Here is a 72,089-nt window from a genome sequence, read left to right as displayed (position 1 = left end):
AAATGCTTCTGGTATTGACTTATATGCTGCCCCTGTCTTCATGTTGTTGCTGGACATATCTTTTTTAAAATGTGTGTAGGTCACCTAAATCATCAGAAAAATTGCCCCTCCTGAGAATTTTTTCAGGAGCCGCCACTGCCCACACCATAACACCACCTCCTCCATGCTTTACGGTGAGAAATACACATGCGGAGATCATCCGTTCACCCACACCACGTCTCACAAAGACACGGCGGTTGGAACCAAAAATCTCCAATTTGGACTCCAGACCAAAGGACAAATTTCCACCAGTCGATTGTCCATTATTCGTGTTTCTTGTCCCAAGCAAGTCTCTTCTTCTATTTGGTGTCCTTTAGTAGTGGTTTCTTTGCAGCAATTTGACCATGAAGGCCTGATTCACACAGTCTCCTCTGAACAGTTGATGTTGAGATGTCTGTTTACTTGACCTCTGAAGCATTTATTTGAGCTGCAATTTCTGAGGCTGGTAACTCTAATGAACTTATCCTCTGCAGCATAGGTAACTCTGGGTCCTTTCCTGTGGCGGTCCTCATGAGAGCCAGTTTCATCAAAGCGTTTGATGGTTTTTGCAACTACACTTGAAGAAACTTTCAAAGTTTTGGAAATGTTCCGTATTGATTGACCTTCATGTCTTAAAGTAATGATGGACTGTCGTTTCTCTTTGCTTATTTGAGCTGTTCTTGCCATAATATGGACTTGGTTTTTTACCAAATAGGGCTATCTTCTGTATACCCCCCCCCCCCCCCCCCCCCCACACACACACACACACACACACACCTTGTCACAACACAACTGATTGGCTCAAACGCATTAAGAAGGAAAGACATTCCACAAATTAACTTTTAAGAAGGCACACCTTCCAGGTGACTACCTCATGAAGCTGGTTGAGAGAATGCCAAGAGTGTGCAAAGCTATCATCAAGGCAAAGGGTGGCTATTTGAAGGGTGACACTTTTTTAGTTACTACATGATTCCATAAGTGTTATTTCATAGTTTTGATGTCTTCACTATTATTCTACAATGTAGAAAATAGTAAAAAATAAAGAAAAACCTTGAATGAGTAGGTGTTCTAATTAAACTACACATTGACACATCCGGCCCAAAGCCGGAGGTTTAAAAAATACTTACCTAGTCACCAAAGTACCAATGCATGTCTTTCATTTAATTAAAACAGCATACTCGCTGAACTATGTATGATATGAGGAAGTCATCTGATGGGACACTGACAGTCTGGTGGTGAAGTATCCTCCTGACCTTGGTCAGAGAGGAAGAGGCAAAGCGAGAGGGATAACTGGGCCCAAAATCTGTCTTCTCCAGCAGGTGGCGCTTTTTTGTTTTTATCGCATCCCATGCGAGGAGTTTTTGTATGGAGGTCAATGAGTGTCGAATTTGGTTAACAAAAAATGTAATGGCTTATTTCCTAAGTGTGGCTTATTTGATTGAATATACGTTTTGTAATGCTTAGGTTGAAAAAACACTTTATATCGGAGTTGTACCTGTTGTTCACACGCGTATCTGCCCTCTCATTGGCTAGAATAGTCCCACTTGATCTTGCCTGCTCCCGAATGCCTTCCATTTTTGAAGACATTTATTTTCATTGTTAGAGCGGCCACTTGAGTATCTGGTCAATATAATGGATAATCTGTGCCTTGGTTGGCTCTAGTGTTGTGATGATGCTCCTCATATGAGAACAGCCTCATCATACCCTTGTAGTCACTGACGTCACATCATACTTCAGATAGAACTGTAACCTGAGATATGTCTGTCTGCTTTATAAACTGTAAACCTAGATCGGCAGATAAAATGCCCATGCTAATAATAAAGCAAGGAATGAAAGTCATGTTGGTGTACCTTACAGGATAACCTTTTAACAGAGGAAACATGGACCATGTTTTACAGTACAAACAGAAGAAAAAATAAAGTGTGACAGATCGATGGAAATGCCACCAAACAGATAGTGACATTCTGCTGAAGTGTGTCAACACATTGCCATTCAACCCACTGACCTTGAAAGGTGAACCTAACCACAGTCCTTTAGTTTGTAAATATAGCAACGCCTGTTTACCCATCCATGCAGAGCCAAAACATATAGAAACCTTTCATTTGCTTAGGGAGCAATTCCTTTGGCTGATTTTCATTTCCCTAATAAAGAGCTGATCAAAGTCAGGTCCCGTCCACACGTCTACCTGAAACACATTCTTATCCACTATATCCCTAGTGCTGATGGTCAGTCTATGTCTTAAGACTCTAATAGAACAGGTGCATGCTGAAACCTGCCGTTTCTGATAAGCAGGGCAAAATGTAGTCCCTACACCAAATGCAATAAATCGCCCTGGGCCTGCAGGGAAATGTATCTCCTACCTACAAGACGGCAGATTCGGCAGTTCCCACTCATGTTTGATTCATGACATGGACCGTCCTTGCAAATCAAGTGCCTGCTGTGCGCTTTAGTCTGTTTACCTTTGGCATGTAGACGTATGCAGGCAGGGTTAAACCTGAGGAGATAAACACATGGATGAAAATCCCTCCAGTCTTTAAAAAGAATGTAGAAGTAGTTCTCATCTTCAGGGAGTAAGGTGGATAAGGGCAAACGTTTGATCATCTGTTCTGGAGTATAACGTATCTGACAACCCAATCCTTTACATTACCATACCTCAGGGCATAAAGCACCTTACGACACATAATATATACACACTTCCAAAGGGTTCTGTGGCAGCCCCATAGCAGAACCCTTTTTGGTTCACGATAGAACTCTTTTGGGTTCCCAAGGACCACGGTTAGTGTGTCTATTCTGTTCAACTGCCTAGCCTGCTCTTCATATGTTTCCTCTCCCTGTGTTTTCTAAGCAGAGCAGCTGTTGAAACTTAGAGCCTATAGGGAATCAGACGAGCAGTCCTTTTCTTTTTTTTTACCAGCATGCTGTCACCTCCCAGACATTGAAAAATATATGGAAAAAAGCAAGACAGCTTTCTAACTCTATAGATGTAGAGTCCTGCTGTCTGTGGGGGGTGAGGTACACCTACATCAAGTTGTCAGAGTAATCCCCCCTGGTCCCATTTGGTCTGTGCAGGTAATCATGGTTCTCATCGCTCAGTGGGACAGCCCATTACACAGGAAGTGGGGGATGCCATCGCTCTTGGAGAGAGATGGGCTTTTCGAAACACACAAACTACACAGGTTTCATAGGATATTAGAGCATTGGAAGTACATAATGTATCACAGTGATCGGCCTGTCCCTCCTCCCCTGTGCGGTGATCTACGGTCCAAGACAAGGGTTAGCACTCATCAAAGAACATATTAGAGATAAGACTAGTATGTTTGTCAGCCTTTACTTGCCTGGCCTCTTCAAAACATATTCATATGTCAACTAATTAGTGTATTGACATGTTGGCAGTGAGGATTGAGTAGGCTGTGTTCTTATAAGCTGGATAGAAGCGTAAAATGGTGCATGTTTATGATACATCCTTGGACGACCGAAACACAGACAGAATGTTAGCCCTTGAATAGCAAAGTTTCACCATCTTTGAAATGTTGATCAGCATTCCTTTATCAACAAAGATAAACTTTCACAGAGATACAGAAATGCATTGTGCAATGTATTTTCTATGGCATTGTCAAAATCTTCACGTCTATAGCAAGAAATTGTAAAATAAACAAGAAATGTTGATCCCTGTGGCAAACCGATAAACAGATGTTCAGATGCTGCTGCTGTTGTTGTTCAGGTGCCATGGTAACATAGTCCTCAGGTTCTGGGCTTGACAATGAAATTACCCAGCGGGCACTCATTACCGATTTAACACATCTCAGCACTTGACACACACACAGCCCCTAAGTACCCACATGTGAGCCAGCGTGGTAAGGGCCTGAGGTTCCACAGAGTGAGAGGGACAAAGGAAGGTCATCCATGTCTCACAGCTCCGGGAGTGCCCTATCAGACGCAGACACAAACAGACAACAACATACCATTGACATTTATGACGTCTCTATTCCCTCGCACAGAGTTTGGAAAGATTTTTGCTCATGCCAAATTTCATGTTAATGACTTGCCCCAGGTCCACCACAGAACTGACCCTCATGAGGAGTCAAATCGAAGAGGAGGAGTCACTGTCAGCAAATCTCTAATCAAAAGGGGTTGTATTTAGTACAGTACACCATCAACCCAAATTGACATAGTAACCTGGGGGCCATGGCATTTCTTACTGAGCTGGTGTGATGTGTTTAACCTCACTGGAATGTTTAAGGGGCAATCTGCAGTTGCTGCCTCCATGTTTGGACTTATAACTTATACTTATAACATAACTTCTTATAACTTCTCGCTATACACCAAGTCACTTGGCTCTGTCATATCCTCACATGGCCTCTCCTATCATTGCTACGCAGACGACACACAACTAATCTTCTCCTTTCCCCCTTCTGATAACCAGGTGGCGAATCGCATCTCTGCATGTCTGGCAGACATATCAGTGTGGATGACGGATTACCACCTCAAGCTGAACCTCGGCAAGACGGAGCTGCTCTTCCTCCCGGGGAAGGACTGCCCGTTCCATGATCTCGCCATCACGGTTGACAACTCCGTTGTGTCCTCCTCCCAGAGTGCGAAGAGCCTTGGCGTGACCCTGGACAACACCCTGTCGTTCTCCGCTAACATCAAGGCAGTGACCCGATCCTGTAGGTTCATGCTCTACAACATTCGGAGAGTACGACCCTGCCTTGCACAGGTCCTAATCCAGGCACTTGTCATCTCCCGTCTGGATTACTGCAACTCGCTGTTGGCTGGGCTCCCTGCCTGTGCCATTAAACCCCTACAACTCATCCAGAATGCCGCAGCCCGTCTGGTGTTCAACCTTCCCAAGTTCTCTCACGTCACCCCGCTCCTCCGCACACTCCACTGGCTTCCAGTTGAAGCTCGCATCTGCTACAAGACCATGGTGCTTGCCTACGGAGCTGTGAGGGGAACGGCACCTCCGTACCTTCAGGCTCTGATCAGTCCCTACACCCAAACGAGGGCATTGCGTTTATCCACCTCTGGCCTGCTGGCCCCCCTCCCTCTGCGGAAGCACAGTTCCTGCTCAGCCCAGTCAAAACTGTTCGCTGCTCTGGCACCCCAATGGTGGAACAAGCTCCCTCACGATGCCAGGACAGCAGAGTCACTCACCACCTTCCGGAGACACTTGAAAGCCCACCTCTTTAAGGAATACCTGGGATAGGATAAAGTAATCCTTCTACCCCCCCTTACCCCACCCCAAAGAAAGAAAAAAAATATATATTGTAAAGTGGTTATCCCACTGGCTATAAGGTGAATGCACCAATTTGTAAGTCGCTCTGGATAAGAGCGTCTGCTAAATGACGTAAATGTAATATGTACCCATTGATTATTGAAGAATATAACTTATGAATGCCTCATTAGCTTAGTTCAACTGTCGTACAGCATCAGAACCCAAAATAAAAGCTTGTTTTACTCCAATGTTTGTAAACAAAGTAAATGTAAACAAACACTATAGCAGGGATCATCAACTAGATTCAGCCGCGGGATTATTTTTTCTAGAGTGGATGGTCAGGGGGCTGGAAAATAATTAATTACAAATAATTTGTAGACCGCAAATTGACCACAAGAAGCCCAAACAGATAATATTTGACTAAAACATCATTTCAAACCTTGATTACATTTACTTCAAAGAGTATCTTAAATGATCCCACAGGAGATGATCGTGGACTTCAGGAAACAGCAGAGGGAGTACCCCCCCTATCCACATCGACGGGACCGCAGTGGAGAAGGTGGAAGGTTTGAAGTTCCTCTGCGTACATATCACTGACAAACTGAAGTGGTGAAGAAGGCACAACAGCGTCTCTTCAACCTCAGGAGGCTGAAGAAATTTGGCCTGTCACCTAAAACCCTCACAATCTTTTACAGCTGCACAATTGAGAGCATCCTGTCGGGCTGTATCACCGCCTGGTATGGCAACTGCACCGCCCACAACCGCAGGGCTCTCCAGAGGGTGGTCTGCACAACACATCACCGGGGCAAACTACCTGCCCTCCAGGACACCTACAGCACCCGATGTCACAGGAAGGCCAAAAAGATAATCAAGGACAATTACCACCCGAGCCACTGCCTGTTCACCCCGCTATCATCCAGAAGGCGAGGTCAAGTACAGGTGCATCAAAGCTGGGACCGAGAGACTGAAAAACAGCTTCTATCTTAAGGCCATCAGACTGTTAAACAGTCATCACTAGCACAGAGAGGCTTCTGCCTACATACAGACTTGAAAATCACTGGCCACTTTAATGAATGGAACACTAGTCACTTTAATAATGCCACTTTAATAATGTTTACATATCTTGCATTACCCATCTCATATGTATATACTGTATTCTATACTATCTATTGCATCTTAGCCTATGCCGCTCTGACAATGACATTCTCATCCATATATTTATATATTGTTATCCAATTCCTTTACTTAGATTTGTGTGTATTAGGTATTTGTTGTGGAACTGTTAGATATTACTTGCTAGATATTGCTGCACTGTTGGAACTAGAAGCACAAGCATTTCGCTACACTTGCAATAAAATCTGCTAACCATGTGTATGTGACCAATACATTTGATTTGAACACCTCCCCTCAGTGCCTTTTGTGATCTCACACGACTTTTTCCCCCCACTAGCACTGACTTTACTGATAGCTACTGTATTGAGGAAAAATGTACTTACTATGACTGAGATATGTGGTTGTCTCACCTAGCTATCTTAAAATGAATGCACTAACTAAGTCGCTCTGAATAATAGCGTCTGCTAAATGACTAAAATATACATTTGTATACAATCACATACAGTATATCTCTCTATTATGCATGGGAATACTTTGGAACAGATTTCCAAAATTAAAACCACTTGGAGCTGATTTGCTGGTGTTTTCACTGTCTTATGTCAAAAACAAAAATATTTAAAACTATAATTTTGATATCATGGAATGTCAGTTCTTGCATCCATAGTTCTGTCTATGCATTTGAGTGGTTACATTTCTCCAGCCCCATCCCTCAGCTTTTTACCGAAACAGTGGCGGGGTAACGGTTTGTTATTGTTTCAACTGCTGATTGGCACTTTAAAGACTAAAGACCTGTATGTTGTCTGTGAGAACTGCATCTGAGATGCAGATCATTTAATGGCTTCTAGTCAGAACAGGCTAATTTAACGGCACAGGGTGAGATCAGTCATAGACGGAGCACTAGATTCTCTCAGGCAGAGCCACATTCAGAGGAATAATATTACTCTAAACATTATAATGACCTAATTATACTGGCTCAGGGGCCACAGGGTCTTTTAAGAGAAATAGGCTGCAAGACAACTTTTGATTACGTGGTAGTGAGGTGACTGTGAATTTGTCCATCTTCCTTTTAATCAGAAGTGTGTAATGATCACAAAGTTTTGACAGATATTCATTAAAGTCTTTGAGGGGGAAACTAAATGTATGTCTGGTGTTATGGAGTAACCTCCCTCAACAGTCCACAGAAAAACGGGCAAAAAATAAGATGGAAAAACAACAGCTCTGACTTTATGTTCTCAGACTTTTCAGAATGAAACTGCTACTGGTCAAATCACAGACATTTCAGTGTAAACTTCAGGCAGTTAAAAAAATAATTTTTTCATATCAATATTTTAATCCAAGTTCCATCTGATATGACATTCTGTGAATATTAATATAGTCCCGCTAGACTTCACAGATTTTGCAGATGAATGTTGAATATCCCTTGCACTCTTCTCTGTATTCTATACTGAACAAAAATATAAATGCAACATGCAACAATTAACGATTTTACTGAGTTACAGTTCATTTAAGGAAATCAGTCAATTGAAATAAATAAATTAAGCCCTAATCTATGGATTTCACATGGGTGGGCCTGGGAGGGCATAGGCCCACTCACTTGGAAGCCAGGCCCAGCCAATCAGAATGAGTTTTTCCCACAAAAGGGCTTTATTACAGACAGAAATACTCCTGTTTCATCAGCTGTCTCAGCTGTCTCAGATGGTTACACGTGGTCTGCGGTTGTGAGGCCGGTTGGACGTACTGCCAAATTCTCTAAAACGACGTTGGAGGCGGCTTTTGGTAGAGAAATTAACATTCAACTCTCTGGCAACAGCTCTGTTGGACATTCCTGCAGTCAGCATGTCATTTGCATGCTCCCTCAAAACTTGAGACATCTGTGGCATTGTGTTGTTACAAAACTGCACATTTTAGAGTGGCATTTATTTGTCTCCAGCACAAGGTGCACCTGTGTAATGATCATGCTGTTTAATCAGCTTCTTGATATGCCACACCTGTCAGGTGGATGGATTATTTTAGCAAATGAGAAATGTTCACTAACAAGGATGTAAACAAATTTGTGCAAAACATTTGTGAGAAATAAGCTTTTTGTCCGTATGGAAAAATTCAGGGATCTTTTATTTCAGCTCATGAAACATGGGACCAACACTTTACATGTTGCGTCTATATTTTTGTTCAGTATACATACAAACATGTCAGTAGAGAGTAGGGTTTTAGCCTTTCGGTATCAGTGTAAGAAAAAAATCGAATGAAGTCCGTATTAACATGTTTCTCTCATCTCGGTCACTGACTTGCGACAGATAGTACTTTACCTCAGCAATACTGAGAAGAAAACAGTACTTTACCTCAGCAATACTGAGAAGGAAACAGATAGTACTTTACCTCAGCAGTACTGAGAAGGAAACATATATTACTTTACCTCGGTAATACGGAGAAGGAAACAGATATTACTTTACCTCGGTAATACTGAGAAGGAAACAGATAGTACTTTACCTCAGCAGTACTAAGAAGGAAACAGATATTACTTTACCTCGGTAATACGGAGAAGGAAACAGATATTACTTTACCTCGGTAATACTGAGAAGGAAACAGATAGTACTTTACCTCAGCAGTACTGAGAAGGAAACAGATATTACTTTACCTCAGTAATACGGAGAAGGAAACAGATATTACTTTACCTCGGTAATACTGAGAAGGAAACAGATATTACTTTACCTCGGTAATACTGAGAAGGAAACAGATAGTACTTTACCTCAGCAGTACTGAGAAGGAAACAGATATTACTTTACCTCGGTAATACAGAGAAGGAAACAGAAGACAACAAATAAAAAAAGAGTGTCAGCTGCAGTTCAAGGACACCAACTAGGACAGCAGGGGACCAATTAAAGGAGTTTAGCCTGCAGTACCATCAACCCTCAGCATCTCCTACGAACACCCAACATCCAAAGCAGCGACCGTACATCAATGCATGACACGTCTTATGATTGCACACCACTTCATCATACAGGACAACACTCCCACGATAGCCACCATCGTATACATGAAAGTGAAGAATTTGCTCCAGAGGAGAACAAGTTGAAGACTGTTGCCTATTGTTACTAATGATGCTTTGGACAAAGACTGTGGGAAAAGCATGGGGATACATTAACCCTTAAAAGTCAATCCATACCCTACACATCTGAGAGTTTGGGCTGTCAGTCATACATGTCTATGTTTTCTTACCCATTAAATATTTAGAGTTTCAGGAACCAGCACTTCCTCTGACAGAATGACACGTGTAGCTGTCCTGGTCTCATCAGCTGTGATTAGTGACCTGCGGTCATGCAGCAGAACACTGTAAATCCCAAAGAAATGGGCTCACATATAGTAGAGATACAGTGAAATCAGCAGTAATTGGTGGCGCAGGGAGGAATGACTTAACATGCAAGATGCTGTTCTTCCTTATGACCAGGGCCCAGTTTCCCAAAAGCATCTTAAGGCTAAATTCACCTTAGGACCATAGGATCCTATGGTTCTAACGATGAACTTAGCCTTAAAATGCTTTTGGGAAGACCTCAGTCTAGTTCCCGGGTCCTATTACACATCATATGTGAACGGAAACATTGACCGACTAGACTACTACTTTCCACACAACAATGAGGAATGGTCAATGTTATGTAATATTGAGCGGTTAACCACAATTTCGGTAATTTTTGTTTTTTAAACAACTAATTGACCTGACCAACGTTGGTTCAATTATTTGAATTCCATTTCGTTCGGTTTTTTGCTTCGCAAGGTATCTCTACCTGAAAAACACATGATCTAAGTGATTTATAGTTACTATTTATAAAAGTATGACTTATTTACTTTGAAGGACTACTAAAATAGTGATTTTGTCAGACAGCATAGGCAGCAGTTCTATAGAGATGAGATGACTTGGAATGAAATAATAAAGTCATCAAATAAAACAAAGGTAATATACACACCTGAAATATTTTAGTAAAGTAATGTGAATAAATGATGGTTAATAAGTGATAAGCAGTAATGGGCAGTCACTACCATCATGGGACTTTTATTAACTGTTTTATTCTGTGTTGTTACAGCATTCAACCCACATAATGCATAGCGCATTTTTCATGTTATGAAAAATGCGCTATTTTTCATGTTATTTTTCATGTTTAAAAAATATATTAAAACCGAAATCGAAAAACCGTGATTATTTTTTAATAATCTAAATGTAACCGACCCGACCTCAAAAAGGACTAATCGCTCAGTAATAATTTTATGATATCTGAAAGGTAAACATTTTGATAGGATTGTGTAACATTGGAATAACAAGGATCACACAGGATCTGAGTTCTTTTGATGACAATATGTCCTGAAAGAGAAGCGTTCTGCCATTTCTACATTGTGTGAATGTCCCATTTTTCCAAGGGTGCTTTGGGTTCACAGACTGGTACAGTGCCAGTGGCTGTAAACATGACTCCCTGGCACGTGGGCATCTGGAGATGGGCTACCTGACTGGCACATCCACTCCAAGACCCAGGAACACACACCAGAGGCTCTCTCCACCACTCAGAGCAGGGTATTTCAGGTTTAATCTTTCAGATGTTCACAGTGCATGGAAGATGGGATAGGCGGGACAGGTAATGGGGAGAAGGGAGAAGGAGGAGGGGCCATCTCCTGTGGTAGAGGAAGGAGCCGTGTGTGTCCCTCTGGGCTCTCTCGTGATGAGTTAGTCAGTAGAGGGCTGCTGATAGACACATTTTCATGCATGCATTGTCCTCGATCTGGGTACTTAGACTAGGCTGTAGATAAACCATACAAGCATTCACAGACTCCAAAACAATCTCTACACAATGTTCTCAGATTAGAGAAGTCTGATGAAGACAATTTACAGTTACGAATGCTTCACTATTTTTGTGAGAATAGAGATTTAACTCGTATAAAAACATGCATTTTCCCCTATCTTGGCACTCAGACTAGGCTGTAGATATACAGTTGAAGTCGGAAGTTTACATACACTTAGGTTGGAGTCATTAAAACTAGTTTTTCAACCACTCCACAAATTTCTTGTTAACAAACTATAGTTTTGGCAAGTCGGTTAGGACATCTACGTTGTGCATGACACAAGTAATTATTCCAACAATTGTTTACAGACAGATTATTTCACTTATTATTCACTGTATCACAATTCCAGTGGGTCAGAAGTTTACATACACTAAGTTGACTGTGCCTTTAAACAGCTTGGAAAATTCCAGAAAATGATGTCATGGCTTTAGAAGCTTCTGATAGGCTAATTGACATAATTTGAGTCAATTGGAGGTGTACCTGTGGATGTATTTCAAGGCCTACCTTCAAACTCAGTGCCTCTTTGCTTGACATCATGGGAAAATCAAAAGAAATCAGCCAAGACCTCCACAAGTCTGGTTCATCCTTTGGAGCAATTTCCAAACGCCTGAAGGTACCACGTTCATCTGTACAAACAATAGTACGCAAGTATAAACACCATGGGACCACACAGCCGTCATACCACTCAGGAAGGAGACGCGTTTCTGTCTCCTAGAGATTAACGTACTTTGGTGCGAAAAGTGCAAATCAATCCCAGAACAACAGCAAAGGACCTTGTGAAGATGCTGGAGGAAACAAGTACAAAAGTATCTATATCCACAGTAAAATGAGTCCTATATCGACATAACCTGAAAGGCCGCTCATCAAGGAAGAAGCCACTACTCCAAAACCGCCATAAAAAAGCCAGACTACGGTTTGCAACTGCACATGGGGACAAAGATCGTACTTTTTGGAGAAATGTCCTCTGGTCTGATAAAACAAAAATAGAACTGTTTGGCCATAATTATGTTTGGAGGAAAAAGGGGGTTGCTTGCAAGCCGAAGAACACTATCCCAACCGTGAAGCACGGGGGTGGCAGCATCATGCTGTGGGGGTGCTTTGCCTCAGGAGGGACTGGTGCACTTCACAAAATAGATGGCATCATGAGGAAGGAAAATTGTGGAGGAGTTGGGGATTTTAAAAGGGTCAGCTACTGTTTACTGTACTTTTGTCAATAAATCTTATATCAGATACACTTTCTTTCAGGCCAACTTCAATCCAGACTGTGTCCCTGTGTCGTACAGTAGGTGTTATAGTACCAGCTAGGTAAATAGTGTATTTTAGCGAGATCAAATGTAGGGATCCATACTGAGCAAACCATACATTCAAAACCCAACACAAACACACCACCCAAACACTTTAAAGTGTAAACTCTTCAAAATCCACAAAAATCCCTGACCTTTAAAGTAGGGCCGGGAATTGCCAGGGACTTCATGATACAATATGAATCACGATACTTGGGTGCCGATACGATGTGTATTAATATTCTATACCCAACAAAAATATAAACGCAACATGGAAACTGTTGGTCCCATTTTTTATGAGCTGAAGTAAAAGCTCCCAGAAATGTTCCATACACACAAACAGCTTATTTCTCTAAAATGTTGTGCACAAATTTGTTTACATCCCTGTTACTGAGCATTTCTCCTTTGCCAAGATAATCCATCCACCTGACAGGTGTGGCATACAGTGAGGGGAAAAAAGTATTTGATCCCCTGCTGATTTTGTATGTTTGCCCACTGACAAAGAAATGATCAGTCTATAATTTTAATGGTAGGTTTATTTGAACAGTGAGAGACAGAATAACAACAAAAAAATCCAGAAAAACGCATTTCAAAAATGTTATAAATTGATTTGCATTTTAATGAGGGAAATAAGTATTTGACCCCATCTCAATCAGAAAGATTTCTGGCTCCCAGGTGTCTTTTATACAGGTAACGAGCTGAGATTAGGAGCACACTCTTAAAGGGAGTGCTCCTAATCTCAGTTTGTTACCTGTATAAAAGACACCTGTCCACAGAAGCAATCAATCAATCAGATTCCAAACTCTCCACCATGGCCAAGACCAAAGAGCTCTCCAAGGACGTCAGGGACAAGATTGTAGACCTACACAAGGCTGGAATGGGCTACAAGACCATCGCTAAGCAGCTTGGTGAGAAGGTGACAACAGTTGGTACGATTATTCGCAAATGGAAGAAACACAAAAGAACTGTCAATCTCCCTCGGCCTGGGGCTCCATGCAAGATCTCACCTCGTGGAGTCGCAATGATAATGAGAACGGTGAGGAATCAGCCCAGCACTACACGGGAGGATCTTGTCAATGATCTCAAGGCAGCTGGGACCATAGTCACCAAGCAAACAATTGGTAACACACTATGCAGTGAAGGACTGAAATCCTGTAGCGCCCGCAAGGTCCCCCTGCTCAAGAAAGCAGATATACAGGGCCGTCTGAAGTTTGCCAATGAACATCTGAATGATTCAGAGGAGAACTGAGTGAAAGTGTTGTGGTCAGATGAGACCAAAATCGAGGTCTTTGGCATCAACTCAACTCGCCGTGTTTGGAGGAGGAGGAATGCTGCCTATGACCCCAAGAACACCATCCCCACCGTCAAACATGGAGGTGGAAACATTATGCTTTGGGGGTGTTTTTCTGCTAAGGGGACAGGACAACTTCACCGCATCAAAGGGACGATGGACGGGGCCATGTACTGTCAAATCTTGGGTGAGAACCTCCTTCCCTCAGCCAGGGCATTGAAAATGGGTCGTGGATGGGTATTCCAGCATGACAATGACCCAAAACACATGGCCAAGGGAACAAAGGAGTGGCTCAAGAAGAAGCACATTAAGGTCCTAGAGTGGCCTAGCCAGTCTCCAGACCTTAATCACATAGAAAATCTGTGGAGGGAGCTGAAAGTTCGTGTTGCCAAACGTCAGCCTCGAAACCTTAATGACTTGGAGAAGATCTGCAAAGAGGAGTGGAACCAGTGGCGGCTCCTGAAAAAATTCTCAGGGGGGGCAATTTTTCTGATGATTTAGGTGACCTACACACATTTTTAAAAAGATATGTCCAGCAACAACATGAAGACAGGGGCAGCATATAAGTCAATACCAGAAGCATTTATTGACTGATCTCAAAAGTGTTGGCTTACAAAATCAAAATAAGTTATCACAGTAAAAATAATCAAGGGTGTTCTTTCACATTCCTCAACACTGCATAAACAATATGCATTTCCATAAACAAATGAAATATCAGCTGAAAATACAGCATCTTGGTATTTGTTCAGATTGCAGGATCAACAAGAGCTTTTACCACATTTTTTGCCTCATGGTTGAATTGGAAATATGTGCACCTGAGCATAATTCACAACAAGCAAGCAGGAGCTTTTGATAGAGGCTACTGAAAACATTGATGCAAGTTATTGGTAATAAGACATTTTTATAGACTTCCATATTCTGCCCTCTTGTATAGATTTGTGAAAATGAACAGTGATAGACATTTTGCCTGAAAACAGAATTTGAAAGTAATTTCTAGAAAAGGTAAACACAGCTATCTGTATGGCTTTGTAAAAATGAACAACCATATTCTGGCCAATTGTATAGATTTGTAAATATGAACAACCATATTCTGGCCAATTGTATAGATTTGTAAAAATGAACATGAACAGATTATTTTTTTTAAAACTTTTTTTTAAATGAAAAATAACTATTTTAATCAACATCAACTGTGAACTGATTTGGGCGTGTGTGTGTTAAAGAGACAGACAGGGAGGGACAAAGAGAGAGAGAGGCTACATTACTTGTACTGAAACTGTTCTCTTCTCTGTTTCAATACAGCAAAGCGTTCAATGACTTTCTCATTGAAATCAGGCATGCTGAGGACTAGTTCCCTCTCCATGGAAAGCATGGCCAGTGCATTCAGACGTTCCTGGCCCATTGAATTTCGCAGGAATGTCTTAACTCGTGTCAAAGTTGAGAAACATCTCTCAGCTTCAGCTGTTGTCATGGGAGTAGTTATGAGGATGTTCAACAGAGTCACAGTCTCAGAGAACGTCTCCTGGAGGTTGTAGCTCATGAGAACCTGGTACAGTGCCAGTGCACCACAGCATCCCTTGAATTCAGGATTCTCATAGATCAGAGATAGTTCTGTCTTGAGCTTTGCCTTGCTCAGCATGGGGTATGCATTCACAGTGGCATTCAGAGCCTCATCAGGAAATGAATGGCAGTACCTTTCAAACATGTCTGCTTGCAGTAAGGTAGCACTCACAAGGTGGCCAGAGAAAGAGAACCTTTCTTTGGTGTGATCCAGGATGGTGTTGCAGACCTCTTCAGACAGCCTCTGCTTCTCCTCTTCTCTCAAAGCTGTTCTGGGTCTTTTGGCTCCTGTTGCTTCTTGCAGCTGCTGTTGAGAGGAGTCCCTGAAGGCAAACAGACCAATGTGTTTGTTGGCTTTGTACAGTACTGTTGTCTATGTGATGCACAGGTATATGCAATGTATCCATGTATAGTACAAATACTTCAGTTCCACTTAAAATGGGCAGGGATGCATAAAGTCTTTAGTGTTTAAGTTAGCCTTTGTGTCTCACATAGCCTGGATGTTCAGCACAGTATACAGTGGTGCTCATAAGCTTATGATCCCATGCTAAAGTTGACTAAAAAGAGGAATAAAAAAGAAAAGAAAATTGGTGTCCTTAAAGGTTGGATTTTCCAACTTTTTTAATTAAGTCATTAAGATCAATTTCCAAAAGATGATTTTTTTTATTTTTGTATTCCTCTTTTTAGTCAACTTTAGAATGTGTTCATACACTTATGAGCACCACTGTACAGTACACATAGTATATAAAATAAGCTAGATTACACCACTGGCCATATATAATGAGAATAATGTAATTTCAAACACAAATGCAGTCTCCTTTCATGCATACATTTTCAAATAAAGCTCTGCTTTGAGAAAGATCGAATGATATTGTTTAATCTTACCTTATGGCCTGCACACTGCTTGTGAAGCTGTCGAGGGCACGTTTGATAAAGACAGCATCGATGTCCTTCTTCTGTAGCTTCTGGTACAGAATGTCGACGTGGGGCATGATTTTGTGAAAAAGCCGCAGGAAAAAAATAAAATCTTCATCATGTAGCATCCTCACGTAGCCAGATGCCTCTCTCACGGTGGGCTGGTCAAATGAACCCAATGAACCCGTCCGAATGGCTTCAAAACATTCTATGAGGTCGTCTCGATTCTCGTAGACAGTGTTCACGACTCTGCTTAGTAGAAACCTGTTGAATTATTAAATTTGGTCTGGGAGGTCCTAATTGTTTCGTTGCCAATTTATCTTGATTTGTTCGCCGACAAAAAGGAACTTCTTTCAAAGAGACAATCGAGTTGCACTGAAGGCTAGCCATTTTGACAGTAGTAGTGAATTGATTGATGAGGCTACCCGCTCTTTTCTTAGTTACGTTCATGGTTATGTTACGTATGACGAAAGCGCGTAAGTGCAAGCCCTCAGAAACCCATAGAGATTGTATTGAAAGCTCTGATATTTGAAAAAAATTGATTTTACATTAGAGGCTATGAGAGACTTCTGGGCGATTTTCAACCTGACTGAAATCGCCCCAAAACGGGCGGGGACATTTGAAGCACGACTTTAGCCTGATTGGACATTTAGTGGCAGATCAGACGTCTAGATTAGAACACTGATAACTACTGTTGCCGTGATATAATTGATTAGAAAAAAAAACCTTCCTTTTCCCGTTTGGCAGTGCGTCGCCCATATCGCCCTAATGAACTCACCGCCCCTGAGTGGAACACAATCCCTCCTGAGATGTGTGCAAACCTGGTGGCCAACTACAAGAAACATCTGACCTCTGTGATTGCCAACAAGGGTTTTGCCACCAAGTACTAAGTCATGTTTTGCAGAGGGGTCAAATACTTATTTCCCGCATTAAAATGCAAATCAATTTATAACATTTTTGACATGCGTTTTTCTGGATTTTTTTGTTGTTATTCTGTCTCTCACTGTTCAAATAAACCTACCATTAAAATGATAGACTGATCATGTCTTTGTCAGTGGGCAAACGTACAAAATCAGCAGGGGATCAAATACTTTTTTCCCTCACTGTATCAAGAAGCTGATTAAACAGCATGATCATTTCACAGGTGGACCTTGTGCTGGGGACAATAATAATATGCCATTTAGCAGACGCTTTTATCCAAAGCGACTTACAGTCATATGTGCATACATTTTTACGTATGGGTGGTCCCGGGGATCGAACCCACTACCCTGGCTTTACAAGCGCCATGCTCTACCAATTGAGCTACAAAAGGCCACTCTAAAATGTGCAGTTTTGCCACACAACACAATGCCACAGATGTCTCAAGTTTTAAGGGAGCGTGCAATAGGCATGCTGACTGCAGGAATGTCCAACAGAGCTGTTGCCAGAGAATTTAATGTTAATTTCTCTACCAAAAGCCGCCTTAAATAATTACAATAAATTTTCCCCCTCTTCAATCTACACACAATACCCCATAATGACAAAGTGAACAGGTTTTTATACATTTTTGCAAATGTATAAAACTGTAATAAGGCTGTAACGTAACAAAATGTGGAAAAAGTCAAGGGGTCTGAATACTTTCAGAATGGACTGTATGTATCACGATTCTATATGTATTGCGATTCGATACTACCATTTTATTGTGATCCGATGTTGCAAACATATTGCTCACTAGGCCTATAGTGCCTTAAGAAAGTATTCATTCCCATTGATTTATTCCACATTCTGTTGTGGTACAGCCTGATTTCAAAATGGATCAAATTGATGTATTTTCTCACCCATCTACACACAATACCCCATAATGACAAAGTGAAAACATGTTTATAGATATTTTAGCAATATCTAATTTTCATAAGTATTCACACACCGAGTCAATACTTTGTAGAAGCACCTTTGGCGGCAATTACAGCTTTGAGTCATCTTGGATATGTCTGTATCAGCTTTGCACATCTGGATTTGGGGATTTTCTCCCATTCTTCCTTGCAGATTTTGTCAAGCTCTGTTAAGTTAGATGGGAAGCGGCGGTGAACAGCAATCTTCCAGTCTTTCCACAGACTTTCAATGTGATTCAAGTCTGGGTTTGGCTGGGCCACTCAAGGACTTTCACATTCTTGTTCTGAAGCCATTCCTGTGTTGCTTTGGCTGGATGCTTGGGGTCATTTTTGGAGTGTAAATATTTACCCCAGTCTAAGGTCGTTTGCACTCTGAAGCAGGTTCTCATCAAGGATTTGCCTGTATTTGGCTCCATTCATTGTTCCATCTATCCTTTCCAGTCTCCCCATCCCTGCCGTTGAAAAGCATCCCCATAGCATGATGCTACCACCACCATGCTTTACGTTAAGGATGGTGCTAGACGGGTGATGAGCTGTGCCTGTTTTTCTCCAGACATAGCGCTTTGCATTCAGGCCAAAGAGTAAAAATTCTCTCATCAGACCACAGAATCTTTTGCCCTATGATCTGTCTTTCACGCGCCTTTTTGCAAACTCCAGGCATGCTTTCATGTGCCTTTTTCTCAGGATCGGCTTCCGTCTGGCCACTCTCCCATAAAGCCCAGATTGGTGAAGTGCTGTAGAGACTGTTGTCCTTCTGGCAGGTTCTCCCATCTGAGCCAAGGAACTCTGTAGTTATGTCAGAGTGGTCATTGGGTTCTTTGTCACCTCCCTGACCAAGGTCCTTTCTTGCCCAGTTGCTCAGTTTGGTCAGACGGCCAGCTCTAGGCAGTTCCATATTTTTTCAATTTCCCAATGATGCAGACCACTGTGCTCTTGGAAACTTTCAACACTCTAGAAAAAAATTTATACCCTTACCCAGATATATGCCTCATCACAATTCTATCTCTGGGATATACGGATAGTTCCTTGGACTTCATGGCATAGTTTCTACTCTGACATGCACTGTCAACTGTGGGAATGTTTCTTTCTATTGTAAATCATGTCCAAACAATTGAATTGGCCACAGGTGGACTCCAATCAAGTTGTGGTGACATCTCAAGGATGATCAAAGGAAATTGGATGCACCTGAGCTCAATTTGGAGTGTCATAACAAAGGGGTATGAATACTTATGTAAATGAGATATTTCTGTATTATATTTTTAAAACATTTACAAAAATGTCTAAAAACATGTTTTCACTTTGTCATTATGGGGTATTGTGTGCTGATGGGTGAGAGAAAAAATAAACGTAATCAATTTTGAATTATTAAATCGGCAAATTAATATTGCGATACTCTACTGTATAGATTTTTTCCCCCATCCCTACTTTAAAGTCTGGTCACCTCTGCCAACACAAGTGACAGAGGACCAAGTACCCAAACACAATGGAACAATAAGAGCCGACAGAGCGCGCGACTGATAGGGTGTGTTCACATCAACATACATACCTACTGAACACACGCACCCTATCAGCACTCAAAATAACATCCTATAACAAAGGCCTATAATCCTACCAGCTAAACATTACTTCACCACCTCTGTGTATTTTGGTATTTTGGCTTACTAGATCAGGTATAGCCTAGCGACCATAAGAAACACAACCTAATTAACATAATTTGCCACTATTGCACTCCACCTTCCACAATGGAACAGCTGCTTGCTACTGGAAATTGATCCTCTAGCCTACATCATTCATTCCATTTCCCTGCCACACATGTGCACCCCCTGTTTTTCAATGACAATTTTCCATACATGCGAACATCGTGAGCTACACGCACTGTTAAAATGATTGCTTGCTGAATGCTTTGAGAGCCCATCCCCCTTCAACAGTATGTTCAAGGCAGTGTGTTCTTAGAACAGCCTGTTCCTAACATCACCCATCCACACCCATGCATCATCACTAACACCTCTGGGGCCGTGAGAGCAACACACCAGCTCAATATCACAGCAGCTCGGGAACTATATCTTCTCTTTTGCTGTCATTCTCCTAGTAGTGTTAGAATTTTCTCCTAAATTCCCCTGTATTTCTAAGTAAACACAAACATAGTGACAGGACTCCAATGTTATTACTTTTTGGCCTCTTTTTAATAACTGACAGAGTTGAGAGGGAGCTGAGTTGCTGGGGGACAATGAGCCATCAGTAAACACAAGTTTCGGTCTGGAAAGGACAGGACTTTTGAAAGGGTCAAAAAGTCACAGAAATGAGGCCAAACTATGTGAGGCAATGTAGAACATTCACTAAATAGGAGATGAATTCAACTAGATTTGACCTTCAGGTTGAATGTCTGGAGCCCAGGGAGGACTTCTACTATGTGACAACTTCCTCTATGTGACAACTCTGCACCAGAAAATATATAAAACATGCCTTTGGATGACAGAGATGATGACTTGAGACAACAGTGCAAAGCATGGCTGCTTTCTACCCTACTCCAGTCACCATTAGTAATAGGCATCACATCTGCCTTGAGAACCAGCCTGGATGTTTTGTCTACCAGTTCAACTTCTTCATAAGATCTTCAAAAGGGGAAGTTTTCACCTAGTAAGTAGCCTGAGGGTTCAACTCTACTCATGAAACTTCAGAAACTGTGATGAGACTACTACAGACTGTCTCCGTCCCATTTAGCACAATAGCACTAAAATGAGATGGCAATCACTCTAATATGCCCTCATATCACAATGCTATCATAATGCTACTGAAAATTACAATAATTCAGAGAACAGCATATTAGTCATCAATGTTGTGAATAATGATGCCTTTAATAAGGCACAAATCCCTGCTCATTAAGTAATTGTAGCTGTTGTATCATGGCAACATGTGATAATCACAGCACAGAGAGCGAAGCCAGCTAAAGTACATGGGCAATTCCACGGTAACAGAGTGATGCTGAGACATTTAAAATGTATGCCAAACCAAAGCCAATGATTGCAACATTTAAAATAAATAAATAAAACATTGCAATGAGGCTCTTTCTAGTGAATAATATAGTATGACAGCTGAGTGCATGTGACATACCAGGAGGATCCACCCATAAAGACACACAGACAAACCCCTTAGCTGAGCTTTGAAGACAGAGGTCCTCCAGAAGAGAACTTTAGTGGAGAGGAAAGAGACTACAAAGCCAGCAGGTGAAGGAGGGAGGGCAATGGGAAAATGAAGCCCTCTCTGCACAACACACTCATTGTCATTCCATGCAAATTCTCACTCAATGTCTGTGTGCCTTAACGAGAGCCTAAGTGGCCATGAGGGTGGATTGAGAGAAAGCCTCCTACGCCACGGCCACTCGAGGGCCTAAGTAGTGTGGCTCCCAGGTCAAGGCCACGTCACACAGGACCAGAGGGAGAGATGAAAGAGCCACTCAACTTAGTCCTCAGTACTGGACATGTGAGCTGGGCACTAGGATACACCCATCCAGGGCATGCCCCCGATGATGAGCTATCCAATTGAGTAATACAATACTCTCTCCATGTAAGGGAAATTCCCACTGAGACTCTGGCTTAACTGGGACACAGAAGGATGACAGAGACAGAGATCAATTGCATGCAAGACAAACTGCATAAAAATGCATTGGGATTTGACTAAGTCAAAGTCTGGATCCTTCATCATGTTCCTATAAACAGTAATAGCGATTAACACTGACATTTCCAGGAGATAATCCCTTATAACAGCACTGTTATAACAACCTCCACTTCACCTGTTAAATCAGCTGTTCATTTGGATTGGCTTTTAGAAATGCGGATGCATTGACAATTCTCTACTGGTAGAATAATTAATACATATTTAACAACATTTTCTTTCACAGATCAGATGCCATTTTCTCTAAGACTGTGACACAATATTGGCATTTCCTCGAGTGGTGCAGTTAATTTGAGACCGCAACCTTTCGAACGTACTGACCGTTTGGGTCTGGCGGGTCATATAATGATGAGCATTAAATAACTAACCTAGATCCTGTGAGAGGTGGACTGAGCTCGACTGACCACACAGGCTGCTGGAGAGATTAACATAAAAAGCTAGGGTCCTACTCTGGAGAATGAGTAGAGCTGCTTTATAGAAACTCCTGAAGGCTCTCTCACACTGAGCTGAGGGAGAGCAGAAGGACATAGACGCCTGATAACCACTTGATAACCAGGCTGTGGTAAAGAAGTAGCTGTATCCATAGCTACACAGATACGCACTCTCCAGTACAGTATCTCTATGTATTTCACCAGCTCAAAGCACAGTATGTACTGAGGCAGAAGCAGAAGCCATCCTCACAAAGATATTGGGATGTATCACACAATGCATCAAACATGCAAGCTCACCTTTTGTGGGCATAAAAACAAGTGAGCTTTTCATAAATTAATTCTGCCATGCTCACTCAAGGTCCCAAGTGTTGTAAAAGATGAGTGGTTAATTGCTGGTCCTTTATGATCAGCATGGCATACCAATGATGTCATACAAGAAATGAACCTGCAACTTATACAGATGTGCTATCTTAATTTCATCACTGTTGTTGCAGATAAAAATAAAAATAATTTGCAGGAAATGCAAACTTGTACTGTTCCAAGGTTTAAAAAGGCTTACAAAAGTTTGTAATTTCCACTTAACAATTTCAGACTTGATTTGCCCTAACAACAAATGTATCAACCCTACCCAAATGTCCATTAATTATCATCTGCAGGATAATTTTCCTACTGTGAGAAACAGGTCAAATCAAGATAATACATCTGTACATACATATTGCATAAAAGAACAGTCAACATACATTCTATAGTACACAAACACATAGGCTGATTTAACAAACCCATGCACAGAGCAGACAATTGCTTTGTGCAAAAGGTCTTATCAAAGTATACAATCATGGGTATACAAAAATAATCTCACTGCAAACCATGCATCCTACATGCACACGCTGGTTTCGGCTCACTCCTAACCATCACCTCCCTCCTTCGCAATCTGATTCTGTCATTTGCATGAGTCTTGCTGATTGGCTGCTGTGAATTCACTCAAAGAGACACCCCACTCTCCTGATTTGATGAGAGCAGGAGAGGGCATGGAATCTCTGATTGAGAAAGCCCATAAATAGGGTGCATAGGCAGCCAGACATACACAGATGCAACTGTCAGCTACTCTCAGTGATTTACTACTACAGCCTACCACACTGTCCCTGTTCACTGACAGAGGAAGAGAAAGAGCCAGTGATAGAGGAAGAGTGTCAGAGGAAGTCATCATGTCTCTAGAAGTGAAGGAGAAGACGGAGGTGCGTCTGGTGTTCCTGGGGGCGGCCGGCGTGGGTAAGACGGCCCTGATCAGCCGCTTCCTCCAGGACACATTCGAACCCAAGCACCGGCGCACTGTGGAGGAACTGCACAGCAAGGAGTATGACATCGGCGGGGCCAAGGTCACCATCCACATCATGGACACCAGCGGCAGCTACTCCTTCCCGGCCATGAGGAAGCTCTGCATCCAGAACAGCGACGCTTTCGCCCTGGTGTACGCCATCAATGATCCTGAGTCCCTGGAGGCTGTCAAGAGCCTGCGAGACGAGATCCTGGCGGTCAAGGAAGACAAGTTCACACCCATCGTGGTGGTCGGCAACAAGACAGACCGGCATGGCGAGCGGGCGGTGTCCAGCGAGGATGTGCTGTCCACCGTGGAGCTGGACTGGAACAACAGCTTCTTGGAGACGTCTGCCAAGGAGAACAACAACGTGCTGGAGGTGTTCAGGGAGCTGCTGCAACAAGCCAACCTGCCCATCCGGCTGAGCCCCGCACTGAGACGACGCAGGGAGACCTTCCCCAAAGACGGCAACAAACGGCCCCCCATGAACAAGACCAACAGCTGCCTCATCTCCTAAGGCTGAGGGGCCTGACAGAGAGACAAAGACAGACAGGGGCCAGAGAGGCTGAGGATGGGGACCCGAAGCTGAGTCAGTGTTACAGACAGACACAGTGATGTTGAATGTGCTACTACTGCTGCTGCTATAGACTGTGCTGCTGTGTTGGAGTCTGATGGCTTCAATTCCCTGTAAGCCTCCTCATCTAACCATCACCACAGCATTCCCAGTGAAGTAGAGGAAAGGGACACTGACTGTTAAAGGGGAACCGGAACTAATGACATCACACAGGTGTGGGACATTGATAAAGCTGAAACTAAATGAAAGAAGTGCAAGGACACTGAATTACCTGAATGTGGTGGTATCATTGTTAAAAATATACTGTGACAGTGTAAAAGTGGCAATGAACTTACTTTGTCGAGTTTTCAATCTATGTCCAACTATGTTACTGTCGTGTTTGCTTTTTGTAAGTGTTGACGGTGTTCATTTGCAATTACTGTGAAGATATTGAGAGTTGCGGCTAATTGTGCAAAAGCTGAATTTGGACAATGTGCCATGGAGCTTTTATTATTCATCAAGTGAAGTTTCTTTGTGACAAATCTTTATTTTACTTGCCATGGCAACAAAGCATAGTATGTTCTGAATCAACTCTGGTTACGTTCATCATTCTATACTACCAATTTGTAGTTTGGCAATATTCATATGCACTTGGAGTTATTATTTTGCACAGATATCATTTTTTCTATTTGTACAAAATGTGTTCAAATATAAATCATATAAAGTGTATTGTTTTTCTATGAAACTTTGAGGTACATGTGGATGATTAATTCATGTTTATTCACCAAAACAGTATAACAAATATGTTATTGTTGTATTACCTGTTGTATATATTGTCTATTCATGATAAATAAAATATTATTATATATCAAAAGTAATAGTCAAGGTCATTTTCGGCAGACTCATTTTGAAAACAGGTGCTTATTGGAAACTAAAGTGCAATAAACTAACGGCCAGGTAATAACACATCTGCTATGAGGTGTGACAAGGACTCATTTATCATTGCAAAAATCAGATCTCTTTCCTCAAGTCAAAACTCAACAAGCCAGAGACTGTATAACAGACTAGCCTGAGATGATGTTTGGAACAACTTACAAAGCAATACAAAACAAATATTTGTCCATTTCCAGTATGATTGCAGCAAAGACCTGGCCAAGAAGGAAGCTCTGGAATAAATAAAAATAACACAAACAAGTATACAATCAACAAGACACAAATGTGGTTATGCTGGTAATAAAATCAGCTTCATTACCAGGGGTGTAGAATCGTCCCAAAACATCATACCAGTATTCACAAATCTACTTCCTCAAAAATCCTTTCCATCCAACACCTTCAACAAGTATCTTACCTCTTCAAGCATCTTCACCAGTTACAGTAAGTTGGCTCACATTTCCCTCTAGTGGTAGGCCTATCTTTTTAAACATTGCTTGTCTGTCACACAACACACATTGAAATCTATGGGGAAACCTGGCCAGAGCAGAAATAAAATACTAGGGAACCTCGTACTGTGCCAGACAAAATACCATTGTTTGTGCTGTTCGGCAGGATGTCAACTTGTTCCTCCAATGTCCAGATCATTGACATGGCTAGTAACAGAAAACATTCTGCAGGGGAACCATGTCTAGGTTCCATATGAAAAGAGTGTGAACTTCTCACATAAGAGCCTATTTTCCTGATCAATGCATCATTAACCTGACACTGCCACAAATAATGCCAGTTCTATAATATGGTTACATGGACATTTAGCTATCTATATCAAAAGTTACCTACAGCTAATGTTTCCATAGTAACAATCAGAATCCAGTATATGTGTACTTAATGAAAGTTAAGACTATAACAACTGTGCTCTAGTGATAATACTAATATATAGTACTGTGCACACCCATGCACGCACACACACAAAAATGTTTCCCCTTTCCAGCCACATACAGAGACATGGTTGATTGTTTCCCTCAGCCCAGAAGAGGAAGTGACCTATGATCTGTGACATTCTAGTTCCTCTTTGAGTCCTGTTTAAAAACACACAGCTGTCAATGCACCAGCCGGTTCACACTCACCACTGCGCCCCGACAGAGACCCACACTCAGGTGCGTACCACTCTCTCCAGGGTTGAAAGGGCTTCCGTTTACCAGCTATCAAAACTTAAAGAAGAATGTAAAATTTTTGTTATAGGTGATGGGTTATCATACAGCTCCTAAATATGATGCATGCAAACTATTTTCTGTTATCCAAGACTTCATAGGGCCAACATCAGAGGTCAGCACTTCTAGTTAAATGAGATTCTATTACTAGTCTATAATGTCTTTGTCATACTTTTTTAGTTATTAGGAGTGGTGGTGTAGTATATTAGCATGTGCATCCTTACCAACGATTCCACTGCATGGGATAAGAGTTTTCTAGTCAGTCTCTGGCCCTCTACTTGGTCAAAGCTCCTCAGTGATGAGTAGAAACCTGAGAAGTTTGGAACAAGTAAAGGGTCCCTGACTCCATCTGAAGAACAAGTAAAGGGTCCCTGACTCCATCTGAAGAACAAGTAAAGGGTCCCTGACTCCATCTGAAGAACAAGTAAAGGGTCCCTGACTCCATCTGAAGAACAAGTAAAGGGTCCCTGACTCCATCTGAAGAACAAGTAAAGGGTCCCTGACTCCATCTGAAGAACAAGTAAAGGGTCCCTGACTCCATCTGAAGAACAAGTAAAGGGTCCCTGACTCCATCTGAAGAACAAGTAAAGGGTCCCTGACTCCATCTGAAGAAGTTCTGTCTCACTTTACTGGAAACTCACTGCATTAGGTAGCTATACTACAACAACACAAACCAGAAGTCATGTTCTCTGATCAAAGCGTAGATAAAACTCTATGGTATTTTCCCCTGATCAAGTATAACGACTGACAATATTGGGATTGTACGATGGTCAAGTAAATGTGTAACTACAAATCAATAGTTCTGGGATCTGATGAAGGTAGACCTGAAAAATGTGAAGGGTTGATTTTAACAGAAGAGTGAATTGATTGTTAAGACTAGACATAATAGAATACTCCAGAATAAAATGTAACTGGTTACATTATTAAACACATTATAACTATATTGTTCACCAATAAAAAGTCTGGCAAAAACAAATGGAGCCAAAGGTTTATTTTAACTTACAAAAAATTGGATGCAGACACCAATGACAGAGGTTTTCGATTAAGATAAAATCATAAACTCACAAATAGGCTAGGCCATATCAAGATCAGACACAGAGGGGTAGTGAAGTAACAAATCAATGTGCTATCGGAAGACATGGATATGAGTTGACATAGCAACAGCCATTCCTCTCCGAGACGGACTACCTTTTCTCATGTCTATACCAGACACTGGTCTAGTTAGCGGTTTACACAATTAGCACATCCTACAGGATAACAAGGGACTGAATGTCAACAACGAAAGTAACAACGGATGGTAGAGAGAAAGGAATGCAACACATTTCCATTGACAGACTTTGCTGTACCAGAGACATAGGCACAAGCATTAAGAGCGGTTTTTCTTCACATACATTATGCATTTGCCTCAGAAGCATATCTCCCTGAGCATAAAGCCAACAGAGTGTTCAGACACAACTTCCCTTGAAGATCAGTTTGACTATTAGTCCACATCTTTTCATAGGGGTCACCTGGTTAAATAAAGGTGAAATAAATAAATAAAAATAAATAAATGGCATATATCGTGACTACTTGATCCTACAGTCCTAGATGTACAGATCGCAGTCCTCCTGATCAGCAAGTTGACACCACAGTTCCATACATCATATGGGAAAGTGTCACGTTTGCAATTTCTATATTCAAAACCATGACCTCAGCATGGACACATTATGCATATATTGTCATTCTTTCTGAATGCCAACGAGAAGCAACAAGACTATACAGGAAAGTCTACTTCAGAGGCAGGTTGTCATATCTCACTTTGATGTCAAAGGTTATATCCATTCAGATATCCATCTGGTGTTATACCGTTTGCCCAACGATCTGTGGCAATCATCATGACATTCGTTACAGTTACACAGAGAACAGTTGACTGACTGGACCAATACAGTAACAATGACTAGGACAGTGTTTGGGATTCAAAGATGGTGGGTCAAAAGTTCCTAATGTGTTGCCTAACGGGTGGTGGTAGACAATACATGTTGTGTTATTAGATGTATTTGGTGAGTCAGCCTGAATTCACGAGGCTTAGGTGAGTCACACAGAACACAAAACTGGTTGGGAGCTGCTGTCCTAGGGTTCCTTTAGCTTTGTTCTCAGTAGGTTTTGCATTAACACACCTGCATCTAAATGCAAATCAGTCACAGTGCTCGGTAGGCCTGGAGGGCCAGGAGTGTGGGGGGAAATGATTTAAGCAATAACTGATGTTATTGGAAAGATACTTAAACAGAGTGAAATTAGGTCACCCTCCTTCATAATGGAGAACTGAAGAAAAAGCCATCATAAGATATGTTGACAGTGGCTAGACCAGGGGTGGGCAATCATTTTGGTTCGAGGGCCACATCGGGATTGAAACAATTTTCAGAGGGCCGCACAGATTTTTCCGAAAGCAATTTGCGGTCCAGAAAAATGTAAGTTATTTGAAAATATATAGGTCCATTACAATTTCTACATACATATTCATTTCCACCCACCCCTGGGCTAGACACAAGGAAAGCTGTTTTTTATCCTAATATACAGTACTTTCCCTACACTTTTCATTCGGGTGGGCAAAACAGTGAACAGTGAACCAATAAAATAACAAATTCCTTCATATCTTCAAGTATGGAGGGATTAAAAAAGGTATCAAAACTACCATGGAGGTGAGGTACTGTAATTCATGCACTGCTGGTTTACCAGACCTTGGCACAGTAAGGGAATAAAACACAAATGACCTGACAACAAATATGCACGTTAAATCAACCTTTTAGTATTGCTGAACTTTTTGTTTCTTTTAGCACTTTTATTGAGCAACTCCATGTTATGTTTTGGCACTAAAAGCTGATGAAAATGCATTTGATTGGTTTGTAAGAGGGGATATGATGACGGTACTCTCCCTCGTCCTAGTCATCTGAACTAGGCTGTGTGAAGGTGCAGACAACAGGAACAGTATGCACTTCTAGCATTGTGGAGAGAGGAGGGAAGCATACCGTTTGTACCACCAGCCTTTCTCCTAACACCTCACCTCCAGCACAGACTCAACCCTATGTCTCTGGCCCTAGTCATCCACCGTGATGTTGCGGAACAGGTAGGCCATGGACTCCCCGTTGTGGATGCGGCGGATGGCCTCGGCCAGGATCATACTGACGTCCACTGTCTTGATCTTGGGACACTGGAGCTTCTGTACCTCGTGAGGGACGGTGTTAGTCACCACCACCTGGGGGGCAGACAGACAGGGGTCAGAGGAAGAAACACCATAACGAAGGTCGGTCGTGTGCAGTAGATCAGTGTTGATATTACATGTAGAATCGTTTGGAAATTAATAGAAAATGATGGCCGACGTACTGTGGTCAAAGGCGATAGGACGGCCGGGCCATCCGCTGCTTTCAACCGTTCGTAGGCGTGGTCTATTTTGTCTCATACTCAGATTGAACTGTGACTGACTACTGTATCTTAGAACAGCCTTTATACAGGCGACCAAACATCCTACGAATCAATTTGCAATACCTTGCACACAGGTGGTACATAGAAAGTGTGGCCGTTGTCTTTGTTGTAAAGGGATTGAAAAGCTTTTACGATGAGGAACTGAGCACTTCCCCTTCAACATGTAGTGATAAATTCAGAACACAGGGCTGCTGTTTGTTTTTTTTTTCACCTTTATTTAACCAGGTAAGCCAGTCGAGAACAAGCTCTCATTTACAACTGCGACCTGGCCAAGATAAAGCAAAGCAGTGCGGTAAAAACAACAATAACACAGAGTTACATATGGAATAAACAAAACGTACAGTCAATAACGCAATAGAAAATCTATATACAGTGTGTGCAAATGTAGTAAGTTATGGAGGTAAGGCAATAAATAGGCCATAGTGCAAAATAAATACAATTTAGTATTAACACTGGAGTGATAGATGTGCAGAAGATGATGTGCAAATAGAGATACTGGGGTGCAAATGAGCAAAATAAATAACAATGTAAATAACAATATGGGGATGAGGTAGTTGGGTGGGCTAATTACAGATGGGCTGTGTACAGGTGCAGTGATCGGTAAGCTGCTCTGACAACTGATGCTTAAAGTTAGTGAGGGCGATAAGTGTCTCCAGCTTCAGAGATTTTTGCAGTTCGTTCCAGTCATTTGCAGCAGACAACTGGAAGGAATGGCGGCCAAAGGAGGTGTTGGCTTTGGGGATGACCAGTGAGATATACCTGCTGGAACACATACTACGGGTGGGTGTTGCTATGGTGACCAATGATCTAAGATAAGGCAGGGATTTGCCTAGAAGTGATTTATAGATGACCTGGAGCCAGTGGGTTTGGCAACGAATATGTAGTGAGGGCCAGCCAACGAGAGCATACAGGTCACAATGGTGGGTAGTATATGGTGCTTTGGTGACAAAACGGATGGCACTGTGATAGACTACATCCAATTTGCTGAGTAGAGTGTTGGAAGCTATTTTGTAAATGACATCGACGAAGTCAAGGATCAGTAGGATAGTCCGTTTTACGAGGGCATGTTTAGCAGCATGAGTGAAGGAGGCTTTGTTGCGAAATAGGAAGCTGATTCTAGATTTAACTTTGGATTGGAGATGCTTAATGTGAGTCTGGAAGGAGAGTTTACGGTCTAACCAGACACCTAGGTATTTGTAGTTGTCCACATATTCTAAGTCAGACCCGCCGAGAGTAGTGATTCTAGTCGGGCGGGTGGGTGCAAGCAGCGTTCGAATGAAGAGCATGCATTTAGTTTTCCTAGCGTTTAAGAGCAGTTGGAGGCCACGGAAGGAGTGTTGTATGGCATTGAAGCTCGTTTGGAGGTTTGTTAACACAGTGTCCAATGAAGGGCCAGATGTGTACAAAATGGTGTCGTCTGCGTAGAGGTGGATCTGAGAGTCACCAGCAGCAAGAGCGACATCATTGATATACACAGAGAATAGAGTCGGCCCGAGAATTGAACCCTGTGGCACCCCCATAGAGACTGCCAGAGGTCCAGACAACAGGCCCTCCGATTTGACACATTGAACTCTATCTGAGAAGTAGTTGGTGAACCAGGCGAGGCAGTCATTTGAGAAACCAAGGCTATTTAGTCTGCCAATAAGAATGCGGTGATTGACAGAGTCAAAAGCCTTGGCCAGGTCGATGAAGACGGCTGCACAGTACTGTCTTTTATCGATTGCGGTTATTATATCGTTTAGGACCTTGAGCGTGGCTGAGGTGCAGCCATGACCAGCTCGGAAACCAGATTGCATAGCGGAGAAGGTACGGTGGGATTCGAAATGGTCTGTTTGTTAACTTGGCTTTCAAATACTTTCGAAGGGCAGGGCAGGATGGATATAGGTCTGTAACAGTTTGGATCTAGAGTGTCACCCCCTTTGAAGAGGGGGATGACCGCGGCAGCTTTCCAATCTCTGGGGATCTCAGACGATACGAAAGAGAGGTTGAACAGGCTAGTAATAGGGGTTGCGACAATTTTGGCGGCTAATTTTAGAAAGAAAGGGTCCAGATGGTCTAGCCCAGCTGATTTATAGGGGTCCAGATTTAGCAGCTCTTTCAGGACATCAGCTATTTGGGTGAAGGAGAAGCGGGGGGGGCATGGGCAAGTTGCAGCGGAGGGTGCAGAGCTGGTGGCCGGGGTAGGGGTAGCCAGGTGGAAAGCATGGCCAGCCGTAGCAAAATGCTTATTGAAATTCTCGATTATCGTAGATTTATCGGTGGTGACAGTGTTTCCTAGCCTCAGTGCAGTTGGTAGCTGGGAGGAGGTGCTCTTATTCTCCATGGACTTTACAGTGTCCCAAAACTTTTTGGAGTTAGTGCTACAGGAAGCAAATTTCTGTTTGAAAAAGCTAGCCTTTGCTTTCCTAACTGATTGTGTATATTGGTTCCTATATGCATATCGCGGGGGCTGTTCGATGCTAATGCAGTACGCCACAGGATGTTTTTGTGCTGGTCAAGGGCAGTCAAGTCTGGGGTGAACCAGGGGCTATATCTGTTCTTAGTTCGGAATTTTTTGAATGGGGCATGCGTATTTAAGATTGAGAGGAAAGCACTTTTGAAGAACATCCAGGCATCCTCTACTGACGGAATGAGGTCAATATCCATCCAGGATACCCGGGCCAGGTCAATTAGAAAGGCCTGCTCGCTGAAGTGTTTTAGGGAGCATTTGACAGTGATGAGGGGTGGTCGTTTGACCGCGGACCCATTACGGACGCAGGCAATGAGGCAGTGATCGCTGAGATCCTGGTTGAAGACAGCGGAGGTGTATTTAGAGGGTCAATTAGTCAGGATGATATCTATGAGGGTGCCCATGTTTACGGATTTAGGGTTGTACCTGGTAGGTTCCTTGATAATTTGTGTGAGATTGAGGGCATCTAGTTTAGATTGTAGGATGGCCGGGGTGTTAAGCATATCCCAGTTTAGTTCACCAAGCAGTACGAACTCTGAAGATAGGATGTTACAGATGTAGGATCTTAATTTGATCACCCTGTTGCAGGAAATGTAATGCAATGCAGGAAATGTAAAACTTGGTAGTGTATTTAAAGTTTTAAAAGGGTTCTGAAGTTTGTCATTTCCACTTCGAAATTTCAGACTTGATTTTCCCTTACAAAAAATTTATCAACCCCTACAAAAAATGTCCATTAATTATAATCCACATAATTCACATTTCCTGTTGCGACAGGATTATTTTCCTGCTGTAGCAGACTGTCTCAAATTAAGATCCTACGTCTGTATCTCACCTCGTCGATGGCAGACTCCTCAATAAGGCGGGGGGCATCAGCAGACAGCAGCCCATGTGTAGCCATGATGTAGATCTTGTAAGCTCCTCTCTCCTTCAGAATCTCAGCTGCCGCCACAAAGTCCTCCACGTCGTCTATGATGTCATCCTGGGAAAGAACAGCAACCATGGGATTGGAAATGATGTATTTTGTATGAGACATATCAGCATAGATATGCCTGTAGTTCCTTCATCCATAATCTAAGGGTGTCATATTCTGTTATTAAATTCAAATGTGGCAGAATTTAGCAAATTAATTTCAAGTGGCTCATTTTAGCACAGGCCTTCCTGTACAAATCACAAACGGCCCAAACAAAGGGGCACATTTCTTACAACAATGATGGCGATTCTTCCTCCCACATCTCCTACAACAGTGATCGGGGGCTTCTCCTTGGCCATCATTACTGAAAAGGAAGAACGAACTGGTCACTGCTACAGTCATCACATACAGTATCCGTAGGCCTAAACAATAAAACTAATGAGCATACATCTCAGAGTAGATTGGGTAAGATGGGTTAAAAGCAATTACAAACTCCAATTTCAATCACTGTTATGATTATGTATTCTTCAATTAGTTCATTTTCCATGCAATTCCACCCCTTCTTGGTAACTGGTTAACATTCTCTTTTCAAAATGAGATGTAATTGGGAAATTTGATAAATTCTGTCAATTGTCCCCATTATACTCTTATAGATTTAACTAGAATGCAAAACTCATTACAGCGCACGCAGAATCAAAATGACAGGCCTTTTGCCCAGCATACCCAATCAGACTGATATCGAATTGCCTCCACAACACTGCCTGCTCAGAGCAGACATTTGGCAACAGTTTGCATATAGCAATATGCACAACCTAATCTTGTCGTTAATCCATCAAAAACAATAGAGGCAGACAAGCACTGATGAGGTAATCACACGCTTACTAATGTTCCTGGTTTGTCTTATTGAACACCACTGTTGTCAGTCAATGGGGGAAGCGCACAATCAGCGGATGGACAATCTGCCAGCCAGAGTGGGGAAGCTGATTGAGGGAGTGAAAGCTAGAGAAGAGTAGGGAACACAGGTTCATGCCTGGAACACATGCCTTCCTTACAGGGGACCACACACAAGCAATAATAAGCACTGGAACATTTCAGCTTTTCAAAATGCATCAACATCATCACTAGGTTTTAAAATCTTCTGTAGTCTTAAACATATGTACTACCTAGAATGTTTTCAGGTAGAATATAGAAATTCATTGAAATTATCTAGTAAAAACTATAGTTAGGCCTACACATATGTTGGTGATAAACTTGTCTTGGATATATGTGAGGCAAGAGTTGAAAAGCCTGAAGATCTCAGCAATCCTCTCAATTAGGCTAGAAGCTAGCATTGCTGAGCTAAGGAATACATTTGCTATAATACAACTATACAGCTAATATGTGATAGTCATGGTTTGAGGTTATAATCAGATTTGCACACCCAAACCAGTAGATGTGTTGTTATTGACATGTAGGGTCCACTTTTGGGATTTATAGATCCAAACACCTTCTGATTGCTGTTTCTCTGTACAACTCTGGTTATTTAAATGTGGGAAGGCCCAAGGTGTGTGACACAGCAGCCCACTGGTTTGTATGGGCAGCAGGGAAGAGGTTGAACACAGCATAACCCTGACCTCACCTACTGTGTTGTACTGTATTGTGTGTGTTCAGCAGCACACACAAGAACATGTTGCCACCCACTCAAAAATCTGGATCTTTGCTTTAGATTCAGAAAAAAATGATTATCCTGTTTCCTCTTCCTATCATGACGTATTAGGCCTATATATCAAAGGCATGCTTAATTAGTATTAAAACATGCATTTCTGAAGGCCAGGTGTTAGACTGCTTCGGTCGAGGCTTCAATAGGGAAGCATGATGTGTTGATTGGCAAGATGAGTCCGGATGAAAATAAAAACATGTATCTGGGAGAAATGGTTCCATTTGACAAATGATTGAAGAGAGTCTCACAAAGCAACTAACGGAGGGCTTTCGGCCATCTTGCAGAACAATCTAAAGTCTCTGCCTCTGACACCGGCACACTGCTGGAGACCTGACTGTGGATCAAGGAAGACATTGATCCCATTCCTTATGATGATTTCATCTACAGTATGTAGTGAGGGTAACAACAGGCGTCAGCACATCCACTATGGATCTGTAGCGCTAGAGCACATCAACTAGCTGATCCATATCATTTTTAATTGCCATGGGCGGCAGGTAGCTTAGTGGTTAAGAGCGTTGTGCCAGTAACCGAAAGGTCGCTGGTTCTAATCCCCGAGCCGACTAGGTGAAAAATCTGTCGATGTGCCCTTGAGCAAGGCACTTAACCCTAATTGCTCATGTAAGTCGCTCTGGATAAGAGCGTCTGCTAAATGACTAAAATGTAAATGTAAATGTAATTGGTCCATTGATAGTATTTTTTGTGCTCACAACTGAGGACCCTGTACTTAAGACTGTTCGTTGGCAAGATGATTCGAAAACCCTTGATCACTACATGCACGCATTGAGGAACCATTTGGAGAGGAACCATTTGGTGGTCAAAAGCTAATTAAAGTTTACGGTCGTACTTGGGAGCTCTATGCCTGGGAACGGAGCTTGTTGTTTGCTGCCAGCTATTACCAACAAATAAACACCACGTTAACACACATCCACAGAGACTCCACATAACATAGACTACTAAGACATGAAGCCAGGACTTGGAAAATCCTCTTACATTAAGCAAAATCTTTCAAGCTAACCCGTGTGTTACTTAGTGAAGAATCCAAAACTATTCCTCTAGGACTTCAAGCTTATTCATTCAAGAAATGTGTAGGGCAGTTTGCAACTGACCCAGGCTTACAATAAGAGGATTTTTAAAGTCAAGGATAATAAATGAAGTAAATAATACAAATATTATTACAAACACTAAAACTGAAGGGGGGGGGCAGCCAGTTGGGCATAATAAATACTCTGGAGTCATTTGCCAATTACACAAAGCCCAGACAGAAAGTCTGACCATATTTTGTCAGACCCAACTGTTTTAACAGCCTTACCACGAATGTACTGAGAAAATGTGTTGAACTACATATCCAATATCAAGTTAGTGTCATCCTCTCAAAATGAAAAACAAAATGTATGTTCTCTTATCCAAAATGTCATTTTTAAACATCTAAACCATTCTAAAACAATTTGGTATGAATGCCTTAAGATCATTTTACGGAGGCTAAGGTTGCAACATTAGTAGAGGCTGTGTATCTGTGGTGTTAGAGCGTGCAGTAAATAGGCTACAATATTCAAGATCCTTTAAAAAGAATGTCAGGTGTTAAAATGGTTACAGCAGAATCATTACTTTTATGAAGCTGTTAGTGCTGACATTAAATTCATGATGAGGATTTTGCCATGGATGTTTTGGGGGTTTGAAATAATGATTCAAATAATTCCGACGAACATTTCACACTACACTTAACATACTTTTGGATGCAACCATTGAAGAGCACGGGCATCTATGCATCTATCTATATCTAACAGACATAGCCTGACCAACACTAATGAATTGGGGAAGCTACAGACATAGATACAGTTTCAATTTGATCTGATGGCAGACTGACTACAACTATACCTGGCTGGTACCAAGCTATATAGGGCTTCTAGAGAGGTCTTACAAGGCAGCTCCAGCCCAGGGTGTCCTGAGGTGTTACGGACACAGGGGGGAGAGTGTCGTCCGTCCGCCATGTCAGACTCTGAACACTGAGCCTCCCCATGCATCACTGCCAGGCCCAAACGCAGTCGCTCTGCATAGGACTGAGCTCTGAAAGACAACAGCAAGAAAACACTGGAGAAATGCAGACACACCTTTACATTATTTACATTATATGATCACACTCCAGGGCTCTGTAACTAAATAGTATTTTACCTCTTAGCAGCAGACGGTGACTTTGCAACAATAATGGCGTTTCTATAATCTGGGACCTGAAGGGAAGTGAGAGGAGACCACATTTTACATCGAATAGGCTGCTGTGTGTAGTTTACGATCTTACAACTTTACAACCAGGCATGGCACATGAGCTACAGTGAGATTGTTACCTCCTCCTGGATGTACTGAAGCAGGAAGGGGGAGGCACGCAGGTTGTCCACTGGAAAACTGAAGAAGCCCTGGATCTCCTTCTGATGTAAATCCATTGTGATGATGTGAGTTAAACCTGGAAGGAGAAAGAGAGGGGATGAGAAAAGAGACTGAAGAAACAGCAGTCTGCTTTTAAGAGAAGGTGCAGAATGAGAAATCAGCCACAGCGGCAAGTTTAAAGGGAAATTTAAATCATTTTCAACTTCAAATTCTTCTCCAGCACCACCCCGACATCAACATATGTGAAAATGGCATGTTTCTATGTTTAGTAGTAAAAAAGATAGAGGCAGATAAGTGTTTCCAATGACATCATCAACCAATTAGTAGACAATTAGAAGTCGATGCCTACTCATTATTGGTTAAAATCACATGATGCACACTGATGATGTCATTGGAAACACTTATCTTCCTCTATATTATTTTTCCACAAAACAAAATAAACACTCCATTTTCACATATGTTGATGTTGGGGTGGGGCTGGAGAGGACGAATGTGAAGTTGGAAAATGTAGACATTTTCCTTTAACACAGATGGTCAAGGGCAATGTAAACAGTAAACTGTTAACACTTGCATACAGACTGTAATTACCTGCTTTGGCTAGCATGGAAGCCAGCAGCTTGCACACTATGGAACCCCTCTTCCTCATCTTACACTGCTTGCTGTAGGGGAAGTAGGGGATGACCCCAATGATGTTCTTGGCACAGGAGGTCTTGAGGGCGTAGGCCATGACCAGCAGCTCCATGATGGCCGTGTTCACATCTCTGGTTAAAACAAGGGAAAAGTGTCAATAACAAATAATGATGGTCACATTTATGGTCCGTTCAGTGCAAACCCATGCTGAGCAACTGTCCAGCAGAGGGCAACAATATATGCTCAGTACAGCTTGTGCATGCCAAGCCAGATGACATAAGAGGATGACTATTAATAACACTGGTAGCTATTCATATTATGGCAGATGAGCTTGTGTCTGATTTATAGTGTGTGAATCAAACAGATTTAAATATAGGTAATGTAACCTAACGTGATATGACTGTGTGAATACCCCTCCTACAACATAGATTGATATGCATAGTCCTTAGGGCTGCACCACATTACACACACAGTATTGGTGTGTCTGTGTCCTAGACACAGAAGTGTGGGGGAGATGACATATTTCAGTCTACTCACCTGGGTATGGTCTGGATGATGAAGATAGTTTGGCCGCGAACGGATTCCTTCACATCTACTCTGGTCTCTATCAAGGGTCACATAAAGTTGAATCAACAGCAAATGTCGGTAAAATGCTAACTTTACACTTGCAGCTCCCCAAATGTGTTGAGCCTAGTTTCTGTTAACTAGGGCATAATTATCAAGCCATTGTAAACACTTATCTGTAACATTTCATGTTTTCCAAAGAGAGAAATGCTTTGTATCAGGCCAAACAAATAAGGTGTCATTTGTATTAGCACAGTAGGCAGAGTGACTGGGTTTCAACCAGGGGTTGGAACTGGTTCAGGGAACAGAACCAATTTATTTTTGGGAGGAACAGAATCGGGAATGAAAGTGATCTATACTGTTCCAAAACAGAACAGTTATTTTAAAAGTATGGGAACCAGTAAATAACATTATTTTACGTTCCAGGCATTTTTTTCCAGTCCCACATAAAAACACAACAAAAGCCTATGCAAAGCCCTACCTCTGTCGCTCAGAAACTATACAAATGTAAGACGTGTTTTTGTTTTAATTCTGGTGCCGCTCTGCACACACAAGCTTGTTAGCTAGCTAGCTCTGGTCCAATGGCCAACTCTCTGAAGGTCAGACATTCAAAGTTCCTTCATAGAAGTCGCTCCTCGGTAAGCATAATTCTGTGGGACTACAGGCCTTCTGTAGCTCAGTTGGTAGAGCATGGCGCTTGCAACGCCAGGGGTGTGGGTTCGATTCCCACGGGGGGCCAGTATGAAAAATGTATGCACTCACTAACTGTAAGTCACTCTGGATAAGAGCGTCTGCTAAATGACTAAAATGTAAATGTAATTCAGATAATGCATGTCATAACAACAAGATGCCCAGCGCGTCAAGCCAAGCCTCCTCCTCCCTCTCTCGCTCTCAATTTCAGTCGCATCTCGCACCCTACAAGTGTCTGTCCAATCCATGTAAATAGCTTGCCTGGTCCATAGCAAGCTATTCTAGCTGCACTAATTGATGAAGTGATTTAATGTCGAGCTAAATGTTTTTAAAAAAATCAATTTCAGAGGTTTAAAAAGGAACAAAAATGAACAACATAAACCGTTAATTATTTTGGGTTCGAAACGGTTCACAACTTCATTTTGCTGGTAGGAACAGTGGAACAGAACAAAAAAAATATATATATTTTCAGAATGAAACGATTGGAAAATAATTTTGGTTCCAACCCCTGGTTTAAACCAATGATTTATACAGTGCATTCAGAAAGTATTCAGACCCCTTGACCTTTTCCACATTTTGTTGTTACAGCCTTATTCTAAAGTTGATTAAATAATACCCCATAATGACAAAGCAAAAACAGGTTTTTAGAAATTTTTCCTAATTTATTAAAAAGAAAAAACTGAAATATCACATTTACATAAGTATTCAGACCCTTTACTCAGTACTTTGTTGAAGCACCGTGGCCAAGCACGCCTCCAACTAAATCATCAAGTTTGCAGACGACACAACAGTAGTAGGCTTGATTACCAACAATGACGAGACCGCCTACAGGGAGGAGGTGAGGGCTCTGGGAGTGTGGTGCCAGGAAAATAACCTCTCACTCAACATCAACAAAACAAAGGAGATGATCGTGGACTGAAACAGCAGAGGGTGCACCCCCCTATCCACATCGACGGGACCGCAGTGGAGAAGGTGGAAAGCTTCAAGTTCCTTGGCATACACATCACCGACAAACTGAAATGGTCCACCCACGCAGACAGTGTGGTGAAGAAGGCGCAACAGAGCCTCTTCAACCTCAGGAGGCTGAAGAAATTCGGCTTAGCACCTAAAACCCTCACAAACTTTTACAGATGCACAATTGAGAGCATCGTGTCGGGCTGTATCACCGCCTGGTAAGGCAACTGCACCGCCCGCAACCGCAGGGCTCTCCAGAGGGTGTTGCGGTCTGCCGAACGCATTACCAGGGGCAAACTACCCGCCCTCCAAGACACATACAGCACCCGATGTCACAGGAAGGCCAAAAAAATCATCAAGGACATCAACCACCCAAGCCACTGCCTGTTCACCCCACTATCATCCAGAAGGCGAGGTCTGTACAGGTGCATCAAAGCTGGGACCGAGAGAATGAAAAACAGCTTCTATCTCAAGGCCATCAGACTGTTAAATAGCCATCACTAGCACATTAGAGGCTGCTGCTGCCTATTGAAATCACTGGCCACTTTAAGAAATGGAACACTAGTCACATTAATAATGTTTACATATCTTGCACTACTCATCTCATATGTATATACTGCATTCTATTCTATAATATTCTACTGTATCTTAGTCCATGCCGCTCTGTCATTGCTTGTCCATATACAGTGGGGAGAACAAGTATTTGATACACTGCCAATTTGCAGGTTTTCCTACTTACAAAGCATGTAGAGGTCTGTAATTTTTATCATAGGTACACCTCAACTGTGAGAGATGGAATCTAAAACAAAAATCCAGAAAATCACATTGTATGATTTTTAAGTAATTAATTTGCATTTTATTGCATGACATAAGTATTTGATACATCAGAAAAGCAGAACTTAATATTTGGTACAGAAACCTTTGTTTGCAATTACAGAGATCATACGTTTCCTGTAGGTCTTGACCAGGTTTGCACACACTGCAGCAGGGATTTTGGCCCACTCCTCCATACAGACCTTCTCCAGATCCTTCAGGTTTCGGGACTGTTGCTGGGCAATACGGACTTTCAGCTCCCTCCAAAGATTTTCTATTGGGTTCAGGTCTGGAGACTGGCTAGGCCACTCCAGGACCTTGAGATGCTTCTTACGGAGCCACTCCTTAGTTGCCCTGGCTGTGTGTTTCGGGTCGTTGCCATGCTGGAAGACCCAGCCACGACCCATCTTCAATGCTCTTACTGAGGGAAGGAGGTTGTTGGCCAAGATCTCGCGATACATGGCCCCATCCATCCTCCCCTCAATACGGTGCAGTCGTCCTGTCCCCTTTGCAGAAAAGCATCCCCAAAGAATGATGTTTCCACCTCCATGCTTCACGGTTGGGATGGTGTTCTTGAGGTTGTACTCATCCTTCTTCTTCCTCCAAACACGGCGAGTGGAGTTTAGACCAAAAAGCTCTATTTTTGTCTCATCAGACCACATTACCTTCTCCCATTCCTCCTCTGGATCATCCAGATGGTCATTGGCAAACTTCAGACGGGCCTGGACATGCGCTGGCTTGAGCAGGGGGACCTTGCGTGCACTGCAGGATTTTAATCCATGACGGCGTAGTGTGTTACTAATGGTTTTCTTTGAGACTGTGGTCCCAGCTCTCTTCAGGTCATTGACCAGGTCCTGCCGTGTAGTTCTGGGCTGATCCCTCACCTTCCTCATGATCATTGATGCCCCACGAGGTGAGATCTTGCATGGAGCCCCAGACCGAGGGTGATTGACCGTCATCTTGAACTTCTTCCATTTTCTAATAATTGCGGCAACAGTTATTGCCTTCTCACCAAGCTGCTTGCCTATTGTCCTGTAGCCCATCCCAGCCTTGTGCAGGTCTACAATTTTATCCCTGATGTCCTTACACAGCTCTCTGGTCTTGGCCATTGTGGAGAGGTTGGAGTCTGTTTGATTGAGTGTGTGGACAGGTGTCTTTTATACAGGTAACGAGTTCAAACAGGTGCAGTTAATACAGGTAATGAGTGGAGAACAGGAGGGCTTCTTAAAGAAAAACGAACAGGTCTGTGAGAGACGGAATTCTTACTGGTTGGCAGTTGATCAAATACTTATGTCATGCAATAAAATGCAAATTAATTACTTAAAAATCATACAATGTGATTTTCTGGATTTTTGTTTTAGATTCCATCTCTCACAGTTGAGGTGTACCTATGATAAAAATTACAGACCTCTACATGCTTTGTAAGTAGGAAAACCTGCAAAATCGGCATTGTATCAAATACTTGTTCTCCCCACTGTATGTATATATTCTTAAATCCCATTCCTTACTAGTTTTGTGTGTATTGGGTATATGTTGTGAAATTGTTAGATATTACTTGTTAGATATTACTGCACTGTCGGAGCTAGAAGCACAAGCATTTCGCTACACCCGCTATAACATCTGCTAAACACGTGTATGTGACAAATACAATTTGATTTGATTTGGCTGCCACCACCACGCTTCACCGTAGGGATGGTGCCAGGTGTCCCCAGACGTGACGCTTGGCATTCAGGCCAAATAGTTGAATCTTGGTTTCATCAGACCAATCTTGTTTGTCATGGTCTGAGAGTCCTTTAGGTGCCTTTTGGCAAACTCCAAGCGGGTTGTCATGTGCCTTTTACTTAGGAGTGGCTTCGTTCTGGCCACTCTACCATAAAGGCCTGATTGTTGGGAGTGCTGCAGAGATGGTTGTCCTTCTGGAAGGTTCTCCCATCTCCACAGAGGAACTCTGGAGCTCTGTCAGAGTGAACATCGGGTTCTTGGTCACCTCCCTGACCAAGGCCCTTCTCCCCATATTGCTCAGTTTGGCCGGGCAGCCAGCTCTAGGAAGAGTCTTGGTGGTTCCAAACTTCTTCCATTTAAGAATGATGGAGGCCACTGTGTTCTTGGGGACCTTCAATGCTGCAGAAATGTTTTGGTACCCTTCCCCACATCTGTGCCTCGACACAATCCTGTCTCTGAGCTATACGGACAATTCATTCGACCTCATGGCTTGGTTTTTGCTCTGACATGCACTGTCAACTGTGGGACCTTATATATACAGGTGTGCGCCTTTCCAAATCATGTCCAATCAATTGAATTTACCACAGGTGGACTCCAATCAAGTTGTAGAAACATCTCAAGGATGATCAATGGAAACAGGATCCACCTGAGCTCAATTTCGAGTCTCATAGCAAAGGGTCGGAATACGTATGAAATAAGGTTTGTCTGTTTTTATACATTTGCAAAAACCTGCTTTCACTTTGTCATTATGGGGTATTGTGTGTAGATTGATGAGGATTTTAGAATAAGGCTGTAACGTAACAAAATGTGGAGAAAGGGAAGGGGTCTGAATACTTTCCGAATGCACTGTATACCAGTGGAGGCTGCTGAGAGGAGGACGGCTCATAATAATGTCTGGAACGGAGTAAATGGAATGGTATCAAACACGTGGTTTCCATGTTATTATTCCAATTATTATGAGCTGTCCTCCCCTCAGCAGCCTCCATTGTTATTGCATAATTGGTTTCAACTCACCTCTATTGGACTCTTGATAGACCACCGACTTGCCCAATTCAACTCCCAGTCGTCTGTGGAAAAACACACCAGACAAACCAGTACAAGAGGTATGACACTGTGATGTGTCTTATTCAGACAGGACAGAGGCCCTGCATGGACACTGATCCCACTCTGACTAAGCCTACTGTACCTCTACCATTTGATACCCAAGCAAAATAGCTACATTTTGGAATGTGTTACATTGTAATTCCGAGACAGTGGGCCCACTACCTCGCACCTCTAGACATGGGAAGAGTTAAGCTAGATCACAGGCACTCCCTCGCTGTTTCAATGTCACTGATAACAGACAGTTCCCAGTTTCACACAGCCGAGACACCCAACATTGTCTCACATTAAATAAATTCCCTTATGCCTCTGAATGTCATTGTCAACATCTAGCAGATTACCAACTCATAAACCCAATAGATGAATGACAGTAAGCAAGAGCTCTGGCTAAATTCAAATGACTTCACCTGTGGTCATGCACCTGCAAACAGCAGCATACACATTGTAGCGTGCTAGCTAGCAACATTAGCTGGTTAGCTATCTAGCTAGCTATCATAACAACACGTACATTTAGCTATTACAATAAAATATACATACTCAGTTATCTTCTTGGCTAGTTCTGTACATGCTGCAGTAGAATTAGCAGAGAAGACCCGATAACCACTTTTTGCGACATTCATTCTGGCAGCTGGTTAGCTAGCTAGCACCTGTGTAAACCGCTAGTACTAACGGCGCTAGCTACTTCTCAAACTACCACACTTGCAGCTTGCTAGCAAGCTGAGTTAACTGTTCGGTAGTCATACGAAGAAAAACACAAAAACGTCAGACATTGATGTTAAAATGCACTTTGTTATTATTAGACCTTATGATCTCCCAAGATAGCTACGCTAGCTGAGTGAAATAAATTGATTGCGTCTAGCTCCTCGTTAGCTTTGCTGTCTGTCTGATTGTGTGTGTGGTTGGCTGGCTGTGCAAGAGATGAAAAAAAGAATCCTGAACCAAATCAAAATACCAATCTAGGAAAAGTCTTATTTAATTAATGTGACAGACCTGAAGCGTGTTATTAGTTGTTATCCATTTGAGTTAGCAATGTATTTATTTTTAGGTGGAAACGGGAGTGTTTTTGAATCAATTAGTTATATTGATTCTTACACTGGGAGTCAAGTAGCCGGCAGATGGCGATATTGAGTCGTTTCAAGTCGTTACCGTCCATCTTATTCTACTAACCTGCTGCGTAAATTCTCTTAACCTGCTGCTTAAGTTTTCATTACCTGCTACGAAAAATCACTTCTGCTAGTCAAAGCCGGGAGACTCGCCCTGAGAACAGTCTTGGTTTCAACTAGTGATGTGAAGTTCGTGAACAATTCATTATTTTTGAACGACTCTTTTTACTGACTGTTCAGTTAATGACAATGACTTTAGTGGTTCGTTTGACCTGCTAGTGCTGGCTGTAATGAGTCCTACCTGCAGCAGGATTTATGAAATGTGAATGAGAGGCTTGTAAGAATCATGACTGTTTGGTGTTTTTAGTTCATCATTTGCTGGTCAGTGGTCCTGCATGCTCTGGGCATTACTTACTCAAATGAACGAAATGAGTCAAAAGATTTGTTATTTTGACTGAATGAGTCGAAAAGATCAGAGTCGGAGTTTCCAGGGATTTGAGGTCTTGCATGATGTCTACTTTGATGCTAATTAGCATTTTCGAATATGAGAATAAATAGAGCCGAATATGCTGATAAAACTCAGAGAGATTTACATGGTTATCAAAACGTCATACCAATGTAAGCCTACACGAAACACAGCCCTTATTTTAAGTGTTTATAAAATCCCCTATGGGGAAAAAAACGAATGGTGTAAAAATGATTGGAACCATTTCCCTGTTTGACCACTAGGTTTTATTAGTATTTTGACACCTCCACTGTTAGGGGTGAAAAAACAGTCTGCCGCAACCTGATTGGCTGAATGTGAAATACAACATTGGGGATTAGCATTTAGCCACTCTAGCAGGGCGGTGGAAAATGTTTTTTTCCGACATTCTCTACATTAAATAAAGCTAATGAGGAAAGTGAAGCCTATGCAGCCTGAATGGAGAATGTTTTAGGTAGGAAGAGGTCACTAGGGATACGAATGTATTGCCGGCTGCATACAATGCGTTTGGATGGTAAGATGGAATGACTCAATATCGCCATCTGCCGAACTTGGGCTTGAAGTCAAGAGTTTAGTTGAACATCTGATTTGCTTCTTGCAGCAATTATCATGCGGATGGTACTGATGTGATGCACTACTGCTGTGTTGACAGGACATCTCTGATCTATATATACGCGGAAATCTAATTAGCATAATAAATATTAAAACAAACATCCAAATCTGTCAGTTTAAGCTATTGATATGTTTTGTTTTTTTGCATTGGATGCGTCTCAATCCACCACGTCTTCCTATGTCGCAATTTCGCATCTGCGGTGAAAGGTGACAGAGCTAGAGCGGTGTTTGTCAGACCATGAGACATCCCGAAAATCAGTCTTTTTCACAAAATCGTCTGTAGCGTCCGAACGGTTTGGCCTAGAAAACTATTAGGACCCCTCTTTTGGAAGATGAGACTCTCACGAACACGATGGTGTTCTCAAGTGTCTTGGGACTCTGAAGTCAGTACAGGCGATCTGCCAACTTCTGTCTGTAGCGTCCGAACAGTTTGGCCTACACACTAATATGCCAGTACATAAAGAGAAAGACCAGTGCTGCAACAAATATATTTTTTATGTGAAACACTTTGCAAGCCGTGTGAGTGTAAGCTAAAGCCTACTGAAGACCCTGGAAGATCATTAGCATCATGTGGAAAGCAGTCCAGAGTATCAAATTCACAATATCAATGACAGTGTCACAGTGGCACATGCTCCAGCTTGTTGTGCACTGCTCACCGCTTGACTAACCTACTCCCGATATATTTTTGATTGACAAAACAACATCCACACCCAGCAAACCTGTCCTTAATCCTTGGTTATTACAATGGTATGTGTTCAAGTGCACACTACTTTACTGAGATGACAAATTCCTTCAAGTTTATATCTTACAAAACGTCGATCCCTCTCATATGAAAGATTACAAATGAAAAACTGTCCTCTCTATGGACAGCTTTCATGTTTTACATAGATTTCCTTGACGGAATTTTTGAAGAACTTTTACAGAAATTGGACCTCACAAAGCAAGGTGTGCAACATGTATCAACTCAAGCTTGTAACCCTTATTACAAGCTTGTAACCCTAACCCATAAGACTCCTGAACAGCTAATCATGGCTACCTGGATTATTTGCACTGCCCCCCACCCCCACCCCACACCCCACACCCCATATTTTTATGCTGCTGCTACTCTGTTAATTATTTATGCATAGTCACTTTAACTCTACCCACATGTACATATTACTTAAACTACCTCAACTAGCCGGTGCCCCCGCACATTGACTCTGCACCGGTACCCCCCTGTATATATAGCCTCCCTACTGTTATTTTATTTTACTTCTGCTCTTTTTTTCTCAACATTTTTTTGTTGTTGTTTTATTTAACTTTTTTTTATAAAAAATAAATGCACTGTTGGTTAAGGGCTGTAAGTAAGCATTTCACTGTAATGTCTGCACCTGTTGTATTCGGTGCATGTGGCCAATAAATTTTGATTTGATTTGATTTATTTGATAGTTTTTTCTAACTACCATGTAACCTACTTCCTGTTTACACATCCAATCCACAAGTCTCTTGTTAATTAGGTCCCCAACCCCCTATGTAGTTACTGTATCTATTATTGCCAAACCACAAGGAAGTAAAGAAGTGTAATGAATACTCGGACAGAGTGGTAAGATCCAATCGCAGAATAGCGATGCTTTATTAGAGTACAGACAAGGGAATAGCTTAATCGTGGTCGGGCGGGCTGTGGTCAAAACCGGGCCAGGCAGAGACAGGCAGAGGTACCAAGGGAGCGGGCTTAGTCGTAGTCGAGGTCACAGGCACAGGATCAGAGGACGGTAATCACTGGGGTAGACAAGTAGAGGATTAAGCAATTCGGGGAGTCAAACAACAAGGCACAGGTCGGATACACGGGTAATCAAAAACAACAAACTCTCTCTCTCTCTCGGAACAAAACGCTTAGCAAGTCACAATGGAACAATACCTCGCACCGACTGAACTTCTGAGCACACCTTAAATCCTACACTAATTACTGACAGGTGTGCTCAGAACTCAGGTGAACCAGATCGAGTCTGATGACTCCCCCTCTCTGTAGATCGGGGAAGTGTCAGACTCTGTCTAGACCCAGCCAACCCCCGATCCCTTACAGTATCCCCCTCCCCAGGGCCGGCTCCTGACGGCCTTCTACCTCTACCGGGTGGTCTTCCTCTGGGTCGGGGTCCTGGATGATCTGGGTGTTCAGCGTGGAAAGCGGCCTTGAGAGCGGGATCCAGTATGTCCTTAGCAGGGACCCATGACCGTTCCTCAGGTCCATATCCCTCCCAGTCCACGAGATATTCGATGCCCCCTCGTCTCCGTCTTGACTCCAGTATCTCGTGGACTGTATAGGTGGTGTCCTGTTCCTCCTCCAAAGGTGGTTTAGTAGGTTGTTGAGCGATTGGGGGGTACATCGGGCTATAGTGGACAGGTTTCAATAGGGAGACGTGGAACGTAGGGTTTATCCTGTAGTGTCGAGGGAGTAACAGACGGTAGGTGACAGGGTTAATACGTCTCTGTACCTTGAAAGGACCGATGTACCTGGGTTGGAGCTTCTTGCAGCTCCGTCGGAACCGCAGGTCTCGGGTAGACAGCCACACTCGTTGCCCGGGTTGATAAGTGGGAGTAGGTCTCCGGCGTCGGTCGGCGTAGGTCTTTTGCTGTTGTGAGGCTTGACTGAGATGTTGATGGGCCGTCTCCCAGACCTGCGCACTCCGACGGAACCACTCGTCCACAGCCGGTACCATCCCTGATGCGGTATCCCACGGGAACAGGGGTGGTTGATACCCTAGAACACACTGGAAGGGCGTTAGGCGTAGGGAGGTGTGAACGAGTGAGTTCTGAGCATACTCTACCCAAGGAAGGAATCGGCTCCACTCTTGCGGCTGCCGCGAACATTGTTGCCGTAAATATTTCCCAATTTCCTGGTTGAGCCGTTCTGTCTGTCCATTGGCCTGGGGATGATATCCGGAGGTTAGGCTAACCGAGATGCCCAAGCGTTCGCAGAAGGCCTTCCATACCCGGGATACAAACTGGGGTCCCCGGTCGGAAACAATATCCTCCGGGACACCAAACTGCCGGAACACCTGGGTAAACATAGTCTCAGCCATCTGAGTGGCGTTAGGCAAACGGGTCATGGGTACTAACCGGCACATCTTGGAGAAACGATCGATGACCATGAGAATTACAGTATGGCCCTCTGATTCTGGTAGGTCGGTAACAAAGTCCATTGCAATGTGCGACCAGGGTCGTTGAGGAGTTGGCAATGGCATCAGCTTACCCTCCGGTAGTGCACGAGGTACCTTGGACTGAGCACATACGGGACAGGATAAGACATAGTCTCTGACGTCATCTGTGAGGGAATCCCACCAGTATTTGCGGCTGATGAGTCGTGTAGTTCGAGTGATCCCGGGATGACCAGATCCCAGCGACGTGTGGCACCATTCCATCAGTTGAGGTCGAAGTGGGGCTGGCACAAACACCTTAGACACCAGGGTTTCTGGAGGAGCTGGTTCCGCTTGTAAGCTCTCCTGAATAGTGTCATCAATAGCCCACCTCACAGGACCAGCACGGCAACTCATGGGGAGAATATGTTCTGGCTCCATGGGTCTTTCCGCGCGCTCGAACCGTCGGGAAAGCGCGTCCGCCTTACCATTCTTGGACCCGGGGATATAAGAAACAGTGAATCGGAAACGGTTGAAGAATAAAGACCACCTTGCCTGTCGGGAGTTCAGTCGTTTGGCACTGTGAAGATACTCCAGGTTGCGGTGGTCCGTGAGCACTTGGAACGGATGCTCTGCTCCCTCCAACCAATGTCTCCACTCCTCCAGTGCTAACTTCACCGCCAGTAATTCCCGATTACCCACGTCATAGTTCTGCTCGGCAGAATTCAGCTTCCTTGAAAAGAAAGCACAGGGTCGTGATTTAGGCGGCTCACCTTGGCGTTGGGATAACACGGCTCCAACTCCAACCTCCGAAGCGTCCACTTCCACGATAAACGGTAAGGTAGGGTCCGGCTGACATAGAATAGGAGCGGTGGTAAAGCGTTGTTTCAACGTCTCAAACGCACGCACTGCCCCCTCCGTCCAGTTCAGACCGCGACCCTTGTAGCTGGTCATCGCCGACAGGGGCGCTGCGGTTGTGCTGAAATTACGCACGAACCGTCTATAGTAATTGGCAAACCCTAAGAATCTCTGGAGCTCTTTCACCGTCTGGGGTTGAGGCCAGTCTTGTACCGCTTGCACCTTGGATTCATCCAGTTTAACCCCTTCGGGAGTGAGTATGGCCCCAAGGAAGGAAATCGTAGTGACATGGAATTCACTCATTTCTGCCTTCATGAACAGAGAATGTTGTAGGAGCCGATCCAGCACCTGTCGTACATGGGACACATGTTCACTCAGAGAGTTAGAATAGATTAGGATGTCATCAATGTACACGATAACAAAGCGATCAATCATGTCCCTGAAAATGTCATTCATGAACGCCTGGAATACTGAGGGCGCGTTGGTAAGTCCATAGGGCATGACACAATATTCGTAGTGTCCTCGATGTGTGATGAAGGCGGTCTTCCATTCATCCCCTTCTCTAATACGCACCAGATTGTACGCACTCCTGAGGTCCAGTTTACTGTACATGGAGGCCTGTCCCACCTGTTCGAGGGCTGCTGGAATCAAAGGAAGGGGGTAACGATTTTTGATGGTAATATCGTTCAACCCTCGATAGTCTATACAAGGACGCAGTCCGCCATCCTTTTTCTTCACGAAGAAAAAACTGGATGCGGCGAGAGACGTAGATGGGCGAATGCCCCCTTGCTGTAGCGCCTCATCAATATACTGGCTCATTGATTCTCGTTCCGGCTGTGACAACGGGTAGATTCTTCCACGAGGAGGTGTAGCCCCGGATAGCAGATCAATCCCGCAGTCCCAGGCCCGATGAGGTGGTAACACGGTGGCCCTCTCCTTGGAGAACACCTGCGCGTAATCCTGGTATTCTGTAGGGACAACAGTAGACACCGCACCCTGCGCATCCTCCACAGTAGACATTTTGCACGGTAAATTGAGGCACTCTGCCCTACATACCTCACTCCAAGCCGTGATATCGCCAGATTTCCAGGAGATGACCGGATCATGGGTGACGAGCCAGGGGTGGCCGAGAACTAGCGGCTCCCGTGGAGCGGAGATGACGAAAAAAATGATGTTCTCATGGTGTATGGAGCCCACTTGTAATTTGATTACCTCTGTACGGTGCGTAATGAACCCAGTGCCCATGGGCTCACCATCTAGCGCGTTGACTCGCAGGGGAGGTTGAATTGGGATAAGTTGAACTCCCAACTCCTCAGCAAGACCCATATCCAGAAAGCTGGCAGCCGCTCCGGAATCAATAAGTCCTTCCAACCTGCGCACTTTCTCTCCGACAGATAAGGTAACTGGCACATACATTTGTTTTGATGTAATGTTCAAAACTTGAGTCTCACTCACCGGTTTGGCAGTTCCGAGGCGATATCCTGGGGTACGGTTTGGTCGTACCGGACATAGACGAACGAAATGACCCGACTGACCACAATACAGGCATAGTCCGTCTTGCCGACGCTGTTGTCTCACCGAACCTTGTAGAGGTGACCGTCCCAGTTGCATAGGTTCCTCCTCAGATTCCTTAGGACCAGTGATCGAGGGCTCCCGGACTGTGGATACCTTGTGTTGCACTATCAGATTATCAATAGAGATGGCTATTTTGATAAAATCATGTAGCGCAGTGATATCTCCTCGACAAGCCAACTCAGTCTGTACGTCTTTGCGCAGCCCTCTTCGGAAAACGGTGAGCAAAGCAGTCTCGCTCCATCCGCTACCGGCTGCTATAGTACGGAACTCCAAAGCGTAGTCGGCTACTGTGCGACGGCCCTGCTGAAGTTCGCATAGTTGGTCTCCCACACTACGCCCAGATACTGGGTGGTCGAACACCTCTTGGAACAGTCTCTTGAACTGAACTTCCGCATTCAACTCGGGGACCTCAGCTGCCCAAAGCGCAGTAGCCCAATCCAGTGCTCTTCCCGTTAGCAGAGAAATCATGAAATCCACCCTGCTACGGTCATCGGAAAACATAGTACGATTATACGACATATACAGGGACGTCTGGAGTAGAAACCCCTGACATTTGCCAGGTTCCCCGTCGTACCTTGTCGGTAGAGAAATCGGAGGTGCAGGACGAGGACTGACCGTGCTCGGGGTGGTGCCTTCAGCCGCACCAGCGTTGAGTAGCTGCAGGAGTTCATCCATCCGTTTCTCCTGTATCTCCCATCACCTCTGTAATTCCGCTGGATCCATGGTAAAGGCGAGGTATTCTGTAATGAATACTCGGACAGAGTGGTAAGATCCAATCGCAGAATAGCGATGCTTTATTAGAGTACAGACAAGGGAATAGCTTAATCGTGGTCGGGCGGGCTGTGGTCAAAACCGGGCCAGGCAGAGACAGGCAGAGGTACCAAGGGAGCGGGCTTAGTCGTAGTCGAGGTCACAGGCACAGGATCAGAGGACGGTAATCACTGGGGTAGACAAGTAGAGGATTAAGCAATTCGGGGAGTCAAACAACAAGGCACAGGTCGGATACACGGGTAATCAAAAACAACAAACTCTCTCTCTCTCTCGGAACAAAACGCTTAGCAAGTCACAATGGAACAATACCTCGCACCGACTGAACTTCTGAGCACACCTTAAATCCTACACTAATTACTGACAGGTGTGCTCAGAACTCAGGTGAACCAGATCGAGTCTGATGACTCCCCCTCTCTGTAGATCGGGGAAGTGTCAGACTCTGTCTAGACCCAGCCAACCCCCGATCCCTTACAAGAAGGAGATTGTGAGATAATAAGGTAACTTCTGCACCAATGTCAAAGCACAATCTCAAAAGAAAAAGGAGGGTAAAACTTAATTCATAATCCCTTCATAATTCTGTAGATAACACTGCCAACAGTTAACAAGCCAAGAAATGTCAGGGTTTGTAAACGTGCAACGTGATACTTCAGGGAGTGTGCCTGTGGACAACAGAAATACAATTCTAGTTACTGATATGATCTCTCCTTTTTTTATGGAGGAAGACTAAACCAACAAAAGACTGCTGCATTTCTAGCATACCTTAATCTGTTGAGCAATGCCCTTTATCTGTGTTCATATGAGAGAAAACATAACGTTTTGTCTAATGCAGATCATTTTCACGATGCCCTATAGCTGTTAACTGTCTTTTACTTTTAGATTGTGTATATTATGTGGATTGTTGTGAATTGTTAGATATTACTGCACTGTTGGAGCTAGAAACACAAGCATTTTGCTACACCTACAATAACATCTGCTAAACACGTGTATGTGACCAATAACATTTAATTTGATTTGATTTCGATTTGTTTTTCACATATTACTCTTGAAAAATCTGAATGCTTTTCCTCTCAATATCCCCTCCCATACACACACACACACACACACACACACACACATGAACACACAAAAACATAAAATAGGCAAGTACCAAATTGGGAGAGGAGAGAGAGAGAGAGAGAGAGAGAGAGAGAGAGAGAGAGAGAGAGAGAGAGAGAGAGAGAGAGAGAGAGAGAGAGAGAGAGAGAGAACAGGGAGAGAGAGAGAGAGATAGAAACAGGGAGAGAGAGAGAGAGAGAGAGAGAGAGAGGTGTGTGGCTCCTCCTTACTCTGTGTGCACTCTCTTCCTCTCGCTTTTTAGTGTGTGCCTCATTCACTCACTCAGAAAAGGTTGAGAGAGGGGACCAGAGGGTCTCTCAGCAAGAGAAGGGTAATAAAAAGGGGATCGTTTGAACAAGAGAGTGACTGTGTAAACAAAGGGAACTGGGTGGGGGTTGTGTTCTTTGGGACTCATCACTTGTCTTCAACACACCGCTCCTGCAGCACTATAGGACTCCTGGATGGAGAGGGAGCAGGGAGAGGTAAAGGCAGATCGCCTGGAGGGCCCAGACCCACTCTCTGACTCAGAGAGAGAGATGATCAAGGACACCTGGGCCAAAGTCTACCAGAACTGCGATGATGTCGGGGTGGCCATTCTCATCAGGTAAACTTTACCTATACTCTCTTTCCCTTGTTTCTTGCCTATAACATCTTGAAATTGTCAGTCTAAAGACACTAATAAACTTGCCTAGGTGCACACATTTCCATTTGGGGAGTTGTGGAGGGCTGGTGACAGAAGAGCTGTAACTTATTGAATGCTAACTCTTTCAACACAGCACACACATATTGTTCTTGCTGTGTGAGTTTGCTTCTCCTTATTTATTACATTGCAACATGGCAATTGCACATGGCTCCTTATCTTGCTCATGGTTGTTTTTACCTAATCGTGTTGCAATAGTTGATTGTAATAAATAACAATGTTCTTGCAACCTAGATTACAATCTCTCCATGACCCTTGCATGATCCCCACTATAGGTGATGGGAACTAAAAGTTATTTTAACAAAGTGTGAAGATTGTAACATGACAATTGACTTGACTTGCGCGCTCTCAGTCTGTTAGAGAGTGCGCCATCACTCATCTCTGAGCTATTGCATCTGAAATTGGCTCCCTTACTATCCATATTCCTATCAGTTGGCAGAAGCAGAGGGAAAAGTGTCAATCCATCTTGCTGCTTATTCCAAGCTGACATATTTGGCTCTGCAGGTGCTCCCTCCCTGAGGGCAGATCATGTTTCACATATCTGCAGACCAGGGATCTCTGACCTAACTCCCTGAACCCTCACAGGGATGTCTCTGTCTAATCCCTCATTGAGCCCCATGAAGATGAGTGATCAGGGACACTCCCTCCATTCATCATTACATAGTGAACAGGAGGTTATTATACTGTATCAAACCATTCAAAGGCAGATAGCTTTGGGTATACTACCGTACATGACTTACTGTATACTTACTGTCTATATATTACAGCAGACAAGCAGCAGCTAACCTCTGTGACCATTTGTGATGAGCAAGGCCTTTGGAGTGGTGAGGTTTGCACCATGAGACAGCATTGCCCCTCACAAGTCAATAACTATGTACCAAGAGAGTTTTCATCTATATTTTTTGTAGCCGTCTATTTACCACCACAAACCGATGCTGGCACTAAGACCGCACTCAACGAGCTGTATAGGGCCATAAGCAAACAAGAAAATGCTCATCCAAAGGCTCCTAGTGGCTGGTGATTTTGATGCAGGAAAACTGAAATCCGTTTTACCTAATTTCTACCAGCAATTTTAGATCACCTTTACCCCACACACAGAAACACATACAAAGCTCTCCCTCGCCATCCATTTGACAAATCTGACTATAACTATATCCTCCTGATTCCTGTTTACAAGCTAAAACTCAAACAGGAAGTACTAGTGACACGCTCAATACAGAAGTGGTCCAAAGAAGCAGATTTTAATCTACAGGACTGTTTCGCTAGCACATACTGGAATATGTTCCGGGACTCATCCGATGGCATTGAGGAGTTTATCACATTAGTCTCTGGATTATAGGCAACATGCGGACTGAGCTAAAGGCTACAGCTGCCGCTTACAGGACTAAGATTGAATCCTACTACACCAGCTCTGATGCTCGTCGGATGTGGCAGGGCTTGCAAACTATCACAGATTACAAAGGGAAACCCAGCCGCGAACTGCCCAGTGACGCAAGCCCACCAGACGAGCTAAATGCATTAAATGCTCGCTTCGAGGCAAGCAACACTGAACCATGTGTGAGAGCACCAGCTGTTCCAGATGACTGTGTGATCATGCTCTCCGTAGCCAATGTGAGTAAGAACTTTAAACAGGTTAACATTCACAAGGCCGCAAGACGGATTACCAGGACGCGTACTCAGAGCAAGCTCTGACCAGCTGACAAGTGTCTTCACTGACATTTTCAACCTCTCCCTGAACCAGTATGTAATACCTACATGTGTCAAGCAGAACACCATAGTCTCTGTGCACAAGAATGTCAAGGTAACCTGTGTAAATGACTATTGCCCCGTAGCACTCACATCTGTAGCCATGAAATGCTTTGAAAGGCTGGTCATTGCTCACATCAACACCATCATCCTAGACACCCTGGACCCACTCCAATTCGCATACCTCCCCAACAGATCCACAGATGACGCAATCTCTATTGCACTCCACACTGCCCTTTCCCACATGGACAAAAGGAACACCTACATTAGAATGCTGTTCATTTACTATAGCTCAGTGTTCAACACCATAGTACCCTCCAAGCTCATCACTAAGCTAAGGACCCTGGGACTGAACACCTCCCTCTTCAACTGGATCTTGGATTTCCTGCCGGGACGTCCCCAGGTGGTGAGGGTAGGCAACAACACATCCGCCACACTGACTCTCAACACGGGGACCCTCATGGGTGCATGCTTAGTCCCCTCCTGTACTCCCTCATTACCATCATTAAGTTTGTGGTCCTCTGTAGCTCAGCTGGTAGAGCACGGCGCTTGTAACGCCAAGATAGTGGGTTCGATCCCCGGGACCACCCATTCACAAAAAATGTATGCACGTATGACTGTAAGTCGCTTTGGATAAAAGCGTCTGCTAAATGGCATATTATTATTATTATTATTTGCCGACAACACGACGGTGGTAGGCCTGATCACAGACGATGATGAGAAAGCCTATAGGGAGGAGGTCAGAGACCTGGCAGTGTGGTGCCAGGACAACAACCTCTCCCTCAACGTCAGCAAGACAAAGGAGCTGATAGTGGACTACAGGAAACGGAGGGCAGAGCATGCCCCCATTCACATCAACAGGGCTGTAGTGGAGCGAATTGAGAGCGTCGAGTTCCTCGGTGTCCACATCACTAAGGATCTATCATGGTCCAAACATACAAACACAGTCGTGAAAGGGCACAACAACGCCACTTCCCGCTCAGGAGGCTGAAAAGATTTGTCATGGGCCCTCAGATTCTCAAAAAGTTCTACAACTGCACCATTGAGAAAATCTTGACTGGCTGCACACCACTTCTTATGGCAACTGCTTGGCATCCGACCACAAGGCACTACAGAGGGTAGTGCGGACAGCCAAGTACATCACTGGGGCTGAGCTCCCTGCCATCCAGGACCTCTATACCAGGCTGTGTCAAAGGAAGGCCCTAGAAATTGTCAAAGACTCCAGCCACCGAAGTCATAGACTGTTCTCTCTGCTACCGCACGGCAAGAGGTACCAATGAACCAAGTCTGGAACCAGCAGGACCCTGAACAGCTTGTACACCAAGCCATAAGACTGCTAAATAGTTTGCTAAATAGTTAACCAAATAGCTACCCGGACTATCTGCATTGACCCTTTTTGCACTAACTTTATTTGAGTCATCACATACGCTGCTGCTACTGTTTACTATCACTTTACTGTCACTTTATTCCTAGTTATATTTACATATCTACCTCAATTACCTCGTATCCCTGCACATCGACTCGGTACTGGTACACCTTCTATATAGCTAAGTAAATGTGAATTATTATGTGGATTATAATGGAAATTGTTGTAGGGATTTATAAAAAATGTAATAAGGGAAAATCAAGAATGAAATTTCAAAGTGGAAATTACAAACTTCAGAACCTCCAATACACTACAATTTGTAAATGTCCTGCATTGCAGTAAAGTTCTCCTGCAACAGGGTGATCAAATTAAGATCTTACACCTGTAGGAGTTGAAAGAAAGGTTGACAAAGAATATCATATGAAGATACGTGCTCTGTCACAGACTGATGTGTGTCAGTGTCTTAGTGCAATGTTGCAATTTAGATGTGTCAAAGATCAGAGTACTGTACCAGCTTTGAAAACTGTAGAATAACTATAACTAAGCCACCACTTCAGACACAGTACAGATGTAGTAGGATCTTAATTGTATCACCCTGTTGCAGGATAGCTCTCCTGCAATGCAGGAAATGTAAAACTTGTAGTGTGTATTTGAGGTTAAAAAGGCTTCTGAAGTTTGTAATTTCCACTGAAATTTTAGACTTGATTTTCCTTTACGAAAAATGTATTAAACCCTACAAAAATGTTAATTAATTATAATCCTCATAATAATTCACATTTCCTGTTTCTGCAGGATTATTTTCCTACTGTAGAAAACTGGTTCAAAGGAAGATCCTACATCTGTACCATATGAAAAAAACATTTTCAGTATACGTTGGAAGTTTCTAAAATTACTCCTGGAAACAATATGATTACCTAAATGATATGGTATTATACCTGAAGGCAAAATCGCACTGTGTGACCTGAGAATTTCCCTTTTTCTAGGACTTCAGAGTGTCTCTTACACACAGGTCTTATGACAGCTTGATTAGATGTCCTCTTCTTCCCTCCGTTCACGTCCTCTACAGTCTTTAGATCCTCAGCCAGGAATCCCAAGAATGAGGGGTAATCAATAGAGCCAAGTTAAATTATCCACTTGACCCCGAAAGAGCAGTTCCTATATTTTCAGTACAGTTACCTCCCTAGTCTATCCCAGCCTCTGTCTGCTTCCCTTCTGTTTTGATGTTAAGAACATGTTTATCAAAAGGACATAATCTTTGTCATAAATTGCAATGCTTTCATTTCATGCAATACTTGAGTACCGGTACTTAAAACCTCAAATTGCTCTGAGGCATTCCAAATGCCCGTAGTATTATATGGTGACATGGAGCACTTACAGGGAGTAAACTTTAGCTGTTATGGGGTCTTTGAATCTTTGGAGATTTGAAGGCATGTTCAGGTATAATGTCAAACCTCAAACCTCAACTTCCCTCTCTCTCTGTCAGTTTAATACTAAAAGCTATGCTTGGTTCATTTAGTCCTCTAAAAACTAAAATATCCAATGCAAAATACCCATAGCTCTCTGAAAAGTATTGTATCGGTGATGCATCTCATTGTAACAAAATCCAGGGTATCCATAGGTAGTTGTATTTGCATTTATCAAATACCTATTCAATTTCCACTCAGGGCAAGTATGTAACTTTCATAATAACCATGAAACTATCTCAGAAATGAGCCCTATCCCAGAGTAGGATCAACAGGCTGATGATATAAAACACTAATGAGGCTATTTATATGCAGCCACCACATGTCATGGGAGAGATTAAACACCACTGTCTTCACTACTTATGAGTGAAACAGACGATCTGGCTTTACAATTGAATGTCATTGAATTAGCACATGCATAGACCCTCCACTTTAAGCAGAAGAGAATGAGACACCCCCTCCTCTGTCTTCCTTCTCTGATTCCTCCCAACACTTGATTTCACAGGTGAAGATAGTGGAAGCAATGTGCTTTCATCGAAACACAATGCCTTCCCCATAGGGCATCCCTTTTCTGTTATGGGTTTAAAAGGATAGAGGTATGGGACATCTGGAACAGATACACACAGACAGCTGTATTGTATCTGTCCTGGTCACTGTAGGCTGTTGCTTATTGCTCAATACTACTCTCTTTCACAATGTGGTCTCTGGTGGTCAAACCAGTTTATTCCACAAAGAAAACCTATATCATCATTTGAGGTATTCTGTTTTTAAATGATATAGAATTAGATGGGTGGTAAGTAAGGTATATGTCTTATTCTAATACATTGTTTGGGTGTTTACAAGAGCTGATAGGAATACACAAATACTGTAGCACACCAATGTTGAACATGAGTGTGGGTGTAGGTGCATCCGTCCAAACCAACCATATGGTATATCCCTATGATGTAGAGCTAATTGTCTCCAACCCCGACAAACACAGTGAGAGGGAAGCAGCAGATGAAGTCACTGCTGCCTGAGTACACACAGCCATTCTGACCGTTTATTTCAGTGTGTAATTACACGAGCAACCAACTAACCATCTCAAGCTCATTAGCGCACTTCACTGTTGGTCCACTAATCATACGGCCAGACATGGAGATTATGAAAGGCAGTGTGAGGGAACATGTTGTTGTAACCTCTCCAGTTAACTGATAATAAAGAGTGATTCATTTAATATTGACTTCAGGTGTCCCTGCTGTTGGAATTACACCACAGCAGCTTTGTGAGTTTTAGGGGAGCGCTGTGCAGCCACTGAGACCAGACATCAGGGACCACATTGGAAACAATTGGAATCGCTATACCGTGTTATTGCCTGGGTTGTACTCAGTGGATATTCCAAATAAATCAATCACCGGGACCAACAGATCTCCTAGACTCAGGAGAACATAGCGGTAGCCACTGAAATTCCAGGGTGTACACAGACCTGTAGCATGATGACAGGCTGGGTGTCATACTGAATGGATTCTTACCAATGCCTTGCTCTACATTGTGGTACATGATATAATTGTGCTATTTATTATTATTTTTAGTCATTTTTTACATCACTCAGTTTGTTTTTGTTAACTGACAAACATTTATTCTGCCTTATCAGCTGGAAGAAATGTTCAGTTGAAGTCGGAAGTTTACATACACTTAGGTTGGAGTCATTAAAACTAGTTTTTCAACCACTCCACAAATTTCTTGTTAACAAACTATAGTTTTGGCAAGTCAGTTAGGACATCTACTTTGTGCATGACACAAGTAATTTTTCCAACAATTGTTTACAGACATATTATTTCACTTATAATTCACTGTATCACAATTCCAGTGGGTCAGAAGTTTACATACACTAAGTTGACTGTGCCTTTAAACAGCTTGGAAAATTCCAGAAAATGATGTCATAGCTTTAGAAGCTTCTGATAGGCTAATTGACATAATTTGAGTCAATTGGAGGTGTACCTGTGGATGTATTTCAAGGCCTACCTTCAAACTCAGTGCCTCTTTGCTTGACATCATGGGAAAATCAAAAGAAATCAGCCAAGACCTCAGAAAAACAATTGTAGACCCTCACAAGTCTGGTTCATCCTTGGGAGCAATTTCCAAACGCCTGAAGGTACCACGTTCATCTGTACAAACAATAGTACGCAAGTATAAACACCATGGGACCACGCAGCCGTCATACCGCTCAGGAAGGAGATGCGTTCTGTCTCCTAAAGATTAACGTACTTTGGTGCGAAAAGTGCAAATCAATCCCAGAACAACAGCAAAGGACCTTGTGAAGATGCTGGAGGAAACAGGTACAAAAGTATCTATATCCACAGTAAAACGAGTCCTATATCGACATAACCTGAAAGGCCGCTCAGCAAGGAAGAAGCCACTGCTCCAAAACCGCCATAAAAAAGCCTGACTACGGTTTTCAACTGCACATGGGGACAAAGATCGTACTTTTTGGAGAAATGTCCTCTGGTCTCATGAAACAAAAATATAACTGTTTGGCCATGATGACCATCGTTATGTTTGTAGGAAAAAGGGGGTTGCTTGCAAGCCGAAGAACACCATCCCAACCGTGAAGCACGGGGGTGGCAGCATCATGCTGTGGGGGTACTTTGCTGCAGGAGGGACTGGTGCACTTCACAAAATAGATGGCATCATGAGGAAGGAAAATTATGTGGATATATTGAAGCAACATCTCAAGACATCAGTCAGGAAGTTAAAGCTTGGTCACAAATGGGTCTTCAAAATGGACAATGACCCCAAACATACTTCCAAAGTTGTGGCAAAATGGCTTAAGGACACCAACGTCAAGGTATTGGAGTGGCCATCACAAAGCCCTGACCTCAATCCTATAGAAAATGTGTGGGCAGAACTGAAAAAGCGTGTGTGAGCAAGGAGGCCTACAAACCTGACTCAGTTACACCAGCTCTGTCAGGAGGAATGGGCCAAAATTCACCCAACTTATTGTGGGAAGCTTGTGGAAGGCTCCCCGAAACGTTTGACTCAAGTTAAACAATTTAAAGGCAATGCTACCAAATACTAATTGAGTGTATGTACACTTCTGACCCACCGGGAATGTGATGAAAGAAATAAAAGCTGAAATAAATCATTCTCTCTAATATTATTCTAACATTTCACATTTTTAAAATAAAGTGGTGATCCTAACTGACCTAAGACAGTGCATTTTTGCTAGGATTAGATGTCAGGAATTGTGAAAAACAGAGTTTAAATGTATTTGGCTAAGGTGTACGTAAACTTCCGACTTCAACTGTATGTTTTTACAAACACAGTTATCTTGTATTTGAATAGCACATGCTTGTGCTCAGGCCATGGTTGAGTAAATGAAGCGTAACCTGTACAGATCCTGGAAAGTGGTTAAACATTAAAAGGGCAGTCATGCTCTGCAGCTGTTTCAACACGCTCCAATTATGTTTACTTATAATATCTCACTGGGCCAAGTACTGCACCTGGAGTTGAGGGATAGCTAGCCAGCTCTGGTGGAGGGCTGAAGGGCAATGAGATCAGGTGAGCAGCTGGTCAAACTCTGGTCTCCCACACTCCTCCTCTCCTCTACAGGCTCTTTGTGAACTTCCCCTCCTCCAAGCAGTACTTCAGCCAGTTCCAACAGGTGGAGGACCCTGAGGAGCTGGAGAGGAGTGCCCAGCTCAGGAAGCACGCACGCAGGGTGATGAACGCCATCAACACCCTGGTGGAGAACCTCCATGACGGGGACAAGTTGGTGTCTGTGCTGAAGCTGGTGGGCAAGGCCCATGCACTCAGACACAAGGTGGAGCCTGTCTACTTCAAGGTGAGGAAGAACCGGGCAACATGTTTTCACATAACTAGCCACCATTATCCACAGGTACACCAAAGCAAATGTATCACTCATTCCATTTCCCTATCTCTCTCTTCCCAGATCCTGTGTGGGGTGATTCTGGAGGTGCTGGGTGAAGACTTTCAAGATTACATCACTCCAGAGGTGGCAGGGGCATGGACCAAACTGCTGGATGCAGTCTACTGGCACGTGACAGGCGTGTATGAGGAAGTGGGTTGGGCCTCCAGTTCTGCTGTGTGAACCATCTGTCTGTCTGGGTCAAAGTGACCGTCAGTGACTACTGTGGACTCCCGGAGACCGACTGCTACTGGGCCTTGGTTTAGGAGTAGGACAATCTACGTCTGACCATTCAAGGGAAGAAATGTATCTTTCCAGAGCTCATAGAATCTTCCTATGTATCATCATGGCTCCCTCCCTGTATCTTTCCCATGCCCCATTGTGGGGTGTGTTCTTCTGATGGACTCTCTTATGAACGATGGGGTGGTGGTTTGTGCTGACTTTGGTTGGAATGTGTGTGAATGGGTATATGTTTATCTGCATTTATGTTTGAGGTAGAGCATAAGCCCTACACAGACTAATATAATCTTGGATAATAATAATAATAATAATGTTTCTTCAGTTACATTACCAAGAGATTATGTTGAAGATTGAGGATTGGCAGATATAAGAACTGTATATAATGTCATAGAGACAGTCTACAAGTACACTCCCCTACACATGTTTTTATCTTTACACCAAAAACATACATACAGGGGAGTGTATGTCTTCTGCTAATCACTCACTTGTTAACCTGGGTTGTGCCTTTCTTTATCCCTAACACTGGCATCAAGGCCTTCGTTCATTTCATATGATGCTTTGCTGGTGTTTCCTGTACAGTATATTGTACTTCAGAATCAGATCCACTTCACTCTCTCTCACCTCGGACTGATACAAAATGAGAAATAACTTGTGAGGTGTGGTGTCCACATTTAAGCAATGTAAATGTTTCTTATCAATCCCTGTATCTGTATAATAACATATTAAACCAAAACAATTATGAGATCTATAATGGACGTCATGATCCTATTCATCCCATGCTCCTATTACATGCATATTATTCTTAATCACTTGTTTTTCACTGTGAAGTATTTGCACCCTCTTTCATCCTGCTGTGGCCTACTCCCTGTGAGTCAGCAGTCCTAAGGATAGGTGGATTAGCAGGAGGCCTAAAGGTATTTATACATGTCACGAGACCCTCAGAGAGAGCGTTGCTCAGTTCTGAATCCAGCCACCTCTCCCTGCACATCATTGATTGTTGTGGGAATACAAGTGCACATGTTGCCTTTCATTCCAGCATCAACAAAGACTTGTGTACCGTATGTGCTCCCCCATACTAACCTATATAGATATCATTACACAATAGAAGGTGCTGTAACAATACATTAGTATAATGAGTCTGGATTACTCAATAACTTCTATGAAGGTGCAATAGAACTGGTAGTGATATGTTATTTACATATATGCCGAATCTGATACTGAAAACAATGACATGAACTTGAACACACACAAACATTAAGACAGCTATGCTTTGACCCCAAGGTGAAAGCTTTCCTTATATAATCTAGGTTTTTGTTACATAAATGATTTTACACAAGGTCAAGTTCAAGTAAGTTCAAGAATTCTAGTAGCCTACAAGTGCATGCATTCTTTGTTTAATATAGGCTACACACCCTGCGCTGTCAATGCACTGAGACATTACACAATAAAGACAAAACACTAATTGTGACTCTAAGCATGAGTGTGCTACTACAGCAAAATCAGGGTCCATGATAGCCCTGCAGTGCTAGTTCGACCCACACCACATGAATGGCCACAGCACATAGTGCCCCTGTAAAGCTACACTGGTGGCGATGGAGGGTTAAATGGTTGAGCTCAGACCACAAACACTAAGTTCTGTTTACCTCCTGCCCCTGCAACGGGGCCTAACCCTTCCCCTGATCTGAGCTAATCCCACAGGCTAATCTTGCCACTAGCTAGAGAGCCACAGAAATTGTCTGATTGTTACCACACTCATTCTACTCTCCCTCAATGAGAGCAATGGTCCCAGTGTTCTAACCCAGCAGCAGCCCCAAGACGGGATACATGTGATAGGACTATGTGCACCACTACGATGGTCCTCACCACTATTGCTGTCATCCTATACAGAAAGTTCTCAAACCGAGTCGAACCGTAAGTACTCTTGTTTTTACTCTTTCTCATCCTCTGCCTCTTGCTCTGGTCACGTTCACTTCTTGAGGGAAAAGTTAGTTGATAATACACAGAGCCACATGTGTCTGGTCACATGTACAGGTAAGGTTGATATACAGATTTTGTGAAATGTATCTTGGTTGGTTCAATACTTAAGTTTTTGGTTGCTTTGAACTTACCTCTTACATCACAGTGTTATGTCACACAGTGCATCAGAACTGTTAACGGTAGTGTATTTTGATACTGCCATGGAATTCTCTCATGGGATTTGTGTACTGTTTGTAAGTGTTCTCATGCCCTTCATAGAAAACTACAGCAAATGTCTCAATAGCACTTCATTATTTGAACAGATATCTAATTACTGTAGAAACTCTGTCTCAAATGGACAGAATACAACCTAAAGATGGCAGACCAATCAAACATGAAATCAAACATTGATCAAAGTGTGATTACTCCAAGGGGCAATCATCTAAATGCTAGATCAATTATGCTATATCATTAAACTATCCTGGAAGTCATGGCTTGTCTTCCTCAAATAATACACAATCTTGATCTAACATCAAGTGGAAAGTTTCCAGGTTAGTGCTGCGGCTGCAACCTGGACTCAGGGGTAGACGTAACATAGTAAACAAAAATCTGGGACACTCACATTAGTATGACATGTTACATTTGCTATGGTATGTATTAATTTGTGGATGCTAAGTAGTTGAAAAATAGCTAAAAAGTAGTAAGTAGTTGCAAAGTTGTTAATTAGCTATAATGCTAAAGTTGTCCATGATGACATTCGAACACGCAACCTTTGGGTTGGTAGTCGTTCATGTTATACCTCCCTCCTTTCGTTTTTGCCTTAAGTAACCTTCTGTCTTATGTAACCATACCAAACACATCATACTAATTTGAGTGTCCCGGACAGAGTGACTATATATTAACAAAATTGCATCTAATGTAGGGATGAATAAAGAGAAATGCATCTGAGCTCTTGAGTAGAGGGCTACTAATTGACTCAAAGTGCAATCCTCTCAGGCCCCCTGGCCTTGCATGACCACTCACATGGCAACAGCACATAATGTCATGTGGCTGCAGCAACATATCAAGCTCAGAAGCATGCACACATCTTCATTATTTGATCATGTCAAATTAGGCTTCATAGTGACTATATATTAACAAGTTTTATCAGTTTTCCTGACAAGTCAAGGGTTGTAATGAAGCTGCAATATATGCTAACATCAACAACACTGGATTTGTTACGAATTCCAATTTGTTGTGGCTAATGTTAGCTAGGTGGCTAACGTTAGCTAGGCTAGGGGTTAAGGTTAGGGGTTAAGGGTTAAGGTTAGGGTTAAGGTTATTGTTAGGATTAATCTTAGGGTTAGGAGTTAGGTTAAAGGATTAAGGTTAAGGTTAGCTAACATGCTAAGTAGTTGCAAAGTAGCTAAAAAGTAGTAAGTAGTTGCAAATTAGCTAAAATGCTAAAGTTATCCATGATGAGATTCAAACACGCAACCTTTGGGTTGTTAGACGTTCGCATTATACAGCCCTCCTTCCGTTTTTGCCTTCAGTAGCCTTCTGTATTATATAACCAAACCAAACATAACATACAGTATCACACTAATTTGAGTGTCCTGGACAGAGTGACTGTATATTAACAAATTGCATCAGTCTTACTGGCAAGTCAAGGACTGTAATGAAGCTTCAATATGTGCTAACATCAACAACACTGGATTGATGAATGTCCCTCAACTCCCATTTCAGGCACAATGTTGATGATGCCAATGAGAAAGAGGTGCCCTACACGAAGAGCAATGGAGTGGACCCTAAGAAATGACAACCCTCACAGCATATGCAGCTCTAGTCTACATGGTACATAAAAGTCAAATAACAAGTAGCCTACAGAACTGAATGCTGTCTGATATTTCAAGATGTGGAGAGGAATGCAAGAGGAGGAGAGGAAGCGAGAGGCAGGGAAAATTGAACATGTGGCAGAAGCAGAGATGCATGAAGTGAGAAGATGTATGCCCGTTCCACATTTAGCTTTCAAGTACTCACCGCTACGCTGCTCCCACTAAATTATTTAGTGGGAGAACAACAATCCATCAGCTCTGTGGAAGGTTATTATAAATGCATTACCTCCCCAAGCCTACCAGTTCAATGGAGTCATGCAGGGTCTCATAAATATGGGACAATAAAGGGACACACAAAAAAGACTCAGGATGAATGAAATAGGCTTTATTGTATTAGTGTGAACTTTCACTCTACCTGTGCGTAGAAGCTCTCAGATCTGAGGTGGGTCTTTTCAAATGAAGAGACGTGAGTTTATTCATTTATTCATAGCATGATATCTTCCTAAATGATTAATGTCCCCCCGCATGTCAGCTTTTATGTACCGTCTTTTCTCTCTTTTCTTCTAGACATGAACTGAAGACAGGTCTTCACCTTGATGGCTACACATCTGGTGAGTTCTCTCAATGGCTGCATCCTACAGTGCCTTGCAAAAATATTCACCCCCCTTGGGGTTTTTCCTATTTTGTTGCATTACAACCTGTCATTTAAATCGATTTTTATTTGGATTTCATGTAATGGACATACACAAAATAGTCCAAATTGGTGAAGTGAAATGAAAAAAATAACTTGTTTCAGAAAATTCTAAAAAATGAATAATGGAAAAGTGAAGCCCCTAAATAAGATATGGTGCAACCAATTACCTTCAGAAGTCACATAATTAGTTAAATAAAGTCCACCTGTGTGCAATCTAAGTGTCACATGATCAGTCACATGATCTCAGTATATATACACCTGTTCTGAAAGGCCCCAGAGTCTGCAACACCACTAAGCAAGGGGCACCACCAAGCAAGCTGCACCATGAAGACCAAGGAGCTCTCCAAACAGGTCAGGGACAATGTTGTGGAGAAGTACTGATCAGGGTTGGGTTGTAAAAAAATATCCGAAACTTTGAACATCCCACAGAGCACCATTAAATCCATTATTTAAAAAATTGAAAGAATATGGCACCACAACAAACCTGCCAAGAGAGGGCTGCCCACCAAAACTCACGGACCAGGCAAGGAGGGCATTAATCAGAGAGGCAACAAAGAGACCAACGATAACCATGAAGGAGCTGCAAAGCTCCACAGCGGAGATTGGAGTATCTGTCCATAGGACCACTTTAAGCCGTACACTCCACAGACATGGGCTTTACAGAATAGTGGCCAGAAAAAAGCCATTGCTTAAAGAAAAAAATAAGCAAACACGTTTGGTGTTCGCCAAAAGGCATGTGGGAGACTCCCCAAACATTTGGAAGAAGGTACTCTGGTCAGATGAGACTAAAATTGAGCTTTTTGGCCATCAAGGAAAACACTGGCGCAAACCCAACACCTCTCATCACCCCAAGAACACCATCCCCACAGTGAAGCATGGTGGTGGCAGCATCATGCTGTGGGGATGTTTTTCATCGGCAGGGACTGGGAAACAGGTCAGAATTGAAGGAATGATGGATGGCGCTAAATACAGGGAAATTATTGAGGGAAACCTGTTTCGGTCTTCCAGAGATTTGAGACTGGGACGGAGGTTCACCTTCCAGCAAGACAATGACCCTAAGCATACTGCTAAAGCAACACTCGAGTGGTTTAAGGGGAAACATTTAAATGTCTTGGAATGGCCTAGTCAAAGCCCAGACCTCAATCCAATTGAGAATCTGTGGTATGAATTAAAGATTGCTTTACACCAGTGGAACCCATCCAACTTGAAGGAGCTGGATCAGTTTTGCCTTGAAGAATGGGCAACAATCCCAGTGGCTAGATGTGCCAAGCTTATAAAGACATACCCCAAGAGACTTGCAGCTGTAATTGCTGCAAAAGGTGGCTCTACAAAGTATTGACTTTGGGGGGGGTGAATAGTTATGCACGCTCAAGTTTTCAGTTTTTTTGTCTTATTTCTTGTTTGTTTCACAATAAAAAATATTTTGCATTTCAAAGTGGTAGGCATGTTGTGTAAATCAAATGATACAAACCCCCCAAAAATCAATTTTAATTCCAGGTTGTAAGGCAACAAAATAGGAAAAATGCCAAGGGGGGTGAATAATTTCGCAAGCCATTGTATGTCTCAAACTAAAACACCAGAAATGGAAAAGTACTACTGAATTACTGCTCATCACTACTACCCGAGATCTACACAAAACCTGCTGGTTTTACTACTTGATTGCTATTGAGATGTGTAGTAAACCAGTAGTGATATATGTAGTAATTTAAGTAGCAATGAGTGATACATTGGGACGTTTCACTACTGGTGAACACTACATATTTCCTATTCAAGTCACTACATAATTCTCCCTTGATGACTACTGTGTAACTACTGAGCTTTTGGGTATCTACTACTCAAAACCTACACATATCGACACAATTCCTACATTTTCACTATTGAATTACTATGTAATGCCTACACATTACTGCTGTTTGCCTACTCAATCCCTATTGAATAACTACTGCCATTTGTGTGTGAAGTGTTATGTCACTACTGAATTGCTCCTGATCCTTTTTCATTTCCTACATAAACCATTTTGAATTACTATTGAAAACGGACACATTTACTACTGTTAAAAATCACTATTGACATCTTCAGTGTTCTGAACCCTGCTTTACCCCCTTCTGTCCTCCTGAGTGGCGCAGTGGTCTAAGGCACTGCATCGCAGTGCTAGCTGTGCCACTAGAGATCCTGGTTCGAATCCAGGCTCTGTCATAGCCGGCCGCGACCGGGAGACCCATGGGGCGGCGCACAATTGGCCCAGCGTCGTCCAGGGTAGGGGAGGGAATGGCCGGCAGGGATGTAGCTCAGTTGGTAGAGCATGGCATTTGCAACGCCAGGGTTGTGGGTTCGATTCCAGTATAAAAAATAAAAATGTATGCACTCACTAACTGTAAGTCGCTCTGGATAAGAGCGTCTACTAAAATGTAAATGTAATCTTGTTTGACTACTGTGTCACTACTAGACGAGTGCACATGTTATTTCCTCAAGTTTCTAACTGAAGTTATGTAATCAAACAAAATATAATAAGCTTATATATATTACCGCTTTTTTAAAATAAAATAAATTAAATATTAAATTACATATTTAAACTTTTGTTAATTCCTTTGAGGCCTTGTCTTCATTCAGCTTTGACTTAACTATATTCAGATCCTCTTTTTTGTTGCTGCCACATTACTCCACCATATACATTTTTGAAAATAAAGACAAGCACAAGAGACAACCAAATATAAGCATTATCAATCATTTGCTAACAGAGGTCATTTAAGACAACACAGAAATACATTTAATAAACAATGTTAATCTTACCAACAAAGGCCTCCAGTCTTCTTATGGCAAGGGCCTCCTTGGCAATAGGTTAAAAGAGATTAGTAGAATGGGTAAGTATACCAATATGAACATACTGTACATTTGCATACAAACACACATACTTATTAGCTAGCGTGACGAAAACAGAGGCTACATAGCTACATTCCAATGGGGCTAGCAAACAACTAGGCTAAACACAAGACCGTTTTGGCTAGCAATCTTTTTGATGTGGTAAAAAGTTATATAAACGGCTAAACAACAACATGAAACTATTCATAAAACATAAACTAAAGTTAAACTTACAGATGGTGCCAGCATAAGGGCTATGAAAGACAGGATGACGAAGGATGGAAGATGATTACATTCGGGATTGTCAAAAACAGTAGCTAGCCAACAACAACCAACTACTTCCTGTTTTGCCTTCATCTGCGGTTGGTTGGCAGTAGTGTTGAAATGACTTATTTCCTACCAACATCAAGCAGTAAAAACTCTACCTGATTACTATTGAAAAGTATGTGTAGTAAAGCTGTAGAATTTTGACTACTTATTTACTACCTGCATCATGTAGTAAAAAGCTCTACCTGATTACTACTGTAAACACTACTGTTTTCCTACTGAACACTACAAAACTCTACTTGTGTATCTTGAGTAGTGCATAAACTATACATTCACTACACAATCCCAAGTCTCTACATAGTCACTACTGCACAAATAGGTTTTGTGTAATAATTCAGTAGTACTTTTTCATGAGGGCTACTATACCACTGCTGAATGAAGCCCCTTGCTAACATGTTCATCTCCCGAGTGGCGCAGTGGTCAAAGGCACTGCATCGCAGTGCTAGCTGTGCCACTAGAGATCCTGGTTCAAATCCAGGCTCTGTCGTAGCCGGCCGCGACCGGGAGACCCATGGGGCGGCGCACAATTGGCCCAGGGTAGGGGAGGGAATGGCCGGCAGGGGATGTAGCTCAGTTGGTAGAGCATGGCGTTTGCAACGCCAGGGTTGTGGGTTCGATAAAAATAATGTATGTGCTAACTGTAAGTTGCTCTGGATAAGAGCGTCTGCTAAATGACGTAAATGTAAAATGATGTTAACTCCTGTGCTTTGGGTATTTTTCCAGTGTAGTTGGACAGGTCAAATATCCTATAACCTAAACCCCAAAATGGATATGCTACAGACGACAGCAGCAGCTTCATCTCAGTCATCTGGTATTGATGAAGCTGGCACCATTATCTCTCCAGTATTCAGAGACTGCACAGCGCCATGAAAGGCATCCGGAATTAATAACAGGCCAGGGCAGTCCAGCTCAACAAGGCCCTTTTCTATCACATCTTCAACCCTCCATCTGTCCTGCAGATCCCTCTAATGTTATTTCAGCAGAGGACAGTCCCAGGAGGCCTCCCTCCTCATGCTTGAGGCAGGAGAATTCCATTTCTGGGAATGAAACCTCAACCAATCACATCTTGGTGCAGCTGAATCTACAGTACAACATCTTGGTTTATTGTGTGTTTCTTGAGTTGGACGTTTCCTTAAGGCTTAAAGTAGGCCTATGGTCAATGTAAAACTGGTGGAAAGTGTTTCCGTGCCTCAACAAACAGCCACAATTATTTTATTTTATTGTCATTTTTGGTCTTTGAGCAAATAGGGCTATACAGATTTGTGTCCATTGAGTAAATTATAATGGCTTTTAAAGAAGAGGCAGAACTTTAAAATGATGCACTTTAAATGGTAGGCTGTTTTTGGTAATCTTTCACATTCCTCAAGTGACCTAAATCTTGTTTTTGACTGGCGCTTTGGATAAGCAATATGTTTAATATGAATCGCTTGAACCCATAAATATTTTACCAAATGTCAGAGAACATAAATGTCTTGTAGTGAAGATGTGTATGCCATGGCTACTCAATCTAAAGAGCAATGGAAAGAGGCATATGTTTTGTACCTCTCTGTCACTCCTCTCCAGTCACAATGCATTGTTGTGTGATGAAAGAAAGCCTGCAAGTGAATCACCTCTTCCCCTACACCTGTAGCATCCCGTTGGTCCCATTGAAGGAGCAACAGTCAGAAAGAGGTGTGTTACTAGTCTGCCTATGTTCAAAACACAGCTCCAACTTTACTTTACATTTTTAAAAGCTGCTAGGTGTCACCTTAGTAAACGTCTGCCTTGAGTCAGAGCCTGGTGATGATGGTGGTTACTGGTAGGACGGTTTGTTACAGAATCGACTTTCCTCTGACATGTC

At 42.8% G+C, this 72,089-nt stretch overlaps 3 protein-coding genes across 3 annotated transcripts; 2 read left to right on the top strand and 1 right to left on the bottom strand.

The window, feature by feature from the left end:
- Positions 1-23,395: 23,395 nt before the first annotated feature.
- Positions 23,396-24,022, top strand: LOC311142913 (ras-related protein Rap-2a-like; the record flags this gene model as incomplete). Its single annotated transcript, XM_084178653.1, has 1 exon — positions 23,396-24,022. The coding sequence occupies one exon, from the start codon at positions 23,396-23,398 to the stop codon at positions 24,020-24,022; it is 627 nt and encodes a 208-aa protein (XP_084034779.1).
- A 3,154-nt stretch (positions 24,023-27,176) lies between these two features.
- Positions 27,177-44,464, bottom strand: LOC311147850 (phosphoribosyl pyrophosphate synthase-associated protein 1). The gene is made up of 10 exons (XM_084184664.1): positions 44,107-44,464; positions 43,483-43,535; positions 38,263-38,329; positions 37,684-37,856; positions 37,056-37,171; positions 36,886-36,941; positions 36,635-36,780; positions 33,311-33,381; positions 32,940-33,086; positions 27,177-29,431 (listed from the first exon to the last, which is right to left on the bottom strand). The coding sequence occupies exons 1-10, from the start codon at positions 44,187-44,189 to the stop codon at positions 29,273-29,275; spliced, it is 1,071 nt and encodes a 356-aa protein (XP_084040790.1). The 5' UTR covers positions 44,190-44,464; the 3' UTR covers positions 27,177-29,272.
- An 8,981-nt stretch (positions 44,465-53,445) lies between these two features.
- On the top strand, positions 53,446-63,347 carry LOC311147030 (cytoglobin-2-like). Its single transcript, XM_084183639.1, has 3 exons — positions 53,446-53,784; positions 62,044-62,275; positions 62,384-63,347. The coding sequence occupies exons 1-3, from the start codon at positions 53,642-53,644 to the stop codon at positions 62,540-62,542; spliced, it is 534 nt and encodes a 177-aa protein (XP_084039765.1). The 5' UTR covers positions 53,446-53,641; the 3' UTR covers positions 62,543-63,347.
- Positions 63,348-72,089: the final 8,742 nt, after the last annotated feature.

The sequence above is a fragment of the Coregonus lavaretus genome (genome assembly GCF_964263955.1).
Source record: "Coregonus lavaretus genome assembly, chromosome: 2".
Lineage (NCBI taxonomy): Eukaryota > Metazoa > Chordata > Actinopteri > Salmoniformes > Salmonidae > Coregonus > Coregonus lavaretus.
Note: the sequence above shows the minus strand (reverse complement) of the source record. Positions and strands in the feature narration are given on the sequence as shown.

Bases quoted from the DNA above. Each gene is read 5' to 3' on its own strand.
- LOC311147850 (XM_084184664.1), bottom strand. From the start codon at position 44,189: ATGAATGTCGCAAAAAGTGGTTATCGGGTCTTCTCTGCTAATTCTACT. The intron at 37,172-37,683 runs GTAATTACAGTC...TTCTCCTTCCAG, and splicing joins TTCCATGCTAGCCAAAGCAG to GTTTAACTCACATCATCACA. The intron at 33,382-36,634 runs GTAAGACCTCTC...CTTCCTTTTCAG, and splicing joins CCCTGGGCTGGAGCTGCCTT to TAATGATGGCCAAGGAGAAG.
- LOC311147030 (XM_084183639.1), top strand. From the start codon at position 53,642: ATGGAGAGGGAGCAGGGAGAGGTAAAGGCAGATCGCCTGGAGGGCCCA. The intron at 53,785-62,043 runs GTAAACTTTACC...TCTCCTCTACAG, and splicing joins GGGGTGGCCATTCTCATCAG to GCTCTTTGTGAACTTCCCCT. The intron at 62,276-62,383 runs GTGAGGAAGAAC...CTCTCTTCCCAG, and splicing joins TGGAGCCTGTCTACTTCAAG to ATCCTGTGTGGGGTGATTCT.